The 66,359-nt window shown below is 40.7% G+C and overlaps 2 protein-coding genes across 7 annotated transcripts in view; one reads left to right on the plus strand and one right to left on the minus strand.

The window, feature by feature from the left end:
* RDX (radixin) overlaps positions 1-4,566 on the plus strand; it is a 45,110-nt gene extending 40,544 nt beyond the window's left edge. For 2 of the 4 annotated variants that reach the window (XM_027884957.1, XM_027884985.1), the window contains one exon: positions 3,864-4,566. In XM_027884957.1, coding sequence (XP_027740758.1) covers positions 3,864-3,900 — 37 coding nt within the window. In that variant the 3' untranslated portion in view covers positions 3,901-4,566. Of the gene's footprint in view, positions 1,099-3,863 lie in introns of those variants that run through there. The other 2 variants (XM_027884966.1, XM_027884974.1) reach the window with 1 other exon arrangement.
* A 9,129-nt stretch (positions 4,567-13,695) lies between these two features.
* Positions 13,696-58,407, minus strand: ZC3H12C (zinc finger CCCH-type containing 12C). Of its 3 annotated transcripts, none has more exons than XM_027885015.1 (6): positions 58,324-58,407; positions 36,636-37,402; positions 24,298-24,437; positions 21,313-21,547; positions 20,342-20,448; positions 13,696-19,571 (listed from the first exon to the last, which is right to left on the minus strand). In XM_027885015.1, exons 2-6 carry the CDS (start codon positions 37,370-37,372, stop codon positions 18,175-18,177), a joined length of 2,616 nt encoding a protein of 871 aa, XP_027740816.1. In that variant the 5' UTR covers positions 37,373-37,402; positions 58,324-58,407; the 3' UTR covers positions 13,696-18,174. The 3 variants fall into 3 exon arrangements, with proteins under 3 accessions (XP_027740816.1, XP_027740825.1, XP_027740807.1); XM_027885024.1 differs by lacking the exon at positions 58,324-58,407 and adding an exon at positions 57,953-58,045; XM_027885006.1 differs by lacking the exon at positions 58,324-58,407 and adding an exon at positions 57,453-57,546.
* Positions 58,408-66,359: the final 7,952 nt, after the last annotated feature.

Genomic DNA, 66,359 nt, shown 5'->3' on the forward strand with positions numbered 1-66,359 from the left:
CAGTATTTAACTTCTTAATCTCTAGCTTCAATAAGGTTCTACTAAGCTGCACTTCCAGTGAATCGCTGACTACTGTGTCAAATGTTTTCTTAAAATACATTATACTGAGGAGTTGAAGTTGCCACACTTTACTTTTATTCAAATAGCACTTCTGATTAATTAATAATATTTGTGAATATGGTAATTCCAATTGTGTTGTCAGAAAGAGATTAATTTGCATTGGGACGGAGGCTCAAAACTTTTCTGCCAAGTGCACTTCGATCTCCAGCAAAATAAGTTGAGAAATAACATCCAGAATACACAGACCAGCTGATCCTGCCACCACCTTTATTGCTGGGAACAAATTCATTTAGATTTAGGGATTTGGGACAGGACCACAACCTTATTCGCACATCAGAAAAGTTTCTAAAAATGGTAAGAAATTTTCGTAGTATTAATTGGCACTTCTGTTCTTTGTTTCCTATCTTTAATAGTTTTTCTTCAGTTAAATTCACTTTCTGAATTCTTGGATCTCTTCTCTTGTGAGCGGTGTTTTGGGCATCCTTCTTGCTGCTCTGTGCTAATTGCTCTATTTCATAGCATTTGGAAACACAGCTCTTCCTCTTCTTTTGCATTTGGGATCTTGGTGCTGTTTTCAACAAAGCCAGTGAACTCATCTTTAAATTTAGAGCAATTACTGCTTCTTCTTGGAATAATCTTTGGATTGATTTCGACTACATGTCTTCTTATCGGTTCACACATGGCATATGCCACCTTATAGAATAAATAACTGAATTGACTAGTTAATAATTTCTAGTAGCTTTCTGGAGAACAGAATCTCAGAAAACAAGTTTGTTAATGCAGAATCTGAATTACAGTGTTCATACCCACGAGGTTCAACTTTGAGCCCAGCCCTACTCAAACACACAAGGGAGCACATGGAAGAGAAATTCTCTGCTGTCGCTGTGTAGCTCATCTGTCTGCCTGGACTAGGCAAGAGAAAGCACTGGAACAGGATGGTAGTGCCTGTCCAAACAGCAGAGTTGTCAGGCACAACTGCGTGGTGCTGTGGCTTTGCTTTTCCACACAACAGGTGTGCTGGATGTAAAAATACTGGGGGGGAAAAAATAACCAAAAAAAACCCCCGTAAAATAGTTGGTTTGTTCTGTGGAGCCTTATATAAGAGAGTTATGGTTATATGCCTGCCTGGGTTTGCAGGTCACCCTGGTAAAAACTGAACTCCTCTACAGCATAAGTGCAGATACCTGAGAGGAGGAGTCAGGTATCCCATGGCTCTTCAGCCCGTCTTGCCTTTAAGAAGGCAGGTGTATGTGTGGGGAAAAAGTCTCATATCTGTCTCTGTTCATTTTACCACGAGGCCATGAAAATAAAATCTGGAGAACCTGCTTTCTACCAGTTACATTTGTATCCTTTTGTATGTGTTTCTCCTGCTCTCCATCTAGTTCTTCTCAACTCTCTTTTCTGCTTTACTGGGTTTGACCTTGTCTTTCGTGTTTTGTTTGGTTTTTTGCTTGTTTTTTTTTTTTTTTTTGCTTGTTTCGTTTTCTTGCTAATGTGTCATGCCATGTGTTTCATCCAAAGAACAGATTTCAGTTTAGATCACTGAGATCTTTAATGCAATTAAATAAGTTTGTTTCAGTATGAGAATGCAAATTAAGACAGGGAAGGGCCATGTTATGTAATTATTACTTTAAAAACATTGTGGGGGGAGGTTTAAACCTTAAGTCTTAGCAAAAAAATATGTTGCATTAGCTGAATACTTAGACTACAAGGTGAAAACTAGAGGCAGACAGCTACGTATGGCATGCTGGACTTCTCAAAACAGAAAAGTAATTTGGTAAAATTTACCAGGCTTTTTATTTATTTGCATTTACTGAATTATTTAGAGAGCGCTAAAGAAGAAAATATTGTGTACTTCATTCTTCAGCCATATTTCCTTAAATTGCTTCTATTGTGGCTTATTCTACCAGTTTAAAAGTAAAAATGCTTTTTTTCCTCTCCAGTGGTTCTGTAAAATTGTGTTTTGCCTATGATACTGTAACTAGCTTTGCAGTCTGAAGCTTAATGGCCGAAACTGTTTTCTTAGGGAAAGGTATTATGATTTGCTTTGTGTTTAACTGAGCTTGATAATTTGTATGTGTGTATGTGTGTGTATATATATACACAAACATACATATTAAAAAATGCATATATAGCATGGTTAAACTGGAGATTTCTAATACAGAATGTGATGTCAGTCCTTTAATGGCTGTATTAAAGTGAAATACACAAGTTGCTACTTATATAAACTTTGATCTTAAGTAGTTTTAGAAATGATACTTTTTAAAACTGTGTTTAAACTATGATTTAATAGAGTATTATAGCAGGCAGAGAGTGAGTGTGGTTCAGTTTTGTCCTTGATCTCAAAATCAGGTCTACTTACCTGCATGTTTGATTTTAGCTTCCTGTGTAAACCAGTTGTTTCTGGTGTCCTCTTAGTACCAGGAAACACTTGATTGGTTTCAGTGGTGCTTTCACAGCCTGCAGTTTCGCTCACTGACAGAAACCTATTTCTTGTCCCCACCCCTGTCCAGGAATTGCTGCCAGACTTTTAAAACACCAGAGTCTTAACCACAGATCTTATTTGCTTATACTCAAGCCCTGGAAGTTCTCACTAACTTTCTGTGCCAGAATATCATTTGTGTGGGAAACAGGCCGTGGTGTAAATTTGATGTAAAATTCCTACACGTTACATGTTGTACCTGCATTCATAAACGTAAAAAACACGCTACTGAAGGCTTCTTACTTTTGAATAGCTACTCATTCCCCCTGCTTACTAATGACAAAGCTAATCTGGTCATGAAGTATTTTTCTTGATTCCTTTTAAATAAAATTCTGATATATTAATACTTAGAGCTGAAGTTTTCATCCTCTAAAACAGAATGAGAGGTTCACGCTATAAGAAAGCTGAACAAAAACTGCTGGTTATTATTATATTTAAGGAAGTAATTCTCCAAAAGGAAAGCAATTTTTAAGCCACTTCAACAATGAATTGTAGCAAGTGAATAATGAATTGTAAGAATCAACATGGAAAATACACAGTTTTGAAATGTATCCTTCACTCAAGTAAGTTTTGACTCATTGTAAAGATTTCCACCAGAGAACTTTAAACTTTAGGAGAGAAATCAATTTGAGAGGCTCTTTATGCTGTCATCACCTGTTCTCCAAAAGGCTCATGCAAGGCAATGAACTGAATAAACTAAACCCTAGAGCTTACACAGCAAATGGCACATCTACTGTGCTAAAAGGAAAAGATCTCTGAAATCATACTGGCTGTGATTGAATGTTCTACAAATATGTCCTGTATTTGGTGTATTTGGGCATCCTTTAGCCACCTTTGGGAGCAGTTTTAACACAGTCTTCTACCTATGTTGTACTTAGCTGAGGTCTATGTTACCTGCAATAGCAAATTGGTCCTTTAGAACTATTCTCTGGGTGGATTTTCAGTTGGGTTCTTTATAATGCTAAAATTTTATATTGAAACTGGACTGGTATGTGCAAAAATTTGGCATAGAAGAGTCCTTTAAGAGAGTTGGACCTGCTCGCCAAGTTGAAAGTCAACAAAGACAGGTTCTGGGTGTCCCTGGGGCCTTGGCCACAAGAATCATGTGTTTCTTAAATCACTCTGTTTCTCATGCTCTCTCATTCTGCTGGCATATTAAGAAAAAAATGTCGGAATAGTCAGAAAAGTCAGAAATTAAATACGGAATAGTTAAAGGGAGTGAACTATGGCTCATGTGACATTGCTGCATATTTCTATCTACTGTTTTTGTTCAGTATTCTTTTGCTAAATCTGTTTGATCTCTCTGTGTCTTTCTATGCAGGTTACAAAAGTACGATCTCTTGCAGCCCTTAGGATAGGAGCAAGGTAAAGATCAGCAGAAGACCTGGGGTCTGCCAAGGCCTGCTCTTGCACTTCTGTAAATCTGGACAATGCGCTTTAAATTAGGTGCTGCCTGGTCCGTGAAGAGTTTTTGGAAGGACCAGGAAATGTTATTACAACATTTCATTAGTGTTTCGTTCTCTCTGGTCTCTAAATCCTTCCTTATTGTCTTTTCCCAGGAGAAAGTTAGCTTTTTGAAGTATTTAAGCTGTTGTTCTTCCCAGGAAAACAGGAAACAATACTAATGTGGTAATCTTTAACATGTAATGGGATGTGCTCGAGTGAACAGTGATGTGACCTTTCAAAGTGCTTGAGGGATCCTGTAGGCTTTGCTCACGAAGTGTTGCAGTATGGGAAGCCTGACTCTATATCCAGCCTGGGTAAAGTGTAATAATAGTAGATACTTTCCAAGTTTTATTGGTTTTCTACACAATTTCTAATAGCCTTGATGATACACGAACAGTGTCAGGTAATTTTCTAATGTAAGCCTCCCTGTTTACTCTGTTTGTACATAGATGTGCAGTGTAAGCACCCCTTGCTCCTTGCCCTTTTGTACGCTGTCAGGATGTGCACACTGTGTATACGTAACCGCGTCGGACCGCGCGCCCTGCACAAGAGCCTAAATAAATGGGTTTTAACATTAATCCAGAGAATCACTATTCATTTTGATGACCAGTGGTGCTACTGAGTTTTCTTTTGCTTCTCTGGGAAGTTTAATTCATTGTGTTGCACCAATCCAAAGCAGAGTTTGCAGGTAAATGACTCGTGCTGTGACCACGTAAGCCAATGGGAGGTTTTATTTGCAAAGAATGGGTTGCTCATGAAGGAAAAAATATCTGGTAATTAAGGAAGCTGGTAATTGAGTAGATGGGCATCCAAATTATTCCTAAATTCAGCTAGCACCCTCTGGGAATGTAAAAAACCTCAGTATATTCCTCACAATGTGCCTCGTATTCCTCACAATGTGCCTCGTATTCCTCACAGTGCATTCTTGCACAATGGACTCCTGCACTGGGAACTGTGTGGGTAGATCTGTCGGAGGACTTGGATCTGAAACAGCAGCTGCCAAAGCCTTACAGTATGTGCCCAAAACCATTAGCTGATAACTGCCCAAGGAGGGAGCTGCCTTGGTGCTGTGCAACCATCTGGGAAACTGGGTGTTGCTGGGAACAGCCCTCCAGCTTGGCCGATGGAGGGGAGGCTGTGTGGGTTGGGAGCCCTGTCCCCTGTTCCTCAGGACTGTGGGTGGCTGGGGTAGGCTGTGGGTCGTTGCCAGCCTCCTGCTGAAACCCCTGCAGAGTCAGGACCTGTCCAGAAGGAAGCTTCCCCTGCCTCTGATGGGTACACCAGGACACCACCAGTTGAAGCAAGACCCTGGCTCAGCCCTTGGAGAGCAAGGTATGGGTTTAGGATGCCAAGAGGAACGTAAAACCCAGAGCTGTGGAATTTCAGGGGCTGCTTTGCACATGTTGGACAACACTGCGGTCTCGGGACCAGCTTGCTCAGCACTTGAATGATTCTTCTGACATTGTTTCTGCAGCCTCCTTCTCCCTGTGTGACTCATTCTGGCAGTTAGAGAAGTTCCTGGTGTTCAGGGGACCAAGGCACAGTGTCCTCTGTGAGCTTTATGTCTAGCAAGATTTTGACCTGTTTCTGCAATAGCTGCCACGTGGACCAGCCTTCTTTAGGACTGTGTTTGCTTCAGGTACCAACAGTGAAAGGTAGTAAGACCCTTTCATGTGAACGCATCTTCTGTACAACCACGAAATGTTCCTGAGGATTTTACCTATTCTTGTGCTTCCCTTGCTGATGTCTGCCCACAATGCTTTTTGGCTTCTCTTGTCAGTGTTGAAGTTCTCTGGTGCATGTCCTGGAGAGGGGGAATTGAGCAAGATGAAGTGTAATCACGTACCTTTAGCAGCCAGATTTAAAAACAGAAACATGAAAATAATGATTTTGATGTAATGAAAGCTTTGGGCTCACTCTCACTGCCGATTGTAGCATTTGTAGCACTGCTGATTTGTTCAAGCTGCTCTGGTCTAGCTCTAACAGAATAGCAGCTTGTTAGCTGGAATGTGCAAGTTCACACCTGCTGCTGGGAGCTGGCAGGAGCTGGTTTGGGAAGGGGTGACAGCTCTCCACTGGCAGCTACTGAAGAACCCAGCCTGGGGACAGCTCCTCCTCTGCTGCAGCAGCCACTTTATATGAGCCTTAATGGCTGGAAATGGTCACAGTCTTCCCTGCGGGGTGGCAGTTGTGTCTTTGGTCAGACACTGGAGGTTTCTCAGTCACCTTTTGCCCGGGTAAGGATGTTGTTGGAATAGCGCAGTGGTATTTACCTATAGGCAAAGATCTGTCTGAAGTGTTGTAGCTGAGTTGTATGATGGAAAGTGCTGTCCTGCAGGGAGGGAAAGCGTGAATTCAGTCATGCCTGTGAATACTCAAAATCAAAGAACAGTGCCTAATCTGTAAGGCAGGAAGCAACTTGATTGTCACTTGAAAGTGGTGGTGTCCTTCCCTGTCTCTCTCTCCCCCATGCCATTTCCACACTCAGTGTCTGGCCAGCAGTTTTGTTTGTCCTTGTGGAAATTCATCGTGGGTCTTTCCTCTAATTTTACAAATGGTCTTTGCATTTGTGATGGCAGCAGGGTCTGGATTTGAAAGCAGCCAGGCTGCAGCTGGCCTGGGCCAGGCAGGCACGCAGTCCCTGGGATGCAGACACCCTGGGTCTCTGGCATCAGCCACCTTGCTGCCCTGACTGCAGAGGGCAGTGTAAATCTACAGCCATTTTGGGTTTTTTTCCAGTTTTTGTGATGGCATGACTGAAGTTTTGTTGCTGCTTTGCTTTCCATAGTTGATGTACACTGACAAGTTAGTGAATGAAAGCCTGCTCACCTTCCCAACCCAGCAGCATCCTATGGCAGCGCTTGCTGACCCTCAGCTGTGGGGTGGTATCCCATTAAATTAGTTTTGAATGTCAAAAGGGTGGGGTGAACTAGTTAACTCTCATTTAAAGTCTGATCCAGACTTGAATCGGGTAGCAGCCCCATTTCCTGGCAGCATGTGGCATTTTTATCACACTGACATTTTCCTTTTTCTGAAATAATTCTGTAGATGTATAGCACATGCCAACCACAAACAGCTTTGTTGTGTCCTGTGTGCGCAGAGTTTCAGCATTAATTAAATCACTTTGTTGCAGAAGGAGCCAAGGGAAGCTCATTTAATCTGGCCTTAAATGAACAAACAAGCAAGCATAACATCATGGCTCTCTGCAGTTTCTGGAGCATCTCCTCGACCATGCTGACCATGACAATTAAATGGTATTCGAGCCCCAGCTGATCTGTGGTTATAGTCAGTCTGCAAACATGTGGCTCATACCAGTCACCAACAACTGCTGGAGCACAAGGTGCTGCTCTGGTCTGTGAGGTGGCTGCAGCGGGAGGTCAGGTAGGAAAGCTGACTGCCTGAGGTGAGGAGTTTTGCTACTGAATTCAGTTCATTTTTTTTTCCCCCTAGAAAAATAGAATTTCTATTTATGAAAGTGGTAAAATATAAGTAAAAATCCAGGATTGTGAATGCCTGAAAGCTTTGTACAGGGGGATGAAAACCAAATTCCTTCTTCCTCCTCCCAGCCATCCTAGCCAGACCCCAATGTAATTTTCCCTTTTCCCGGCTGCTTCCCAAGGGCTGGAATGTTGGGTCACCCAAACCACCGCTGCCAGGTCTGGTTCCAGGGTGCAAACAGGGATCTGTGTAAGGTGAGCCCGGCCAGTATAAGGAACCTGCCTGGTGAACACTGCCAGCTCCTTATCCTCACACTCCCCTCGCTTACACTTCACCCAGCTCATGTAAATTAATAGCAGCGTTGGATTTCCTGTCATATCTACCTGCTGCTCATGGCAAGTTCAGCTCTGAGCTAGGAAAAAAAAAAAAAGCTTGGCTGTTGCTATGGAGATCATTAGGCAGAGTGATACCAGGAACATCTTCCACACTGGTACCACAGGGTGCTCACATGCAAGTCCCAGCACCCAGCTGCTGGCTGTGGAGGGAGAGGGGTACCCCTGCTCCTCAACCTCCCCCTGTACTGCCCTGTGGGACTCCAATGAGTACTGGTCTCCTGGGTCTCCCACGGGCTGGATTTAGGCAGGTCTTCCTCAGCCTGGAGCTTCTCTCAAGCTCTCTTTGAACAGGCTTGTGGGTTGGACATGTCCCCAGGGATGGGCAGAGAAATGCAGGGCAGCAGCTCCTTCCTGGTGCTGGCTCTAGGATTCTGGGAGCCTACTGTGTGATTGGGAACTCAGTGAAACGGGATGTGTGACAAAACCAGTTGGTGGAGAAAGATTCAATCATTTTCAACACTTCTGCTGCTGGTTCTGCCATGGGAGGCGTGTCAGGAGTGGGTCCTGAGATTACTTAACACAGGTCCTCTGTTGGAGAGCAGGATAATTTAATGCATGTGCTCATAGTGTCCCCAGTTTCTTGACAGCTTTTTCACTACAGTCAAAGCAAAGGGAGTAGTTCGTGCACTGTGGCACAAAATTTCTAAGTCTCCTTTCCATTTCTTCAGCACAGAGTGAGCTCAAAGATTCTGAGTGGCTGGAGGATGCTGCCCAGAGCAGCCAAAGTGACAGTTTGTCCTGCTTGGAAATGACCTTGCAAGGAGCATCCCTGTGTGCTTGTTCAACAGCCGCTCCTGTAGCTCCTCTAGACAAGGTCATGCAGGTTGTCAAGTTCAGGTTTCAGCTCTAGGATGACTGACAGAGCCCTTTCATCTCCAATGTCACAACACTTCAACCTGCAGCAGAGGCTGCTGTGAGGCCTGCCAGGTTGACATGAATTTTGTTAAAGCTACCCAAGAGAAATTTGTAACCTGGTGCCAGGCTCTCCAGGCCTGCCTTGTGTGATGCGGGCAGATCCTCGTGGGACGCAGACACTTGACTGAACTGGGGAAACTCGGTGTCCTTGATCAGCCCAAGGGAGAAATTAGAGCTATGGAGGAGAAGCCTCGGGCAGTGGTCTGACCACCATCCAGAGAGACCAAACCAGATTACACAAACACCAGCAGCTCAGTGTTTCGAGTAAAAAAAGGGCTGGATTTGGCATTTGTGAAGCAATCTCCTAAAGTGGAATCCAATCTATGTGAGCAAACCACCTATGAAGAAACCAGACTGTCTAGGGACATACCAAATCACACTAGTGGCTTTGCAGCTCTTCTGAATTATCCAGATTGCCAGTTTCCTCAAAAAACAAGGAATGAGTGTAACTCTGGTAGTGTTTGTGAGGTCTCCCTGGAGAGGAGAGTTACAGGTGGAAATATTGACACTTAAAGCAGTTCATCAGTCAAGATCACTTCTACTGCTCTTCCCTCTTTTAACAGTGGCACTGATGAACACCCTGAGTGGAACAGAGTGGGTGGATCTTTCCAACCACTTGCATCTGGAAGCTGGGCTCCAGGCATCCTTGGCCCTCTTCCAGGAGAGAAGAGCATGATGGTCACCCAGCATCCCACAGCTCAAGAGCTGGAGCATCCTACGGTTGACAAACAGAGAAGTGAGCAGTGCAACCAGGGAAGTGGCAAATATTTGTTAGAAAATAAGTAACTTTAGTTACTAAATAACTGAGTAACAGAGAAAGGTTATAGCCTGTTCATTAGATCTTGTACTGAACTTATGATCCAAGCTCTTGATGTGCTCCAGGCCCTGTTACCTCTTACTCTTTGCAGGGGCAATGAACTGATGGTGGGTGTTGGGCATCCACCTAATCCCACTGTCTGCTCCTCAGCTGTCAGGAGTTACAGCTCTTAGCTTTGGAACAGCGCAGTGTCAGTGTATCTTCTGCCTGCAGTTTGCTTCTGCATCCGAAATGGATGATGTGGGTTTTTATCTTCCTTTGCCCTAAGCAATGCCTCCAAGTGAACAGTGACTTACAGGCAAAGCAAAACCCATCCTCTCCTTAACTCACCTGAAGGGAGGCTACAGAGCAAGTGGAGCAGGATAGGGCCCTCAGAGAAATGCATGTGGCGTCTTGAGACAGCTCTGCTCAGCCTGATAAATGCAGCAGAAGTGATTTGGAGCTCCAAGCCCATACAGTGAGTTGTTCCTTTACTTGTGCTTTGGCAGATGGAGCCTCTGCCCTCCAAAATTGCATTTTCTTGCCAGGTGAATATGACTGCTTTAAAAAGCATAAAGGAAAGCAGCAGGAGATGCTATTTAATTTCTTTACTGCAAATAGAAGATTTCTGGATTCATCATGTGGACACATAACAAAAATACTTTAAAGAGAGACTTCAAGCACCTGGCTGAAGGAACTGACAGCACTGTGCCATGCAGATCAGCAGCCAAGGAAATCTCACCTTACCAATCCATCTCCTCCCACCGGAGACACGATCATCCACCCAGATTCCTCTGTCTCTTTGCACACACTCTCTTTGTTCAAACTCCAAGCATTGACATAGTGGAAAGTAGTTACAATTCAAATAGCATTCCAGAAAAAATTATGTATTTCTAGGTGGAGAGTGTGAGGACTGAGCTGAACTGAAGGCAATGCAAGCACCTGGGCCAGCCATGCCCCAGCCTGACTTCTGACAAGGTAACAGAGGTGCTCAGTGTCCAGCAACAGATCAGAAAAATGCTGGGGAGAGACCTTTATGTCTCACTCCAGTGCCTCTGCTTGCCCTGAGTGGAGGCACAGCCGTATAACACGCTCAGGCTGGATGCAGTGGAACGGCACATTTTCACAGCTGTGCAAAACATTTGCATTAAGCAAACTACTAGTGGTCACATCTAATGAAGGACAACACTTTGTTTTTCCTTTTTTTAGGAGGACTGCTCATTTTATCTGCATTGATACCAACCCACTTCATTCTGCACTGCAGGGCCGTCAGGATGCTCTGATGCCTGCACATAGGGCTGGAGAGGGAAGGAAAAGGGTCCCAGTAAGCTCGGCCTGCCAGGCCTAGCCAGGCACTGCAATTCAACAGCTCTGTGTACTTTGAGTAGTCATTTTATCAAGCTTCTAACACCTTCTGCTGCATCTTTGCCTTCATCAGATAGCTTCTATTCTAAATTTTATTCTTTTCTCTTTACCCCACACTATCCAGAGTTGGGCCATACTGACAGTTACCCAACTGAAGACCAGTAAGTATGTAGCAGTAGTGGAAAGGAAACCAGGTCCACTGACACAATGTTTAAATCCAAAGCTTGTTCCTATAAATGACTGATGTGTCTACTTAACCCCAGAGTTTTAGTTTTCTTGGTAAATGAAATGAAGGGAAAGATCCTATTAAATATGAATTACCACATGAAAAATGAACTGATAACCTCTAATCATTATGTTTATATATGTCCCACATAACAACATCCTTATCTCCAAATTAGAGAGACATGGATTTGATGGATGGGCTATTCAGTGGATAAGGAATTGGCTGGATGGATGCAGCCACAGGGTTGCAGTCACTACTACACCAATGTCTAGGTGGAGGCTGGTGATGAGCGGTGTCCCTCATGGCTCTGGTCTTGGAACTGATGTTCTTCCATATGTTCATCAATTACACAGATGAAGGGGTTGAGTGCACCCTCAGAAAGTCTGCAGATGCCAAAAAGGTGGGTGGTGCAGGTGACATACCTGAAGGATAGGATGCCATCCACAGGGAAGTTCAACAAGTCCAAGTGCAAGGTGCTGCACCTGGGTCAGAGCAATCCCAGACATAAGTACAGACCGGGAGAACTCATCGAGAGCAGCCCTGTGGAGAAGACTTGGGGTTTCTCGTGGATGAAAAGCTGAACATGAGTCAACAATGTGTGTTCACAGCCCAGAAAGCCAACTGTATCCTGGGCTGCATCAAAAGTGTGGCCAGAGGGTCCAGGGTGGAGATTCTGCCCCTCAGCTCTTGCAAGACCCCACTTGGAGCACTGCATCCAGCCCTGGGGTTGCCAACATAAGAAAGACATTGACCTGTAAGAGGGTCACCAAAATGATCAGCAGGCTGGAGCACCTCTCCTGTAAAGTCAGGCTGAGAAAGCCAGGGTTATTCAGCCTGGAGATGAGAAGGCTCTGGGGAGAGCTCATAGCACCTTCCAGCACCTCAAGGGGGCTTATAAAAGGGAGAGAGAGGACTTTTTATAGGGGCAGATAGTGACAGGACAAAGGGCAATGGTTTTAAACTAAAAGTATAGGTTTAGATTAGACATTAGGAAGAAATTCTTTACTCAGAGAGTGGTGAAGCGCTGGAACGGGTTACCCAGAGAAGCTGTGGATTCCCATCCCATCCCCAAAAGTGTTCAAGGCCAGGCTGGATGGGTCCCTGAACAACCTTGTCTAGTGAAAGGTGTCCCTGCCCATGGCAGAGGGGTTGGAACTCGATGATCTTCAAGGTCCCTTCCAACCCAAACCTTTCTATGATTCTATGTTTGAAACCGTTCTAATTTACTCAAAGTGAGCAGTTTTGTTGTGCAGATAGGAACACAAAGCTAGCTATAACTCACTGCTAACTGCTCTACACATTTTTTTTTTAATTAAACAAAAACAGCCCATCAGTGAGGAAAATGAATCTTTATTTTTTTTTTCTCTAAAAGTAGAATCCATGTACAGGGTTTTTTGTATGGTTTAAAGGTGGTTTTAAGATGTGAATAGTCACATCACAGAAATAATACAAAACAACCAGTGAAGGAACAAAGAGCCAGTTTGACAACTGCTTTATCAAGTAGCCCAAACATTACTTTTAACTAATGGTTTTGCCAGAGTGGACTTCAGGACAGTATTAAAATCTCACCTACTCAACACAAGTACAGAGATAATGAGTGGGAAAAGAACTATAAAACACAATTATTGCTGCTGTATCTGCATTTGTTTCCTTGCAGGATACTCTAGTATGCTGGGAAAACAGTTTTTATCTGAATGACATTCTTAATGAAACTGATATTTTAATAGAAATTACCCAACCAGCCAAACTAACATGGTAAATTACACTTCATCTGAGACCAAAAGAAAATGGACTGTTCTAGAAAAAGCAGAGAGGTTTTGTTTTATAAGGCTAGGAGTAGATTGTTATACTTTGAAACACTGAGAATAGATGTGCTTAAACAGCTCAGGAAATTGGGTTTGTAGTTGTTCCCGACAACTGCAAAGGGCAATCCTGGCCGAGTGACCTGTCAGCACCAGGGAGATCTCACCTCTGTTTGGGAGGAGGTGGCTCTCCAGCTGTGCTCCTCAAGGCCCCAGCCCTCTTGCACTTACACACACCCCAGTTTTACTCAGTTCTTCTCTAACGTCAATAGATTTGGCCCATGTAAGTATTTCTATTGAAGTCAGGTGTCTGTGTTCAGGAGACTGGGCCCTCCAAGGGCTATTTAGTGTGAGAGGGAATGAGAACTATTGCAATCATTTAGGTTAAAGCGTAGATAGAATAATAAACACTTCAAGTGCAAGTTATGACAACCCCTTAAGACCTGCAAATGGAAGCTGATAAATTATTTAAAGCACACTCTTAACTATGAACCACACACTGTATTCGGTAGTGCCTTTATAAACACTTACTTCATAGTCCATGTGTATCAGTATATTATCCTTTACTGCACAAGAAGAAAAACCCAGCATACAGTGGGATGTTTCACACCGAAGGGACATTTCCCATGGGATTAGGTGCCTAGATCATCAGTTTCTGATGAAACCTTAAGATGTATGAAACGTATTCTAGAACATCTGAAGATGAAGTCTGAACATCTCTCACGTTACTGAGCAAAAGGTTATCTGGAACAACCATTTCATACAGATGATTAAACAATGTGCCCATACATATTTAATTTGAAGAAAATTCTTAAACTACGCCTCTCTAAAATTTATGAAGTATATAAAACACATGATTTTACATTTATAAAACCTCAGCCCTTTTATAAAAAACAAAACAAGGCCTTAGGGTTTTGATTTTAAATCTATTGGTTTTTCTTTTCAGCAGTTTTAGTTCCTATGATAAAAAAACCGCAACAAACAGCACTCCACCATGGCCTTATAATGCCAGGAATAAATTATCAAGTCACACAGTAAATAAAAATAAATAATTTCTAAGTTATTTTTATAAAAAAAAAATGGTCTCTTTTAATTGCACAGTATTTTAAATTTTCAGTAGCAATGAAAAGTCATTTGGGTATTTTTCTAAATGCTCCAGAGAGTAGCAAAGCATTGTGTCTCATTTTTCAAGCTTTACACATTGAAAATACCTTGGTCAAACTCATCAACTGATAAAAATGATAAATATTTTGGTAGTGTCTTACTGTGGCAAGATGCTGTGGTATCTCTCACCCAAGGCATTTAGTCCTCTGGTGCTCCCCTTGCTGGGCCAACGCCCCCAGCTTCCCGTTCCAAGTGAGGTACTCTGGTTTACAGCAAAAGCTTTGATATTTTTGGAAAGGTGTTCTCCATGAGCCACAACTTTCCCAGCAGAAGTTCATCAACAGCTCAGCAACAGTCCAACATCCTCGAAGGCTGCAAAAGTCTCCTTTGAGGGCTTCACCAGACTGGCACACCTTCTTTTTGGGGTGTCACATGAACACATCAGGCTTTTGGCTCTCCCCAGAGCTATTCTGCACTGGAGGACCAAGCTAGAACTCAAACATACCAAATAAAATGGGACACCTGAAAAGATATGATCTTCAGACCATTAGCAGTATTTTAAACCCCCTTTCCAAATATATGTGTGTATATATACAAATATATATATATGTGAGTCCACACACATATTTTAAAAAATAAAAGACAACAAAGTGATTAATACTGCCATAGCCTAGGCATGTTTAGCTCAAAGTTAATTATCTACAGGACATATTTAAAAACTCTAAATATTGGCAACAAGTTGTTGTATAGAAAACAGTTGTAGGCAGACGTGTAATGTATGTGTATTCAAAATACCGTGTATCTATATACTATTACTGATGTAGCTACAACAGCTTGGGATTTTATCTAAAAATACAGAGTTTCTGCTAAGTATCAAAACAACTCTCAAGTACTGAAGACAAGGGAACGTGTTGCCCTCTTCTTAGCAGAGGGACCACCCTAACTTGAAGGTACTTAATCCTTCACTCCACCTCTACAACTCAGCTGGCGCAAAGACAGTATCACTGAACTACCTTTACTATTTAAGTATCATGGGACATTACAGGTCAGTTATTTGCATCAGTGCAGTGATACAGACAAAGGTAGTACTTGACCAGTATAATTGTGTCCATGTTTGTTACTGGTGTCCTCTTTAAAAGAGGACTGATCTCCTCATCATGGAGGAATTCACACGCAACTCCTCGATCTGTTATCTCAGCTAAACAAAAGGAAGTATATTTTGTCCACAGTAAATTTGCTTTATCCAACATAAGAGAGTCTAAGGGGAACTAGCACAACGTTAAACCCACCAAATCACTCCTACTCTTACATTTTTAACACATTTTCAGTGCTTGAGCACAAAGAACAGAATCTATTACAAGAATTCTCTAGCAATCAACACACTTTTGGGGATTCCATACTGCACTGAGCGTACGCAGAGGCAATCGGTACTGACAACTCAGGTCTGGGCACAGCACACACGGTCCCACGCGCCTCCTTGCACCATTATCACAATGTGGCAAAGCCTGCTGGTCCAGTGCTCTAGGCCAGACTGCCACATGTACATGGTAGGAAGCATTCTGATGCTCCCATGATAGGGAAAAAGACAAAACACTTCTATTATATGCACATGTTTCTGTTCATGCTTAAAGGAATTGAACTTTTGGCAGAAGTAAATCCCTACATAAAAAACAAAGGTGGAAACCCATTACAAACACAAATATAATAATTTCATTATTAAAACAGCTGTATCTACACTATGGTGTAGTACTTCAGTGTAATTCAATTTAAAAAAATCTTAGTGTACAACTAAGATGAGACCCATTTCCCAGTCCAAACCTCAGCATCAGCGCTGCATCGATCTCTACTTTAAAACATGCTCTACAGATGGTGACCAACCAAATCCAGGGAAAAACTGTTGCCACAGGTGAAGAGGTCTTCTCCCTAAACAGAAGACAACACAGGACAGATGGTGGAGAGCCCCTCCGGTATTGCCGCAGGGACGGGCAATGGCAGAACCTGCAGAACACCAGCAGTGGGAGCTGCAGGTGCACTACGTCCTGAATTGGTTTGCTGAACATGGTTCAGATTATTGGATATTTCTATAGCACAATGCTCTTTAGAAGCATTTACTGTATACCCAAACTCTACTTGCTGCAACACATGGTGTCGCACAAGTAGTGAAAACGTCTTCATATTCAAAGGTGCTTGGACATCATTTTCAGGCAGCATTTTACCTTTATTTTAGTGGGTTCCCACTACAAAGATTTTAGAAGGAAGATGCCAATAGTTTTCTTTTTCTTTTTTATATGTGGAATTGAGACAGACACCTAAACGAACATCTACTGTTACTTGCCTAAGTCTATCCTATGTCTGAAATCTCTAATTTTTAAATAAGGGATAAAATGTTGCCCAAAAGACTAGTTATAATTATACATTTGTGTTTCTACTAAATCTAAAAATCAAAATAGTTCTCAGTTAAAAAGATACAATTTGTATCAACAGTAGAAGGTACTTTCTGGTTCTTCAGGGCCTTACTTAAAATTCCAGCAAGTGTATCAAAACTATCAGCTGTAATAGTGTAAACTAGTGACTTTTTTTTAATACTGAACATTGTTATAGTGGATGGAATCCTAAAACTGTCAGCAACTGATCATATCATGTGAGTACATCTGACATCAATTGCAATATCTACTTATTTTATTTATATATATATATATGTGTGTAAGGTTATGATGAGGTGCTAGTAAAACCCATTACTTAAAACCAGAAATATCCCTTACTAATGCTAAAACAGACTTGGTTTGTCCATTTCTAAAACTACACTATTTGTGGCAAGAATCAGGCCTACATGATGCAAAAGGCAAAAAACTAACTTCAGGAACGGGTATGGTATTTTCTCTCCCCACAACCTTCCCCAAGTGAAACAAAAAGGAAAAAAAAAAGTTTAAGTTATTATTTTGAGCTACAATATCATTACCATAGTGCAGTTAATAAATGTTGCATATCCTGAACACACAAAACCTTTTCAGGCCAGCCTTGATAAATAGCAAGAAAAATCAAAGTATCTTAAATACAAAACTTGCATTGAGATAATTAAATTCATTTAAAAACAGGTAAATATTTTATGAAAAACCATATTTTATCCAGTACAGTTATGCAGCAATACAAAGAAAAAACATCTAAAACAACTAATCACGACCCTATGATTTCAGGTCCCCTTTCACTGACCAGAAATACACAGAGCTGAGTAACAACACAGGGGAACTGATACAGGGTGCCCTGATTTGGGGTGGTTCTGAGCATTTGCAGTGTCTCTTACCTTCAAGGGGGGATGCAAATTCTCATTAACTTTGAAAATCAGGCAATAAGGCTTTTACCATACCCATAAATTAGTAAAAAAAAAAAAATATTTTTTCTCCTCTGTTTGCATCTGATCTTACTAATCAAAAAAATATGTAACTATTTAAACAAAACAAAGAAAATAATGAAAAGTGCCATACTATAAATTACCAATATATTGTTACCCATTTCACTGTTAACTGGTAACTTAATTATTTGTTAAAAAAAATGAAGTCAGTGCTGTAGTAAATCTTTGTTTTCTATAAAGAGATGATTACAGCACAAAAAAAGCTCACAAACCCAAACAAACATACATCAGACATACTTATGGTGTTGTAAAAAGTTCACAAACTTTGCTTGAAAATTGCTTGCCAGAAGTAGGAAAAATCCTCTTTCTGTAGGTTGTTTTAATACCTCACAGCCCAAGGACAAGCATCCAGCAAGTTAAAAAACTAAACCAAAAATCCCAACAACACGTAACAAGGATAGAAAGTGCTGCATATAAACCCCTGATGCACCAAAGATTATAACCAGAGACCACAGATTTTTTTTATATATATATATATATATATTAATTTAAACTGGAACATCCTCCAGCTGTGAAAATAGCCATTTAAAAATTTTCAAACTAGAACACAAAACATATCTGGTACTTCCAATGCATGGGGCTATACACACAGACTCCATGATACAGTATTTCACATAAACGGATTACTATATAACCTCCTTGCTGAGAAGGAGATCACAAATGCTATTGTAGCAAACCTCCCTCAGCGTTAGAGCTGAGCTGAAAACTACTAGACACCACAAAGATGCATCATCTCTCAATAACCTAGCTGAGACTTTTCCACTAAGATGGCTGCAGCGAGCTGCTGAGCGTCCGTCACGTGAGGGTTCTTCTTCATGACGATCCTGACCAGATCAGGGGGGAAGATGTTGCAGAGGTTAATGTAAACCTTCTCGCGGGTGTCTTGGTGCCTCGCAGGGTCTTGAGGGATTCCACAGTAAGGTACACGCCAAGTCTGGTCCTGCTGTTCAGGGAGGCTTTGGAAGGCAAACTGCTCGTAACACGGCTGCGTGGGGTTACTCGGCAAGGAGTAGGTTTGGCGGTAGCCATATGCATCCATCCCGTAACTCTGCCTATCCCAGCCCCCGAGCCCATCCTGGCCAGAATAAGGCTTTCTGTGTCTTAAAGGAGAATTATCGTACAAGCGTGAGTCTGAAATGCTGTCTATTCTCGTGGACACAAGGGCTCTCCCCAGGTGCATGGTCTTTGAATGCGGCGAACTCTGAGATGTGGAGTAGTCGTTCGGACAACTGGACCGAGCACCGACTGTCGGATGCTGCAGATGCACAGCCATGTACGGCATTGGAGATTTGTGGTGATGCTTTGGTTCTTCGTGACTATAGCTTTGCACTCGTGTGAGAGGCTCGTGGTAGCTCTGTAGGAAGGGCTGAGTGTTAAGGCGGCCGTGCGGGTGCATATGTTGGCACTTCAAGTTCTCCTCCAGCTGTGGGTCAGGCGAACTCATGTAAGAGCGATCGCTGTAACCCACATAGGAGTCACTACTGCCACAGCTAACGCTCCCTTCGCTGCTGCAGTCGGAAGCTACAGAGCTGATCCTATAATCTGTGTCCAAGGAGAAGCGCCTTTCGGGACTACGTGGACCAGATATACTTAGATTTGAATATGCACTCAGCATAGAGTAATACCCTACATCCACCGGAGACTCACATTTTGGATACTGGTCATAAGGCATTGGCGTTCCATGATTTTTGGTTGCCATCATCACTGTAGGATACTGGCCCTGTGATCTTTGATCCTGAGGTGGGAAGTGAACTCCGGATGGAAGGCCGTTAGTTAAAGGTGCAGTACTTTGGGGTTTTCCAGCAGAGGAACTTGGTATACTAACTAAAGAAGGTACAGACCTGGTTTCCAATTTGTTTTTGGTGGGAAGCTTTTCCTCCAAGTCTTGATAGACTTGAGTCCTTATACTAGGATCCGATTGCCTCTTTGGAGCAGCACGTTTCAGCTCAGAAGTGCTATCATTTTTTGTGCTACAGGGAACACTATTGCTTTTTACCAGTCCTCCTTCACTTGTAGTTTTGGCAGCTGTGCTTCTAGACATGGCACGAAGTTCATCAGCTACAGATCGCTGAGGCTGATTTCCTCTTTCTGGATGATAGTATTTGCATTTGTGTCCATAGGTACATTTCTTCCCTATTAGTACAAACATAATCAGATTAAAAAAAAAACCCTTCAAATAAAATCTGTTTGAATTGAATATAATAGAAATAATAAAAAATATCAACATCATATAAACATCAAACAATAGAAATGCCTCTCATTTCAAGTTTTACTGTGTATTTGAAAGGTCTTGCAAATGGTTTTGTGTGACATGGGGCATGATAAAAGATCTCTCTTGTACTGCAGAGAAAGAAGAGGCAGTAGTAGCATGGTGCAGCTAGTGCTCTAGGAATGCAGACCAACACTACCAGCCACATTTTGAGCTGAATGTGACACTGTCACTGTGTCTGTACACACCTGCTGTATTGGGCCAGGGTGATACATGGGCAGAAAACTTAATAGGGAAGTCCCACAGAGTCATAAGACCAGCAGGTTTCAGCTCAGTCAAGATGCCCGTAGGGTTGCTCAGTAGCTAAACTTCAGAGAGTTCACTAAATCTTCTAGAAGAAAACCTCATTGCCTTACCACATTAGAAAAGGGCTTCTGGAGTCTATAGGATTTAGGTGTTGTTTTGGATCTATTCCTATGAATGACTAACAAAGTTGCTCTGTAGATAGACATGTTCTCTAACTAGCACATGAAAAAAAATCACTTCAGTTTCCACTATCAGCTCAACCTCTTAGGCTAAGACAACAGTGTTAAAATCAATGTTAGAGTTTTTATTTTTGGCAGTGTTAAAATAAAGCAGGAACTTGGTCCCCATTCCCAGCAGTACAACAGATTGATGGGTTAAATCAAATTACCATAGGGACACGGTTGCTTCTTATGTTCTGGCACAATAGGCTTCTTCCTAAGAAAATTGTCCAGACTTGGACCATGGCGGCCAAGAGGATCATCAGGAGGCATAAATCTATAAAAAAAGAAAGAAGTATTACTGAAGCAAACAAGCCTTTCCATATTCTTTATGCAATGACCAAGAATCTCATGACTCTGTCCAACATCACAATCTGCTATCTTGTAGTTTTTAAGCCTGGGTACCTTGAGAGCAGTTTTGGCAGGCCATCTTTCTGCTACAGGCACTACCTGAGAGGTAAGTCATAGAAACAGTCTGCTTCAGACACCTTTAGTCTAGCTCAGTGGCAAAGCAGGGCTGCACACAACCCATCCCTAAATCGAAAGTAAGCGCAGCAATACAAGGCAGCGTTTTCTAAGAATGCCACAACTAACTTCACAAAACTGTGCTGACTGCCTAGGACTCTTGCATCAGTGTTTGGGCACTCACATACAACCGCCTGCTCGGTGGAGTACGCAGTCCCCCATCACAAGAAGCCACCTGCTGTAACTGCAGTTGATCTGTACGCCAGGGTACAAAGGTACTATAGATAGATCTAATCAGACGGTCGAACTACAAACCTCCTGAGGTTCATTCCAACATGAGGTTTCCTATGACTCTAGAACTTAGGAGTGTAACCAAAGGCACTCAGAAATGCTGGCTCCATATATCAAGAGATTTGAAATATTATACCACAGCATACATCAAATATACAAAGGCATATATCAATAGAGAAAAAAGCATAAGAAGACATAAAGATATCACTATAAAAATAGAATTCTGAGTACTTCTAATTAGAAGAACAAATCTATGATTGACTATTCCTCCTGTTTTTCTACAGGTACCTAATGATTTGGGTGTAAGATAAAAAAATCACACAAATCTTAAAACAGTCCTTTCCTCAATTATTTTAGTGGCATATATAAAGACAGAATGACTTACTTGTCATTAACAAATGAATACATCAACAAGCGCTCATCTATGAACTTCTTCCATTCTGGCTTTTCATTAGCTAGATCCCTGTAATTATCATTAGAAACAATGATGCCGTCTGACTCAAAGGCCAACTTCACTATAAATCGGTCATCGTAGCACACCACCCTTCTCCCTTGCACTCGCCGGGATGGTGTGAACACAAGAATCTTCTCCTTTTCTAATTTACGCAAAATTTCTTGATCTACAAGGAATAACAATCAAAAGTTAAACAAGGAAGAAAAGAAAAATATGTTTGTTTAATCTCTAAAGACTTGAGGAAGAAAATCCAGACACTAAGGACTAAAAATGTCTTTAAACGGTTATAGTCCAGCAGAAGGTGTCTGATATATGATATCTGAAGTTAGGGTCAGCAGTCAGCTGGCAACACTTTCAAAAAAACCCCCAAACAAATCAAAACCTTCTGCTTCACACTAGTTCTCTACGACTAACAGAAGGAGACTTCGTTCACGTTCCTCTGGTTCAAAAGAAATACTACTTATCAAAAAAACCATGAAAAACTCCTCTGGTTGAATGGGTGGTTTTAAACATCACTGAATGTTTCAGTGAATAGGAGGACTATACCCAAGCTATGGGTTTTCCATAACTAAGCTCCTTGGTAAAGACAGACCTTTTTCATCTATTTGTGGTACCCAGCAAGAAACAGGTTTTGAAAGAATTCTAGTAGCTCACATTAATAGGACTGTCTCATAAAAGTCTCTGCCCATTAAAAGAAGGGGTTGCTACCCATAAGGACTAGAAAACCCACATTCAGTAAAAGCATTCAGGCTCTTCCTAAATATTAACAGCATTCCCCAAAAAGACCTCTGATGTCATTTTGTAACCAACAGCAAAAGTGGTGGTGGTTTGGCTTTGGGATTTTTTTTGTTAACATCAGTAATAGTTCAGATTGTATCTTTCCTTGAATGGTTTACATTTTATTTATACCTAAGTTCTTATCAAAGCCAAACAGATTTCTCTTTAATCCTGTTAAATAAGAATATTTAGTATTTTATGTAATTCCTTCTTGTCCTGCACAATCTGTCAGTCACATACCCAAAAGCATTTTCTCTTTGTCTGCGTGGAACCTGGAGGTCCCAAGGAGCTTTGAAAGACTTCAGGCTACCAAGAAGGTTGTACCTAGCACTGGGGCACCTACCCCTTTTGTTGATTCTCCTACCCATCACTCAGATCAGACAAGCTATGAAAGAAAAATACACAAAAAACTAGGCAACATCTAAACCAGCAGAAGAATATGACTCATGGCTCTTAATAATGGTTAAGATCTCAAATAACTCAACTGTTTTGTAGCATAAGAAACTTGACAGGGAACATGTTCCATCTGGGAAAAAAAAAGACTCCAACAGAAAGAAATACAGCATTAATATTACATATATACAATATATTTAATACAAGCATTTATTTGCTTAGTAGAAAAAGCACAAGATTTTAAATTAAATATAACCTTTTTGTATTCATCACTCCACAGTGTGGTAAATGATGAATAAGAGTGTGATGGAAGGTGATTTTTTTCCCCACTAAGAAAGAATAAAAAAATCTGCCACGTGATGAAGGGCAGGTACTAATAACAAAGATGTGGTTGTTGTTTAGTCCAAGAGGCTTCTCGTGAATACTGACAGTCTAGAGCCATCCTCACATCTAGGGTTTTTTCAAAATTCCAGGTGACTGCATGTTTCAGTTGCGTATCTCTGGAAACGGAGTGCCAGCACAATGTATTTCACAAGACTGGTAGCACACAGGCTCCCTGCATTCTGACAAGACAACTGAAGAACTTCTGTTTTACAGAAAATACAATAACCTGCTTTGATCTTCCTCCCATTTTCAGGGTCTGTGATGACACATGGAAAACCGATTTCTCATCGTTAGACAACGGGTCAATTCTATGCATTACTACTTTCTTGAAACTCCTTTTGGGGCTTCCAGCCCCATGTACATTTCTAGCTGATGTCACAGTTTATTTCCAAGTACCCAAATTTTTATATACTTAGCCAATGTTCTTCCCATACCTCAAACACTAGTACAGTGAAAGAGAATGGCTTCAAAAGAAAGGCTCCACACTGCTTGTGAGGATGGGAGAACAGCAACTTTCCAAATATTTTCTTGCATTAACATGATATATTCTAGTAGCAATCAAGCAAAGAGAATGAAAATCTTTCCAGATATCTGAAAATGCACATGGCAATCAAAACATGCTTCCATATTCTTTTAGAATCTAGATCTACTACTCTCAAAAGCTTTCACCTCTTTAAAGGTAGCCATGTTGGGCCTTCCTTCAAAAAAAAAAAAAACCACCTTTCTTTCCCTCCTTAAACTCTAGGGGTTTTTTAACCCCCAAATTCCCCTCAGTTTCACCTCATGGGCAGATAGAGAATGCCTCTCCAAGCCTTCACACAGAACCTGTTGCATCAAGAAATAAATACCTCTACACCAATTTTTTTTCCTACACAAACACATTCAAAATTAAAATATTTAAAATTTGTCTCACTTGTTAATAGTAACAATGAAGAAAAAAACATTCCCTTTCTGTCAGGATAATTCCCATAAGCCGAAGCACAGGCAGTGACTCACTGCAGGTGACTAGCAGACAGGCCAGCCTGGCAGAATCTGCTCACCACAATAAAGATCACCCAGCAAATGACTCACTTCAAACCTTTTCACTACTAATGATGCACGGGTATAGCAGACTTAAAAAATGGCAATTACACTCTTCAAGGAGTAAGTAGCAACGTTAATGGAAACTTGATCAGATAAGCAGAAAAGGAGGACTTGGAAAGGGCATTGCTTTGTCTTTTCCCTTCCTAAAGATTACAATGCAGTTACTACCCCAAAGATATTCTATGAGAACCTTTTATGTCTAAACATCTGTTCATTTGAGCAGTAGCATTCAAGCTGTGCAAAGCATCAAACAACCAGTGAAGATGGAACAGAGCTTACCTGTTATAAGAGCATCAGGTCTTGACTGTTCTTTCCTCCATGCTGGCACAAACACAGTAACATCCTTGTGGCCTCTTTCCAAAAACCAGTCCACTGCCAATTTGATTCCTCGACAAGAAAATACTTCTTTGTTCCCGTGGCTGAAACACACATTCAAATTCTTTATTAGCTGACTTTATTTTTCTATGACCATAAATGGAGCTCAACAAAATGCAGATCTCAAAGCCATGCTCTTCACTTGCCCCATGGTTCCTAAAGGCAGCTGGGTGTCAGTCTGAGCCTTACTCAAACACAGCCATCACTCGCTCCATGGTGTGGGAGAGGGCTACTAAATCTGCCAAACATTTTCATCATCTCTCCACAGATTTGACAAGTAAGGAAAAATATAAGTAGGGCGTGTTAAAAATCCTCATAGCCCAATGAAAAGTATGGGGTATAACAGGCAGCTCCAAGACTTGATGAGGGAAACCAAAAGGCCTGAAATCCCAACAGGGGAGCGCAGTGTGTTCAGGAAATGCTAGCAGTTGAGCACTGAGCACATGGCAGCAGGGGAAGAGACAGCAGATCCCTGCTGGAAGAGCTCTGTGAGCTCCCATGGGAAGAGGGAAAGAGAGAGGAGAAGGTCTCCATGCCCAAGGGGATGGCAGGCACTTTGCAGGACAAATTAGGCAGTCTGGAGAGACTGTCCAAAATCAACATAACAAAACTAAGAATTTGCTTAGTATTGCACTTCAGAAGGAGAAATTAATATGTATTTAAAAAGCTGTGGAGAGACAGTTAAACAGAAACCGATCAGACACAAGCAAAACAAAATATGAGTGCCTGTTGTGCAATAACTGCCCGAAGTAAGGCAAGAGACGCAATTACGTCATTTTCTAAAGGCAGACAAGTCCTTGCCCAACTTTTACATCTAGTTTTGGGCAGGACATATTATAAAAGACACAGACGAAATGGAAAGAATCCAAAACAAAGTGGAATGAGACCTATGGGGAAAGGCTGAAGGAAGTACATTTAGTTAATCTGGTGGAAAAAAAGCAGCTTGTGGAGGAACAAAACAATCTTCAATATATAGAAATTAATTAAAATAGAGGACAGCAATCAACGATTGGGTCTCCACAGAAAAGTTCTGGGAGCATGGGGGCTGCAAGGCGGTTGCTACGAGAAGAGGTTCGGTCTGTCCCACGCTAGGCATGCCCAGCTCTAGCCAGCTCCACAATGAAGGAGAAGAGAATGAGGGAACACTTAGGCTCGAGGAGGAGGAGGTGCTTCAAGAGGAGCAGGTACATCCCCAGAGGGACTTGCAGACTGTGGAGAACAGTAAAAGTGCAAGAAGGAAGGAGCAGCAGAGAAAAAGTGACAGCCTGACCCCAATCCCCTGCACTGGTCACAGTAGTTTTGAAGGGACTGACTGTCTGCAGCCACAACAAGCTGTGAGAGGTGTCTGAGTGAGGCTGTGATGAGGTAGCACAGGGGACACATATTTGGAGTGAAGAGAGTCTGGGAGAAGGAGAGATGTTCTTCCCCCCTAAATATTTTAATGTTTGCCTCTTTTGTTTCATAATACCTGATTCAGAATTAAATATTTACGTTAACTGGCTATAAATGAAATTCCACAAGATGAGTCTGTTTGACATAAAAAATTACTCGGTGAGCGATCTCCCTGTCATTATTTTGACCCATGGGTTTTCTTGCTTCTGTTTCTCTCCTTTTCTCTCCCCCATTCTGCTAGGAAGTGGGGAGCCACAGTCAACCCCCCATAGTCCTGCTGGATAAGGACAGAGAAGTCCTTAACCAGCATAAGGAACCATTAAGCACTATGTTAGTAAAACCTTTCAACCTGATCTGTGAGACAGTCTGGCCATAGATTTTGGGATATTCTCACTGGGCACTTTGCAAAACAAGTTAGACAGCTCCTCTGGGGCCATTCTGGGCTCTCCATGCACAAGAGGAGACAAGCAACTTTTGTGAGGTCTCTCCCAACCCCACAGCTCTGTGTAGCAGAAGAAATGGAGAGGCATGGAAATAAACTATCACCTTTCACTTGGCTGGCTTGTCATGTATAGCAGGTATGCCACAACCTGCTTTCCAAAAGGGTAGAAGACAATTCTTTCCCCATGGATATTGTGAAGGGGACAATATCATGATGGATAGCCACAGGAATTTTAAAAGCTCCTTCTACTTGCATGTTTTGAGGTAAATAAAACCATCAGAAAGTTACTTAAAAACACTTTCCCCTCTCTCAGTAGGGAAGTTTAAGTACCTATTATTTCCAGCTTTCTAAAACACAGCACTGCTGCATGTTTCTTGGTACTGAGGGAGCTTGGGTAATTGTGCAATGGACAAAGTGCCAAAGTAAAAGTGAGAAAAATTTTGAAACAATGTTCAGATTTCAGAAGCCTGTGAAGGAGGTGTCGAGAGAGAATGAGTCATGGCTAACACCTCTCACAAAGCAGCATCCTCAGCAGAGGCTGTGTTGAAGGTCACGGATCCCAAACAAAAGAAAAAAAATAAGTTTAAAAAAAAAAAAGAAAAAAAAAAAAGAAAGGAAAAAGTGAAAAAAATAGAGCCCACTACCATTAACTGGATTTAAGTGAGGACCTGTACTGTTTCCTCCTCTAATGATACTAGAGAGACTACCTGGAAAACTAATTATATACTAAGATATTGCAATTGTTGCCAGCCATAATAATCAAAGTTTGTTGATTTTAGAGGGCATGGGGTACTCCAAGGATAGTTTTAAATCCATCTTCTGTGCCTACACTAGGAAGGCTGTCAGGAACAATACAACTATGTCACTCAATATCCTGTTTAGCTATGGTTACAGGCCTCATGTAGAGTATGGTTATAGACATTCCCTGTTTTGTATGATAATATCATGCAATACAGTATTACATGGTAATGTAATTACCATTAAATGGTAATGACACTGTAATAATAAAACACAGACCAATACTTTTTCTAGGCATTGTTTTATACCATATCACTATTCCTGTGCTTGTTTGTCTGAAAGAGTGGTATATTTGTGTATTTCAGGACTTACTGGGAGTCACACACAGATGTGTCATGCTTAAAAAGCACGTGCACATACACACAGCAAAAATGGCCAACAGTATTTCAGCCACAGAAGGTCTAATTACATCTCCCCTCAACAACACAAAATCAGAACACCTGTTGTGCATTCAGTGCCCACTTGGCAGCCAAAAGGCCTCCTTTGCAAAGCCTGATACAGGACATTACTGCTCGTGCTATCAGCAGGTGGTGTGCAACCACAAACGTATTGAGAATCACTTTAAAACAGCCAGGAAGGGCTTGTTCCAGCTACTAAATTCCACTGGAATCACTGTGCTGTTATTACTCTAAACAATCTCCATGGTTTCAAATGGATCAAACCACTTTTCCCTCCTGACACTGAGCAAAAGGTGAGTTAGACTACATTTTAGTAACACTATGCTTCTTTCCATAAGTCTGAAAAATCATTTCTGTAATGAAGTCCCGGAATCTGAAAGAAATGGATGCTCTTGCCCATTGGTTTTCATCTTGCTGTAATTCAGGCCTCACTTTTGAAAGCAGAGGGAGGGCCAGGCAGTTCAGCTCCTTAGTTTTTTCTAGCCTAATACAGACTATTAAAATTCTTTCATCCAGAATATAAATTTTAAATATACTTAAACTCCATGAAACAGAAATGCGGAATGCATTACCATGCATACCAGCTATTTTGCACTGCTGAGCAAGTGAATTTATAACTTGTATAAATCTTCACTTTTTTTCTGCTCCTTTCAGCCGATAGCTGAATGGATACAAATTCCAAGAAATTTAAATGATTAGTGGAAAAGTCTGTGAAAGAGATGTGCAATTAAAATTTGCTCTTTTGGTTTGTTGTCATGCTCTTCAGATTTGATGCTCTTCATTTTGTGATTTTTTTTTGCTTCATCAGCTTTATGATACATCATGTGGTGAAAAGACTGGAATCATGCTGCTGCTTCTGACTTCCTTCTGTTCAGTTGTGAAAAAAAAAGGAGAAATGTTCGTACTTCTTTGCTAAGAAAAATTCTTTTAAAAATCTCCTCCCAATTATTAGGAGTATGTGAAAACTCAGACCAGTCAGGTTGACAGCTGTAGCCCTGGGTGAGACATTGGTGTATACTACTTTGGTTCTGCTTGCTGCTGATGTTTAATCTACAACTCTTAGAAGTTGAGAACTACTTACCTCTTGGAAGGTAAAGTATGTTCCTTCAGAAGCACCTATTTCTCTTTCATAGTACACACGAATGATTCTTTTAAACATCACTTTTATATTTGGCCTGTTGATAGTTGTAATTTTATTTTTAAATGAAAAAAACCACCTCCTGGGCAAAAATCAATCAATCAATTTTTAGGCTAGGAGAGTTATTAGAAAGTGGTGAAACATCTGATGAGAACATTTTCATTTTCTCTGTTACCTTCCCAGACCCTAGATCTTCTACTAGATTTTCTAGTGACTGTCTTGAAAAGACTTCTGGTACACACTCCTAAAAGACTGACTGCTTAGAATACTTGCAAGACTTCTGGCGTGCTCTAATGCAATATTCAAACCAACACAGAGCTCACATTTTGGAAGCTACAGCAAACATACACATTGATGACAAGAGCTGAGGTCTACAATAATGCCTTGTTGCAATATGCATACAGGTTTTTATACAATTGAAATCTGCACATATCAAGGCACTTCCCATGTGAAAGCATATTGACTAAAACCAAGAACAAAATTCAAATACATACTTGCCCAGTATGAGATATTACAGAGCTACCAAACAGTTATCTTCCATCATACCATAGGAGGAAAACAGTGTTCAGTCCATAGCACAAACAGAGAAGAATTTCCACCCTGTATTATATCAGTGACTCATAACCCTGGCAGCCTGGCTTTGTAACTAGCCTCATCCCTTTTTAAACTTTTTTAAGCTCTATTAACTTCCTAATCACAGAAATCATTTGTCCCAGAGCATTTCTCAGTAACCCGGGCCCTTCTATCAGTGCTGCATTTGTTCCTTATGTATATATTTTGGTGCTGACACAAACAGTTCCCAAATGTTTTGGGTTTTGTTTTTTTTTTTTTTTTAGCCCGTGGCAAATTACTTCAATGCTTTGAGGTCTTAGAAGGAAAAAAAGCCTTGGCAGCTGTAGGGTTTCTAATGCCAGGGCACTCTACGGGGCACAGTAAGCACTGTCCCTGGCCAGACCTGCATGCCGAGCCAGAGTCACACACTCAGTAGTCAGAGGTCAAAACAGGCAAAGAGGAGCTATACTCAAAGCTGCCAGTGACAAACTACTATCCACATGATTGTTACTTGTTGGAAAAATGTTTTTAACTATTCCTTACAGTGACTTCTCAAAATAACCTGAAAAGATAGACAGACAGTGCTACTGGAAGATGTCTGAATCAACATATCAAGATACAACCATGTCTACCAAACTCAGCAACGCAGAGTCTGGGGAGGAACTAATGCAGCTAAACTGCTAGTTTGTTAAAATACATAAGCAATTAAATTTACACATGAAAACTCCATGTGGCATAGACAAGACAATGAATCGAGCCATCCTTTGGTTGACACAATTTGCAGTTGTGGAAAAACTTCTCTGTAGGCAGGGTACCACTGAAGCTTTTACTACAGCCAAATGACCTGCCTCATGGTTAATACATGGGGACATGACTCAGTTGCCTGAACAGAGACATCTAATGCTGCTTAGGCACCTTAGTAACACCTCCTCCAGCTGACTGCCACTCCTGAATGGCACTGGGGATTGAGACATGACTGTCAGGCCTGGGTGTATGTTTCTGATGCCACCAAGCACCTAGAACATCCACAGCTGGATGGAGGGTTGGGTATGAAAGCTGTAAGAAAATTGTAAGATACCTGTCCTACAGTGGGAATGCATTTAACCAAAACAACCCTCCCCAAATCAGCATCTTCCTCTCTCAAATAAAGATTACGTACAGTAGTTATCTTGTGCTGCATTTCCCTTGTGCGATGATGTACAATCAAGGACTATTTATATACACAGGCCAGGGTTTTCCAAAAAGGGAAACTGAAGTGCATCACCTTCCTGGCCCGGGAATCCAAAGGGCGCAGTTTTCAGAAGATGTAATTGCTCAAAACAAGGTTAATTGATTTTGATCTGCAAATCAAGACAGTACATGATCAAAATACTTTGATTCTTTTGCCTACAAAATTCTGAAAGTGGCTGGCTAAAAATAATAATGCAGCAAGTAAAATATCCAATTATTTGCTTATCAGTGTTATCTTCATGTTCCACTCTCTGTAAGCACAACAGACTTCTTTTTTGTCTATATGTTTTCAACATAAAGTTTTATACAAATTGGAAACACTCTTTTCACTTTTAGCAAAGAAAGTATGAAGGTACTCAGGGTAGCCATATGGGACAGAAGTCAATTATTTAAATAGTTATAATTTTCCCACAGTATTTGTAAATAACAACTCTGTTTCTTATTCCTTACTTCTTGGTGGTAAGAGCCTGACTTTGATTCCAGGAAAGAGAAGTATCATAGAAATAACCAATTTTAGGCCATTTTCAGCATCCCAATCTTATCCTTGAAAAGGACAAGCAAAGGACTGTGCAAATATGTTGCAGTATATTTCTCTCTTCAGAAGCAACTCCTTCACTCTCAACCTAGCAGTAAAAGGAAGTCCTAAAACAAAGGGACAAAAGAGAAACCTCAAAACCTTGTCTCTGCTGCTTCATGGAGAAACAGGACCTACCTCCGTTTCAAACTGAGGAAGCTGGTGATGCACAAAGAGCAGGTCCAAAAATGTACTGGAGAACAGAGGCAGAGGTGACAATGACGATGAAGAGCTGACAATGAACTGTTAGACTGCTTACCTCAGTTATGTAAAGGGTAAATTTAGGTTATCTAAAATCTCATCACACAAGGATACAAACTACTATTGACTGAAATGTGTCCCCATCTACTATCTATGCTGTGCAGCCTACACTAAAAAAGGTCCTGAGTGCATTTTTATGGAGGACAAATGCCTTTCTGACTCACGTGGATTAAGGCTCTAAATGAAGATTTTGCATTACAACATCATCATCTACATGCAAAAAAACAACTCACCTTATGAAGCAGGGTTAGTGCTACACAGTTCCCTGGAAAGCTGACATAGGTCAGTGCTCAGGTATGGCACGACTGAATCCTGGGTCCTGTTCCTTTAGTACAGCCTCACTCCTTGCTGTGGGAAGAGTCTATCAGAAGTTCCACAGCAGCTCTAGGGGATTATTTAATTTGCTGTTCAGGTCTGATTTTAAGTTTATGCACCCACACATGGAAAATCAGTCTCATCTGTAAGGGCATTCTAACAAAAGACTTTGTGTGTGTGAGACTCAAATGTACAGGCATCTTTCCTCTTCTGGAAAAGGATTAAGTCAACACTAAGAAAGCCAGAATAATGAAAGAACCAGACCAGAGTTTAGTATCCTATAGAAACTCAACAGCAATTCTTCAAGTCATAGCCTGCAAAAGCCCCCTTTCTGCTATTCTGCTGAAAGAGGGGGTTTGCTTTGTTTTTAACACTTTAACATACTCGTATTTTTAGACCACATTGGAGCTTTAAACTTGAAATACACAGACACATTTGATCACTCAATTTCAGTTCAAGGCACAAATGACAAGCAATGCCATCTCAAAGTATAAGAAAAGCTTTCCAAGCATTACTAAAAGGTAGAAAATTTGGAAGTGCTAGCTTTTTCTTAACATACAGTTTGCTAAAGCAGCTTGTCTGGAATGGCAGAAGTCACCAGACAGACCAGCACGCATGCTGGCTCTGGCTGGCCAGAGGAAGTTATTCTGCCCCAAGCCTCATTCTGTGCTGCTCTCAAGGAATTCACAAATCCACCCATCATCAATTGACTAGATGCAACCAGTTACACAAATATGAATATCCAATCACATTATCAGATATATCCTTCGTCCTTTGAGTCATACCTAGTTGATCTCCCACTGACAAAAACATCAGGTTATGTTTACACGTCTAATGGAAAATAATCCTTTCTGGTTCGCCCCTCTGAACTGGGAAGCTGAATCAACTCATTTTGCAGCCATGTAGTCACTAGATGAGATGCAGGTAGGAAAGCATCCCTGGTAGTGGGATAGAGGAAAGGCTGAAAATAAGTCACCGTGTCACTCATTGGATGTTTTGTGAAACCACATCCTTAATTAGTTATGCAATGCAGATACAGGGCAGCACAATGTTTAATCCTTCCAGAAGAGGACAGCTGTCTCATTTTACCTGTATTACTGGAATCAATCACCTCAACCTTCTCCACAAAAATTCCCCTCCCCATCAAATACATCTTTTAAATGAAAATTAGTAGTTCTTACTTAGAATAATCAAGTATGTGTACTACAACAGTATGGGAGTAAGAATATAGATCACAGTCTAACCATTCCTGTGAGAACATATAAGAAAGCTTTCAAGAACATCTCTCCAACTATCTACAGTCTTTCTTAGGGCCCATTTCCCTTTAGCAATTCCAAAGTGAACTCATCAGCTACAGTCTGGAAGAGCAAAGAGGAAAGAAAAGACTCTGACAATTTTTAGTTACTCATAACAGGACCCTGGACACTCAGAGACAGAAATCTCAACAAGACTGAACTGCAAGTGAATCTCCCTCACTTCTTTGAACATTGCTCTTTTACATGGAAAAGCTGAAATCTTCCCAGTATTTAAAATGCCTATTATTACTATTAGCTATTTTCTTGAAGGGAAAAGGACAGATCCTGTGGGTAAACAACTGGTTGCACAGCTGGTGTCAGCAGCTGGGACTCATCTTTTACACAATGGGACTGGCTTCCATAATCAAGGACTGATTTCTAAGAAAAGGTGGGATGCACTTGACCAAGCAGCTAGTTGGCAAAGATGCTTTTGTCCCGATCAACAAAGCAAGGAATGAGCAATCCAGGAAGTTTCTGAAGTGCATTGAGAGTAACTTCTTAACATGGGTGACTGAGGACCCAACAAAGCAACCTCCTCGACCCTCACGCTTAGAAATAAGGAAGAACGAGTCCAAGATGTGAAACTCAGGGGCAGCCTTGGCTGCAGTGACCTTGAATGGCAGAATCCTGCGAAGAAAGAGCAAGGCAAAAAGCAGGATCACAATGCCAGACTTCAGGAGAGCAGATTTTGGCCTGTTCAGGAGAATCGCATGGAGAGAAGAGTGCACAAGAGAGCTGGTTGATTTTCAAGGATCACCCAGGCCAAGCTCAAGACTGGCCCACTGCACTGTGCAGGAAGTTGGGCAAAGGTCACAGGGCAAGACTTTCCCTCAGCAGACTTTTGGGAACACTGAAATGTGATATTACCAAGCTGCTGGGCCCTGATGTGATACACTCAAGGGTGCTGGGGGAGCTGGCCAATGACATTGCAAATATCAAAACCTGGCAATTTTTGATAGGTTCTAAGGTCTAGAAGAGGGAAAATATCCCTTCCATTTTCAAGGAACGCAAAAAGGAATAATTCAGGGAACTACAAAGCTGGTCAGGCTCACCTTGATCCCTGCAAAAGTGATGAAGCAAATCTTCCTGTAAGCCCTTTCTGTACATAGATTGGACGAAGGTGACTGGAAACAATCAGCATGGATTTATGAAAAAAAAACATGCTTGACCAGCCTCATAGCCTTTTATGGTGAGATGACTGGCTCAGTGGATGAGGAGAGCAGTGGATGCTGTTTATTGTGGCTTTAAAAAAGCTTCTGAAAGTCTCTTCTAACAGCCTCACTGACTAATGAAGTAGGGGCAAAACAAGGAGACAGAGAGGTGGACAGAAATCTGACTGTACTGCTGCACTCAAAGGGTTATGATTAGTGGCATAAAGTCCACCTGAAGGTCAGTCAGTATTGGTGTACTCTAGGGACTGACACTGGGGAAAGCATTGCTTAACATCTTCCTTAACGACCTAGATAACAGGACAGAGTTCACTATCAACAAGAGTGTAAGTGGGGGAGTACACCAGATGGATGTAGTCCCATTCAGAGGGACCCTGGCCAGGACACAGAAATGGGCCAACAGGTAGCTCTGCAAGTTCAACAGAAGGACATGCCAATCCTGCACCTGGTGACGACTGACAATAGCCATCAATACAGGCTGGGGGCCAATTAACTGGAAAGCAATGCTGAAGTGAAGAGCATTGTGGTTCTGGTGAATACCAAGCTGATCGTGAGCCAGCAAGGTGCACTTGCAGCACAAAGATCAATAGTCTCCTGGGCTGCATTAGGAAAAGTGTTGCCAGCAGGTCAAGGGAGGTGATCCTTCTCCCTCCTCTCAGCCTTGGTAAGAAACATCAGGCGTGCTGGGTTCCGTTCTGGGCTCCCCAGTATAAGAGACATGGACAGTACTGGAGAAAGGCCAATGAAGGACAACAAAGTTAATCAAGGGTGTGTAGCACTTTGTCTTGTCAGGAGAGGCTGGGAGATCTGGGACTGTGCAGCTTAGAGAAGAGAAGGCTTGGGGAGATTTTACCCATGTCTATAAATACCTGATAGAAAGGAATAAAGACAATAGAAACTGACTTCTCACTGGTGTCCAGCGTTTAAACATAAATAAAGAGAACTTGCTTACATGACGACATTCAAACACTGACCCAGAGAATATGTTGAATCTCCATCCTTGGAGACATTTGAAACTGAACTGACATGACCTTGAACTGATACTGCTCTGCGTAGGTCCAAAGGTCCCTTCCAAACTGAATGATTCTGTGATTGCACTTGGTAGAAAACAAGTAAAGACCCGTTAAATTTGATTCTTGGATAGAGAACTGTTCTATTAATAGATTCAACCTGGTTTAGGGCTCTGCCGCATGCATAGTTTGCATTCGTATTTGGCTTATTTGATGTAGGTGGTCAAGAAAGTAAATTGAGCATAGGAAGGCAGGTCCTAAATATTTACACTAATAGCTGAATGAACATTAAGGAAAACTGACAGATATGGAGCTAATTCTGGAATGCTTTCAATGCAGTTTGTAAGAGAATTTGAACCTAAGTCCACCCACCAAGACTAAGCTGCACTAACTAGCTATCACTTACACAGCTGTTTTGGATTTATGTGAAATACAATACAAACCCACTTTAGATGCCTCTGAGTATCTTCTTGGTTGAATATCAGAACACTGTTTGTTCAACTGGACTACCTTAACTTGAACAAAAAGATAAGGAATGACACATCCAGTAGAAAGAACTCACAGAAACACCCCCTATTAAAAAAGTAATATCCTTACCTTATGGGCTAACTCATCTGCTTAAATAAACAAATCCCACTATAGTGGTGTAAATAAGAGGTATATTTAAATTCAATTTTTAAAAGCTTCATTTAAAGGGAATTGACTTGATTAGAAGCTTAAAAAAAAAAAAACACAAACCAACAAAAACCACCAAAACAACAAACAACTGGAATGGCCAGGGGTTTTTTTAGCCCAGAAGTGTCTTGCATTAAGAAATGTCTATTATTCCTAAGCTAATGAAAACCACATCAAGTCATCAGAAGATTAATACTGACCTTTTAAACGATGGTGCTAGTAATCAGATAATCCTTATGAGTTACTCAGATAGTTACTAATCAATTTATCATTTAATAATTTATATTGCCATAAACACCTAATCTCTCAGCATTTGTCTCTGCTGTTTCCTTCTCTCTTTAATCATGGATGAAGTACGAACCACTCACCTTCACAGGCAAGGTTCTTGATATGCAACCTAAATGACTGGGATCAAGATTAGTAATGCTGTAGGCAAATGTGTCATCTGGGGGCACGTAAGTGAAAGTCTAAAGCACGCTAATCTCAACAATTAATGGCAATAAAACCTAACTCCAAAACTGATAATCGAGACCAATTTTATGGACAGATCAGTTCTCACACATTAGCCTACCAAGGAGAAGTATCCCTTATCCTGCTTAATTCTACATCACTATTTTATTATCTCAAGGAACCTTACATTTGCTTTAGCTTTCTATATGTAACTGGATACAGCAATTGCCCACAGCAATTGTGCCTGTAGCAATGGTCCCTACCAAAAATTAATTAAGGACTAGAATGGTGGGAAGGAGAGATTTGATAGCTACCTACAAAGGGAGACTGATACTAACATAAGATTGCTGTGAGTATAAACAAAGATAGCCCTACAGATCTCCAGCCTGATTATGAGATTGGCATACCATGTGGTTGATAAAGATGCTTGCAAGAGAACCTGCATACAGTTTTAGGCAGTTATACCAAACACCAGTGCTTGAATGGTGCAAGGCCATTCCGTTTCCATTTAAATAGAAAAGAAAAACCTTCATGGTCACATACCTCATTGCAACATTGCTGCCATCAATAACTATTGGCCTCAGGTTGTCACCATCCTCTGTCACATCCTCCTGCAGTGGAGACTCTGACCTCTGAGACTCTAGGGAAGACGCTTCACGTATTACACTAGTGTTAGCATTAGTTACAGTCTGATCAGTCTCAGTTTTATTCCCAAGTTTGACAAGTTCTCCCAAAATATCATTTATTAAAGCATCAGTACCAAGTTTATTGAGTACAAGTTGAACCTGCTCTTCAGAGTAACCCAACTTAAGTGCAAACTCCAGTTTGGTTTGATATTCTTTCACCACATCAGGGGGTTTTTTGACTTCCTTAGGTACTATCTGAGCCTCTTCTATCCTAAAGTCTTGCAAGATTTCATTTCTTTTTAGTATATGAGGCTCTAAGCAAGGAGATCGGCACAGCTCTCGGTGAGTTTTAGGCAATAAATGTGACTCCGATGCAGAATTATTCAGTCTCTCTGAATCATTATCAGAATTTGTGCTTTCTTCAGAGTCACAGCTGGAGCTTCCGGAAGTCTCTTCAGATGCCTCTTTTTCTACATCTTCTTTCCTAGAATTAACCTTATCCATTGTTGGCTTCTCCACCATTGACCAAGGTACAATTGCATTTATTTGTGTGCCAGTGCTCCCCACATAAAGGTGGCCTAAGTCATGCCCCAGATGATCCTTCAAGCCCATGAAGCTGCTGCATGTACTTGACTCCACCTTGTTGTTTTTCATGTATTCCTGAATATAAAGTGTTCCGTATTCCTAAAGAGAAAACAAAAATGTTGCAACTGGTTACATGCTTTACTTGTTTTGTACTTCCTTGCTGCTTCCTCAGAACTGCATTTATTCTCTCCCAGCAGAGAAACAGGACCTTTTTCTTTCTTTAAACATGGAAAACTTTTTGTGGGAAAAACTTTTCCGAAGGCACATCCATATCTAAGAGGATAAATAACTACGCATTCTGAGTTTATCAAACATTTTCATTTACACAATTCTAGAAATGGATTTATGAAAGAATACGAAACCAAGCACTGCAAGTTTACCTACTGTAGCACAAAGACAGGAGTCTGTCATGATTTAAAAACAATGAGATATTTCTTCTAGCTTAAGTCTATATTGTAACAATGAAAAAAATGCAACTATAAAATAAAAGTTCTAGAAAAGCTTTTTCAACTAAATATCTTAAACTATGTTGGATAGAAAGAAATTAGCATAACACTAGATTATCTGGCTTATTAGTAACAGAAAACATGATTAAATAAAAACTTACTGGCCCTGAAAGACACTATCTGTTCAAGTGAATACACTCAAACTACTTCTGAATTCCCTTATAAAGTTATACTTAAGTCAAGAAAGACTAATTGCTCTCAACAGAGTGCTAGTCCATACACTATTTAGGGACATGGTTAGATCTAATGGCCAATAAAGCCAATGGAAGTCTTTGCACTGACTGGAACAGATCATTTATCAAGCCAACAAAATTAAAAGCTGATTTCAACTCTTGGACATGGACAAGCCTTTTGCTGAATCAAAACTATACATATATAGATAGGAATCACTTACGAAGAATGGAAGAACACAAGCTGCAGTTTTGTGGACTTCATACACTTGCCATATCAGTTTTTCTGGAGGAATTTTGCATATCAGTAATTGTTCAGAAGTTAGCCACCCAGTTCATCACAAAGATTACTTCCACAACTTACACTTAAAGGCAGATTGCTCTGTCTTTCCCTTACTTTGGTCTTTTAAGTAGGAATATTTGCTAACTGCTCCAATAAAGTAAAAGATAAATTTTTTCTCATAAATAAAAATGGACCATATGGACCAATTGTACGGCAGGGTTACCATGAAAAAGAAGAATTTAAATTAAGGAAAGACTATGAAACAAAGAGTTTTTTCACACTTCCATCTTGCAAGGCAGAATATAAAACAAGATATAGAGGCAAAGGACTTCATTTGAACTTGATAGATACACTACAGACAGTAATTTCATCAAGGAGGACATACTGAGAAAGAACATGTCCAACAGAATCTCTTGACCTATACTCATACAAATTACAGGTACGTCTCATGAAAAACCAAAATACATTAATTCTCCCATCCCCTTAGAGGTGAGCATTTAAGAATGACCCAATATTTTTAAAATACACTGTACTCCGCTCTTCTTAGGATAATGATTTTAGAGTGTGCACCAGAGAAATTTATCCAGGCTTAAGATTAGAGAGAATCAAACAATCAAATCCGTGGTTCAGTAAAAGTAGACTCTATAGGCACTGACTGCCAAGACATCACTGCTCTGGTGGAGCTTTTTGGTTATGAGGCACAAAACTTACTTTACCTAGTTAAAATAAATAAATCTATCTATCATCAATATTTTGATCTCCAATGCCTTAATCCAGGCAAGACTGACAGAAAAAAACGCAAAGTTTTATTTAGATCTTATCTTGTTAAAAAGCAGTAGGACCGTAATTCTCAGGCAGTGTATTAATGAATATTGCCTTCTCTTATCTCAAAGCCTTAGGATTTCAAGCAACACCACATATTAAATACAACAAGAATTCAGGAAATTAACCTTTTCTCATGGTGATTTATTAACTAAGATAATACACTCGATAGTACAGAGTTAGTAACAAATCACAATATCCCAATAAAAGGATACAGTTAAAAAAACCAACACTGTGGCCTTCACAGAACTGACACCACAAAAAAAAAAAAATTAAAACAAATCGCAAACAAGCAGCCCCTATTGGAAGCCAGGCTGCTTAGCAACTGGCCTCCAGTTGCTAGGATGCGCTCCTTTAACATACCATCATGAATACTAGCACAGCGAAAGAATAATTTGGTATGAACAAAAGCCCATGAAAGAGAGCGGGACTTAAGTGCGTCTGGTTTCCCCTCCGAGAACAATGCAGCTGCCAAACCAATCTGGAAGCCCCGACATCATTGTTCCACCAACCCCACAATCTGCTCTGACTCGAGGAAGTCTAGTTAATGGGCAACACTTTTAAGCTGGACTGAAAAGTTGAGCTGGCTCATGTACCGCTGCTGCAGAATACAGGGAGATAATGGGTCACTGCCTAAATCCGTGTACTGTGAAATGTCATTTTAGTATTGAACTAAAAGTGGAGGGAGGGGGTTTTTTGGAAGGGGGGGAAGAGGAGGTTGCATATTAACAGCATCAAATAATGAAAGTCTGAAGTGCATAGATTAGAAAGAGGATTTTTTTTTTTTTACTGTTAGTTAAAATAATACTTAAGTCATTCTCCAATCGCTTCTTTCTTGAAGTTTAAGTTCTTTACAGCAACTACAAGCATAACACCCTCCAGTGGGATTCAAAGAAGTCACTAGCATATGAATGTGTCTGAAGATCAGGCATTATATGAAACGTACTTTAGATGATTTGCACATCAACTGCGTATGAAAAATGACCGTAGACTGAGCTTGGTCCATTGTTAGAAAATATACATAATCAGCCTCACATCTATCTGCTTTTAGTCTCCTGTCAATCTCCATCGTGCTTCAATATACAATTGTTTATCTTGCACAGAACTCTACTGTTTTTCAGTAACTATTTAAAGAATAGAATAATAAAAGCAGCAGCTTTAACATCTCCCACATACAGAATATAGTCACTATACTATTGCTTTAAAAGGTTAGTTAAAATTATGTTTTTACTCTAAACCCAAAGCTAAAGATTTTTAAAATAGTTTTGCATAAGCAGCACACTATTCCTGGCATTTGGCCTAAACCCTGCACGCAAACTGCAATTATTTTCAGGAAAATTTTTACAATGCCTGTGAACTTTGTACATCATATCCATGGTCAGTAGCATCTCTTAGAAACACTACACTTTGGAGCTCACATCATGATGTCCTTTATGAGATTCATTGATTAGAACCATGAAAATCAGATGTCACTGTTGAATGCTGCCAATTATTTTATCTTGATCTGGTTAGTGAACAGCAACGTGCCAGCCAGTCATTTTGAATGAATTTGTATTCTAAATAAACACTAGTGTACCTCTATACAGGACACTGAAGCTTGTGAAAACTAGAAAAGGTCACACTTATCCAAGGAGTAACATCAGCTAAGAGCTCCTTACTTAGAATGAACTCTCATTACACACATATGGTTTTAAAGTATGCTTTCATATCAACGCAATATAGCTAAGAAAAGCATCTACTATGAATTCTGACTCAAACAAGAGCCAAACAAACAAAGTAATAAAAAAAATTCCTGTCAAGGAAGTCTTCCACTTTTGGTTATGCTCACAGTTTAGTAAAAGAATTCTATGAAATTTTATTTATGAAAAAGTCAGTAAAATGGCTAACTCCCAGTTTAGACATAGCTATGACAACATAAACTTTAAACTGTAGCCTGTTTAAAAGTACAGTATCTAACATTATTTTCACTGTTAAAGGCCTAAAATACTGTGTCAAAGACATTTATCGAGTATAAATGTAATAATCCAGGCAAGCACTGTACAGTTACATTGCAGAAGTGTAATCTTTTCTCATTTCTTAGATGTCACCACTATTTTCCACTAACCATCAACAAGCAGCCCATTGATTCACCTTCACACAAACCAGAAATATTTCTCAAAGAAATGTGATTTCTCAAAGGCAAGTAGATCATCTAATCTTTTACTGCATATTCAGAATTTTTTCCACTTACAATTGAGCATAAGAGAAGCAATTTAATGCAAATTTAGTTCACAAAGGAAAATAACGAGTAAAACAGTGTGTCATGTGGCATAGTATAAGAGAAATTGGGTATTCTCAAAAGACCATCAAAAAGTTTCTGAAGATAAATTCTATAAGGAAATACTTCAACATATTTTCACATAGGCAGACTTTTTCTAAGTCTTCTATATATGAAATGGAAAATATTGAAATCAGTTTGTTGCAACACTCATTACTTGCACAAACAGAAGTGCAGAGTTGCTCAGAAAAGGAAATAAAAAAAGAATGGATCCAAAAGATACTGCAACAATGCAAATAAAATAATGAATATGTAATAAATACCTACTGCTGTAGTTTCTATGTATTTAATTACCATTGTATTTCAGCGAGTGCTGTTGTCTGCATCATTCTATCCAACAAAGGAGGGATGTCCCATTGAACAGATTGGTTAATGCTCTGGGGCAACAGATGTCTACTGGAACTGCAGGAGACCAGCAACTGGTGGCCTGCCCATCTTCTGAAAACTTTCAATAGACTCATGCATATGTTCACACAATAGGGCATGTGGTAGAAATGCAAACCTCTTTTTAACCCTTTTATATGCTCTCTTTCCCTCCCAACTGATATATGAAGGTCTTTGTTTTGATTTTGGTTTTTTTTGGTTTGTTGTTTTGTTGGGTTTTTTTCTTTTCTTTACAGGATCCTTGGAACACAGGCTCATGAAGTACACTGTGTTTGTTCTTCAGCCTAACATCTGAAGTCAAAACATAAACCAAAACAGATTAGAAACTTTATAAAAAAAGCCAGGCTAGATCTGACACACTGATATCTAGTTTTCAAAGCACAAAACGTTTGACTGGAACGTCTGAGAGCATCCTAATGCTCTATCTTACACTACAGTATCTTCAGATAGCCCGCAATGGAGCTCTTCCTATTTTCACAAACACAGGACATTTCATCCATTGTATGGTATAATGGAAAAGGGTTTTGATTTTTTCTCTTACAAGTTTTTTCAACTACTTACAATGTAAATAATAGCCTATTTGCAAAAAAAGGGTTAATATCTATAAAGTTGAAACCTCTCCATCTCCCCACTGGGCTAGAGAGAATTTGTTCTGTTGATGGCTACTGCCTACCATTTTCAAATTCTGGGAAATGCACCAATAACGATGCTTTTCAAAGTTCCTTAATAGAACACACTGGGAGATATCATTGCTCTTTAATATACTTAGTCTCAAGTCATAACTGGTTTTCTTTCCCTTTTTTTCCAAGAGACACCCAAAGTGTGCAAATCTCAGCTGGCACACACGCTAGCTCATTGTCCAAATGCAAACTGGTAACACTGAAACACCTGAAAGGTGAAACATCCCATTTGTGCAGAGAGAAGCCCATATACTTACATTCGCTGGAAAACACACAGACATTGGTTTCTCGTAGCTGTTCCAGAAGCAACTCCTTAACGCGATTTCAGCTGCAGACTTCAGGCAAGCAAGCAGAACAATGAATGGACGAACAGATGGACCCGCGATGTCTTTGCTTAACCTATTACTGAGCAGCCGCGGAGCCAATCACGACCCGGAGAGCTCACAATTAGTTGGCCAGGCAGATGCAAGGCAACCTCCCCACCCTGCATCAGGTTCGGAGGTTTCTAAGATAAGCAAGTTGATGTCATTCTCAGGGTCTGCCCCGGGCAGCATGTGTATTAACGAGGGGTGTGCAGCAACAATAGGCCATACAAAAGAGACTAGCAGGCAGCTGCTGTATGAGAGCCAGAGTCATTAGGGAGCAGGCTGCCAACAAGAAACACCTGGCTTGGGCAGACTTCGGCTTCTCCTCATTGTTTCTAATTCACGAAACAAAGAAAAGAATTATTTTTTAAGTAGTAAAAATTGTGAGTTTCTATTAAAATATATCAGTCTTAAGGAATATAATCCCCTCTATTGTGGAAACAAAAAGTTCTTTGTCAGGAAAAATATTAAAGAGAAATAAATCTATCAGTAACTATTGCAGTCCCTTTTTCTTGTTAGCAAAATTAATCATAGGGGTATAAAAAAGCACAAGGAGGTATGAAAGGAGCCCACACTAAGTACTGAAATGTATTCAGAAACAGCTTTCTGAATTTTCTGACACTTTTGTACATTAGTCAGTAATTGAAACAAACTTGCATTTACACATAGCTCTTAGAGGACCTGTGCATAATTTCAATGGAAGGTGAAAGTGACTAAATTAAAACCACATAATATTAATGTGTGGAATAATGGATATTTTTAAGCAGAAGAAACATTAGAGCACTTGATAGAAAGGAACTATGAACCACTCTTTTGTTCTCTAGTCACTCATATTTGTTTGCAACAGAACTTCTTTCCTTTTTTTCCCCCACAGATCTGTTCTAGATGCCAAGATCTTTCCATCTCTTCACAATGACAGAATATTTGAACAAAAGTCTGGAGCTAGACTATAGCCAACTTTTTATTGTCTTTATTTTTAATTGAAGTAAGCCACAAAAAACACAAACTCCAGTCCACATCTTCCCTCACTGCCCAACATTGTCATTGCCTGACACAGATATTTAGCAATATAAAACTAGCAAGGTTTGATCCTAGAAAAAAAAAAGTTGAGGACTGTGGACTTTCAAGTAAGAAGTGGCCACTGCTGATAACTTCAGTGAAGACAGGTCAACACACAGAAGGAAGGAATTCCACATTTGCAAGCGTTCATCTGAATGACTACTAGAAAAGCATATTTAGTAAACTTCAGCATCATTACATGACTAAAAGCAATACTGAGAACGACAGAGGCAGCTGTTGTCCTCTGCTTGCGAGGACAGGCTAACTGCTGGGAAATATCTACTGTGATATAAAACAAAAAAACAAACAATGCGAATAGGTTTGTTAGAACTGTTTAGAGTAACTTCTCAAGCTTTATGTGAACATTAAAGCAATTCAACATAGTAAAAGAAATGACATACCATCAGGCTATTACATTGATGCATTTATCATGTGCCGAGATATTAAGCTTCAAAGAAGAAACCCCGACTATCATTTCTCTGCACTATTCATTAAACACTCCTAAAAACAACTACTAACACCCCAATTTTTGGGGCTTTTAAGTCGGAGGCAGGAGGAGACTCCTCACTAATTTCTGCCGCTGTGAACACAAAGAGTGAGAGAAAGCTACCCACGAGCACAGTGGGATGCCTGATCTCCAGCACTGGATTAAGCCTCTTTGCAAACAGTGAATAAAAGCAGTGATCTGAAAAAGCTAATCAGTCCCTGCTGTGGTATTTAGACTACCTCAGTTGCCAGTATTGGATAACGTTAAGCATATTAAAACTTCTGTAAGCAAAATAGGAAACCAGTCCAGTTCATCTGTCCAAGAACTGTCCATAAATGCAATCAGGATCACTTGGCTAGTCGTTCATTGAGTATCTCCCTGATCAGAGCCAGGTATTTCTTTTGCAATACCAGAGATGCTCGCTTAGCAGAGGACACGATACCCTTTACAGACATCTATAACAAACAGAACTCTGTAGCAGAGAATTGGTGTACTTAGGGCTCTACAAGCACATCTAGAGCAAGTCTATGATCTGGCTTAGAAATCTGCCTTAAAAAATCTGCCTTAAGAAGACATTCACTCACAAAGATCTGCCCCCTCTATGACTTCTATAGTGACAATGAGAATACTGTCCTGTCCCATGTCCCTCCTCAATCCCCCATACCCCAAGTCCCCATCTTCAAGGAACGAGGGCTAAACTTCAGTTGTAGATTAATGTTCATGAAAACACTATGCTGCAGCATTTTGACCAAAGTAAGAACAGATACAATCTGAAGACCTAATGTTATACTGTTTAATTTACTGCAAATTCTAGCAAGCTGTAGTTGCACTAATTAAGGAGATATTTTCTAATTCTACCTTGTGTACTACATCAGATGCTTAAACCAGCTTCCTGTTCTGGAAGCATCTTCTCAGTTCTCCCCTAAAATATGTTGGGCTGTCCAAGGTATACAAAGTGTCAGACAGTCCTATTATATCACACTTGTGATGATAAAAAAGCATTCATATTAAGGTTTAACTAGTACATGAGGCTTCCTTCTGGTAATGATGAGCTCACCAAAGACACTTTAGTATAAAACAGTGTAGCTCTCCCATCAAATCTGTGAAAAGCTATAAGAGTATCATTAGAAGGTATTACAGCACAGAAGGACATGGCAAGTTGTACTTCTTGTGCTAAAACCTCCAAATCCAATAACTAGTTCAACAATTTTCTATTACCATACCAGAAATACAAAGGGTCAGTAAGTTAAATCTGGTCACCAAAATACAGAGCAAACACAACAGCTCCTTCAAATTTCTGGTCTTGCAAGATGAACAAGCTATAAAATCCTATTTTTGTGGCTGCGAGGTATTGGATATTTTGTACAGTGCTCGTCAGGTCCCTAATGCCACTTGATTAAACAGCAGGACAGCACAAAATCCTGAATTGCCTGGAGGTGATGATCTTGGAACTCTGTGGTAGAAGATTTCCGAATGGCACACACCAAGGTGATGGGATGCTGTAGAGAGACACAGACAGGAGTGAACGCCTCAGTTTGCGGGAGGGGTGGAAAAGAGAGCATCCCCCACACACACTGCCCAGTTTGGTATGAAAAGCATGTGTGTAAGGATCAGAAAGACCTGAGGAAGAGCTGGAGCATCTGTGAAATTCAGCCAGCATGGTCTGAAGATATAAAGGAAGCGCTATTAAAAAGGGGAAAAAAGTCTCCCATCCCTTCCTCCCTCCCCCCCCCGCCAAAAAAACCTAGTTCCAGCCAACTTCTGTTGTTTCAAACACATTGAAAACAAAGGCTTATTTAAAAATAAACTATTTTATGCCAGCATACAAAATGGTCATTCTGTAACTCAAGTGGTATTATTGCAGCAATTAGAAAGACAACTTGTCCCATAAAGTATTTAATTATCTTTTATTGTAGAACTTTATGCTAAGCCTGCAATAATAGATGATGCATTTGCAAGAATACACTGCACAAGTTAAAACAACCACATACCATTGCATTTATAAAATAGAAATGAAGGCTGTATGCTACAGCATACAACTCACCACTGTGTCATTGCAAAATACGCTACAGTTACCGCTGAACTTGAGAGCTGCAAGGGAGATCCTTATCTTTAAAATTACAAGGTGGAAACACAACAGAAATTCTTTTCCAGTTAGTATGTGAAGAGATGCAAACTATCCTAAGTAGAACACTTGAAAGAAGTTTACCTAGTTTGGAGGAATGGTAAGTGGTGCTCCAGACTTTATCTACACACATTCACAAAAACAAACAAACAACCACCACCACTCTACAACCATATAGAAGAGCTAATTAAATGACCAATAAAAAGTGGTCATTAATTCAGAAAAAGGACTGATATTATGATAAAGATGACTACTGTTTTGCCTAGAGAATAACCATCCTTTAAAAAGGACGTATTTTACAATAAGGGTCAACTGTATTTTCAAATTCAATGTAAATGTTTGTAGAAAAATATGCACTTCCAAATGCATTAAGGCAAAGTGGTGAAGAGTTTTTTCACTCTTTGAAACAAGACTGATCTCTAGACATCCTTAAAATTTAAAAAGGCAGAGATGCATTTTCCAGAAGGGTATCATCTTAAAAGAAGATCAGAATGCCCACAATTTCTAGTGTTATCCCACTAGATCAGCAGTGTTGACTGCTTGCAAAACTTGTGCAAAACCTGCAACATTTATCGTGATGTCCTCTAATGTTTCCAACAGAAGATTAAACCCCCAAGTTTTATCATAAGTAGTGACTACTTTTTTGCTAACCGTGGTTCAAAACAGATCCAGTGTTTCCTTGTCTGTGGGTAGACAAAGGCAGCGACCATGAGCTGTTCATCATGAGATGACAAGGTGCCTGCCCGCAGCTGCACAATTTGCCTGCATTAGGAGCCCAACAGGCTTGAGCCACACCAACCAACTACACAAAAAGAATAAAGCAGCAATCTGCAACAGCAAGAACACTGGCATCACTGCTCAGTACCACCCTGAAAAGTAGCTCCTGAAATGAAATATTTTTTCTGAAACAGACCTTCATTTTGAAAGTAAATAGTTTTGATCGGGTTTTTTTGGCGCTTTTTTTAATTTTTTTTTTTACCTAGGAGGATGGTGAAAAAGTCATTGTCTCAGCATTGTAACTTCAGATACTCATCGTAGGCACGGATCCCCGTACTATGCTCCTTCCACATTATCACTGAACCACTGAGGTTGGGACAAGACCTCTGAAGGTCATCTTGTCCAAATCCTCTGCTCCAGCAGGAGCACCAAGAGCCAGTTGCCCAGATCCTGTTCAGACAGCATCTGAACATCTCCAAGGATAGAGATTCCACAACCTCTCTGGGCAGCCTGTGCCAGTGCTTGGTCATCCTCACAGTAAAAATGCATTTCCTGATGTTCAGAGGGAACAGTCTATGCCCATTGCCTCTGGTCCTGTCCATGGGCACCACTGAAAAGACCTTGGCTCTGTTCGCTTTGCACACACCCTTTGGGTATTTGTACCCACTGATAAGAAACCCATGAGCCTTCTCATCTCCAGGTGGAACAGTCCCAGTTCTCTCAGCCTTTCCTCCTAGGAGAGATGCTCCAGTCCCTTTATCATCTTCCTGGTCCTTTACTAAACTCATTCCAGTTTGTCCATGTTTTCTTGTACTGAGGAGCCTGGCACTGGAACACACTCCAGGTTTGTCTCACCAGTGCTGAGCACAGGGGGAGGATCCCTCCCTTGACGTGCTGCATTGATCTTTATAACACAGCCCAGGACACTGCTGGCTGCCTCGGCCACAATGACATATCACAGCCTCAAGGATTTACCCATTTTTAAGTGTATGCTCCAACTCAAGTGCGGTTAAAACCCAGCACAAACATACAAGCCACTATAACCACGCCTGCACATGTATACCAGGGCACACATCCAGACTTGATCACGGAAGTCTTGCTTCCAAGGGCAGTAAGTCATGTGGCCAGGAATTTTGGGGTTTTGGGGGAACAGACACACAAGAACACGGCATCAAATGTGCCAGGGAAATATTTTCCTTTTCTAGGCACATAAGCAATACGATCATTTCTGCAGTTTGCCTGGTTACGGTTCAATTTTGCAACTCTGCCTGTATTCATAGCAGCAAATGCCTGTTCTGATACAGCTACTGTTAAGACCCACCCCATTTAGTAAAGTCTTTCTTTAGGACAGAGCTCTCAGCTACCACTTTCTGTGCAAATCCCCCCACCTTTTTATCATATTTAAAAATGCAAATATAAGGGAAAAATACAACAGCTGCCACTAGCACTATGAGGGAGATCTAATACTGTTGTTTTTTTTGCTTTCTTTAAAACTCTACTTAATATCTTGTGTTTATTTCTGTCCTTTTTAGGGATGCAAGAGTAAAAAACATCTTCGGTAATCAAGAAAATTACCCAAACTAAAAATCCTTAAAAAAACCAACAAAAACCACCCTCAAGTTTTTCAAATTCCAGTCTATAGACACCAAAGAGCCCATTCTGTTTCACACACCCTGCCAAAGAAACCCAGGGAAATTCAACCTGCAGCTTTGCTACTTTGATGCTGGGCCTTCCAGCTCTACCAGAAAGTATTCAGGGGTTTGCAAGCCAGGAAGCACTGAAACCCCCTTCCATGCACTAAGATGGAACAACAGGGGAGTGAGAATGTGCTGGTCATTTCTGTATCAAATAGGGGAGCAGTGCTTATTTTAAGATTATAACTAGAGCCTACTCTGTTTAACTTATTTTTTAATTTTATTATTTATTAATTGAAGCAGGCACTGAGATGCAAAGCATACCGGGGGGAAAAAAAAAAAAAAGAAAAAAAAGATTTTCCATCAACACATGCATGTTAAATTTGATCTTTTCCCACTTCCAGAAAGAGTCACGCTGTCTGGATGCTTTCTGAGCATGAAAATTTGAACTGCCTAATTAACTTTCCCTGTGACAATACTGGGCAGCCAAACAATGCCTACAACTGTACATAACGTACACCATCATGCTTAGCAAAGTACTTTTATTCAAATTTGTCCTGTAGAAGAAAATCCTCTAACAAAACTAACACGGTTATGTGAAAAAAAAAAAAAAAGTATTCTCTTCATTTAAATACAAGTTTAAGAGACTTAGCTAGTCAACTTAACATCTTTTATCTGTGCCACAGACTATTATTAAGAGTCTGAAAGGCTCGTCAGAGGAAAATAGGCCTCTCAAACTGTCTAGAGACATGGCCAGGTTGTGTTTCAGGCCATGCTGCTGGCAATAGAGCTCCATAATCTCCAGGGTTCCTGGACAGAGTTCAAGGTGTTAGTTGGACTCTGTGTTGCCCTAAATGGTTTCACAGTGTTATGCTTATTTGAGAGACAATTCCTGTGCCTGTACCACACGGCTGCAGTTGTTCTTTTGGACTGGAGCCTTCTGCGAGATAGCTGCCAGCAGTGGATTTTCTGCAAGACTTTCAACCTTGCCATTTACTCTCTACAGGGATGATAGAGTCAGAGAACACATTAAGATTCAATTTTTTATCCGGATTTAGTTAGTTAAGAATCTGGGAAGACAGAGATGATCATGCAGTTGGTCGAGACATATTTAGTACATAACTGTTCCTTACTTTCCGGGGAAGCCTTTAACAGACCTGACAAGTAGCAACAATAGCCAGACCTTATACAAAGTGGGTTACTGTAGCTGCAAATCCAAGTTCAAAAAGAAATAGAAAGCAAATAGCTACACAGAAGTCTATGTTACTTCCTGTCATTTAAGGATAGCTTTTCTTCAGATTTACGGTATTCCTGAACTCAGGAGAGACTGCCGTAAGTCCCCTGAGCTACATACTCCAGGCTTTGAAATCCCAATATTTTACACATTAATAAAACAGCGTCCTCCCTTCTGTTTAATAACCTAATACATTAAAAAGAGATGAACCATATTAGTGATTTCACATGAGTTTTCCAGGTCTTCACAGTCTCAGAGTCATTTCATTCTGGGCTCAGAAGTCTGCGACTTTTAAAGTAGAAATTAATATTGCAGACCAAATTTTCTTACATTTAGTTGGAAAGCCAGCTAGATTTTAGACCTGTGAACTCATGTACAGATTTCTTCATTAAGGCTAATACTGTGAGACCTTTTGGGCCCCCAGAGCTCACACTTTGCTTTTCAGAGTCCCATCTTGTCATAAAGTTAGATCTGATACAAATGGGAATACTTCATTCAGAACTAGTGATGCTATTAATATTTGGTATTAAATAATTTAGTTTGGAAAGGATCTCTGGAAGTCAGCTAATCCAACAAACCCCCACTTAACACAGGGTCAACTACAGTAGGTTGCTCCACGTCTTTTCCAAGTCAACTTCTGAGTACCTTCAAGGCTGGAGACTCTACAGTCTCCCCAAACACCTGCCCCAGTATTTATTATTTATTTAATATTTATTTCATATTTATTTCATATTTATTTAATATTTATGCTCGCAGTGACTTTTTTTTTTAATCTCCAGCCAGAATTTCTTTGCTGTAACTTGCAACTGCTCTCTCCCTTTTGCTACATGCCTCCAAACAGAGTACTTTGTCTTCTCCATACCCTCAAATTAACCAGCTGAAGACAGCAGTAAGATCTCCCTTAGCCTTCTCTTAAATAATGCTGAACAAATTCAGCTCTCACAGTGTCTCTCTTTGTACACAATGTACTTTAGCACCCTAATCATCCTGGTAGCCATGCACTAGACTTGCTTAGTAAGTCAGTGTCTTCTCCCATCCTTCAGAGATGGACACAGTGCTCCAAATGCAATCTCTTTAGGGCCAAAAAGAGGTAAATGATCACTCTGCTTGACACAATGGCTACACTCTTGCTAATACTGCCTATTTGGCCTTATTACCTATTTCTGCAACATCATCTTGCACTTATCAAGGGATGAGGCTTTACTTTCCACAAAAGGATTCCATGTCAGCAGATGAACTAAACCCTATTTACAATGCCCACTGGAGGCATCTGTTTTCAGTCTGCCTGCTACAAACATTTTCTCATCAGAGCTCCCACAGGCATACCGATGAGTGTATGCAAGCCGAAGATGAACAAATCAAAGTGCTCACAGAAGTATGCAGCAAGAAAGACCAGCCTTAAGACATCTCTTGCAACAGCTATATCTAACAAAAGGGAGCTGATTTGTAACATAAAAGCATCCAAAATTTAGCAAGGTGTCTTGCATGAACTACAGATTGCTACCACAGCCTCACAAAACTGTGGAGCTGCCAGTTTTATGAGACAAATCAGAGGGAAGACCATCACCAAATGTTGAACAAATCCTTACGGAGAGACCATGCATGGTACCAACACTGTTATACTTATCAAAGCCGAAGGACAATTATTCTCAGTCCTGAAAAAGATTGGCTGCATAATTCCACAATGCAAACGCACACTAAGTATCTGTGAGATCTGTAGTTTAGTTTCTCCTAATTTATCAGTCAAGGGTGGTTTACCAAGGGTGGTTTTCACTTATAAGCAACAGCCAACTCAGTGAACAGGGCAAAGAGCTAACAAGAAAGTCACGATTTTGAATGAGTCCTGGCAGTAAAGTCAAACTCCAGCAAGTGGGCACTACCTAAATAAACGCATTTATGAGCCATGCTGTCTTTTGCTGGAACCAGATGAAAGTCACATCAATGTATACATGATACCAGGTGTTATTTCCTTCCACACAACAGCTACAGTAAAAAGCTACTAAAAGACAAGTGAACAAGTGGCTGGGGAAACAGTGGTTGAAGCAGAAAACTCTGATTTTAATCTTTCATCAGTAAGCATGGGCTGTAGCTCAACAGCAACTTCAAGAAACCCAGACTGTAAACCCAACAGTGACAGTTCCAGAAACTCTAATGAGTCCAATTCACAGGTTGGCAAGAGCGGCAAAGTCCAGTTGGCAGCCCAGCAAGACTGGCAGCACAAATCCCAGAAGCAGCTGCTACACAGACTTGCGAACCCAGGTGCACAGCCCTGGGCACTTGTACATCACAGCCCTTCCCTAGCCAGAACAAACCATTTCCAGAGGTGTATCTGACATAACAAATAGCTTGTATTGGAATTACTGCTGAAGAAAAATCATCTGAGGTTTTCAAATTAGTTGAAAGTTTTAAGGTGGAAAGGCCTTAGGGGATGTTGCTGCAAACTATGATGCTCTAGGACTCTCCACTAAGATAAAGTGGATATCTCCATGAAAGTGTTTACGACACTTTTTATAAGAGAACTGTCTCTCATCGAGAATGAGGCCATGCACTGAATCTGGAAAGATTAGATAACTCAGGGATTCAAAGATTAGCTATACAGATGACAAAGGATTGAAGAGGCCTGTTGAGAGTCAGGGCACCAACTATAATGGCAACTGGTAAAGCACAGAGATGAAGAATTAGATACCAGCTACTTACGTTTACAGTTTAAAGAACAAAAGGAGACTAGGGAAGTAGCTTCTGTTAAAGGGAAGTAGCTTCTGCTTAAGGAAATGCAATCTGTCCCTTTTACAGACAATCTCTGCCAAACCACCAAATTTCATTAATCCTAAAATGAAAGATCTAAGTCACAGCAAAAGAGAAATTTTCAGTTCATCAAAAAACTTCAAAGTTTGATGGGACTGATTCACTGATTTCACAACTTAACACATTAGTTTTTACAGCTCATAAGGGAGCATGGCTCACACAAATGGTCATTTAGGAATTACCATGTAAGTTTTTGCCAATTAGCAAAAGGCTCGAGGATTTTACTCTTTAAGATGCTTCCCGGCCTCTGAGCTTTACCTACCCGTAGCAAGCAGAGTGCCTTTCAGGTATTTGCAATAACCTGTGTCATATTTACTGAACACCTCCAGCTTCACTGATTCTCCAGTCGCTGGCACTCCTCTGCAACTTTCAACCACCTCCCAAGACATTCCTTTCATACCAAAAGAAATTACTGTATTTCTTTCATTGGGAGGATTAATAACGTCCATTAAACTTTCCTGCACTCTGAACCACTGAATGTCTTGCTTTGCCTCTCTCTCTTCTCTCTCCACTTTTTTCTCAAAATACTAGTTTCCTATGAAGAAAAATCCTCCCTCCTGAATAAAGCTCCTCACTATTCACCCTCAAGGAAACTATAATTTTAAGATGCAATACATTTTAAATAGTCTGTATAATCCTGCAGAAATTTTATGCAAAGGACTTCTTTATCCTGAAAGAATTTAGAACCAAATCATTTTGGTCTAAAACAGAGGTATTGGGAGCTACATTTGTTAGTGCATATGAAGTTTCTAGATTCAAAGGACGGCAGGTCCTGGGATGGTCTAGCATTCTATTCTGTATTTATCCACCCATACAGACAAGTACATATAAATTTATAAACAGACATCTACCCTCCCAGGGAGGAGGATGACGTATGTCCAATTTTGAAGTGTTACACTGGTATCATAAATCAAGCAAATAAAACCTTAAAAAGGCCAAGCCGACAGGAGAGGTAGTCTGGCACATGCTGTGAGGTAAGTCTGGAAGAATGATGAATCTCACAGTTGCAGAGGATGAGCTTCGTTACTCCCCAGGGCAAACTTTGAAAACGCCTTGTCTGGACCTTTCCAGTCAGGACAGCCAAAGTACAAGTCTTAAAATTAAGGTACACTTTCAAAACATTCTCATTCTGCAGCTATGATTCAAGAATGAATGGAGCTTGAGTTTACCAAAAACCTAAAATAATTCCTTAACTGGGTATTATTTTTGCATGAATGCAAAAGTCAGTATCAAGTATCAACCTCAGCACTTTGTACTAAGCAAAACACAATTTGGATTTTTGGTAGCACAAGCTCAGCCTTTTACACAAGAAACGTGATCTAACCTGAAGTAATCAATCCTGATAGGTAAAAGAGAAATGCCTAGTTCATCTAAGCAGAAAGCCCCAAGGTTATGAAATCCTCCGTCAGTTTGTGCTCATCACTAAACAACTTGGTAATGAACATGCTTTTTGACAGAGCCTCAAGCTGTTACACAAACACATTTAAAGACGCAGAGCTTTACAGTGAAAAATCTCCTCTAAGTCTGGAGATCTGCCTATTCTACAAAGCATATAGAGGAAAAAATACAGACAGTGAGAAAAAAATAATGAAGGGAAAAAAGGAAGAAAAAAGGGAGACAAGGGAAGAGATGGAGAAGACATGGGGAAGAGATAAGAGCAGGTAAAATGCCTCATAACTCTACCAAGAAGGCAATTATGAGCAGATTACAATTGATTTTCTATCTATTTGCTAACTGAAATAACTGCAGTTTGAGACCAGGAGGTAAAAGAAATGACTGCTGCTTATTACACCATCTCACCTCTGTCTTGTTATATTCTACTTTTAACAAATAATTTAGTAATTAAGATGAAGAGTCAATTTCTTCAAGCATAAAAATATGGGCTTGTTCAATTAATGGGTTTCTTGCTTCAAACATACGGCAGAAGTGGTACATTTATTGTAAATATTTAGCAAGCTTGGAGACATGAGGCATTTTAAACATTACTATACAAATAAGAGATATAAAGAATTGCTATACAACAACTTCAGTTTGAGGACAAAAACATTTCAGTCTCTTCAAAGAAACAACTCACTGCAGTCTTGGTACAACATCTGTTTCTCACAGTATCTCAGATACAGTTTTCAGTACCACAAGTCAAAAAAACAAAGTGTAATCACCTTGATCACTAATAAGGTTCCCAGTTAGATGCCATGGCAACAAACACTATGTAAATGAGTGAATGATGAAATATCTCTTGAATAAATTAAAAAAACTCTTATTCACGGCTACCTAGCTACATGTGGGACACTGCTTCACAGAACAGCAAAAGTAGCAGAATAATATTTACAGAAGAGGAAAAGGAGAAGTTTTACATCACACATTTGCTACCCTTCCTCTTAGTTACAATAACCCTCACTCCCACTTGCTTACTACTGTTAACTCTCTATGAAGCACTTCAGTTTTTAAGAATTATTTAAAATACAGACTATGAAGAGATTGATGATTGCAAGCTGAGGCTAGAAAATCCAGACTATGATCTGTTTTAATTAAAAAGTAAAGTGCAACCAAGGAAAAAACTATGTAGACACTAAGTTTTCAAGGGCAGCTATTTTTGGTGTTGTTTCTTGTTTGTTTGTTTTGTTTTTTAATTACTGGTTCTAAACAGAAGTTGTGGATCTGATGCAGAAAACACCAAACAAGATTTCATGGCTTCTGTAATAAAAGAAGTCAAACTAAGTCACAAATCTCCTTTCTACTGAATAGAGTTGCTTAGCCTTAGCCATTTCTGAGTACAACAAAAACTGACCTGAACCAAAACAAGTTCCTCATTTCACTTCACACTGAATTGGGTTTTTTTCCAGATTTTTTGAAGAGTATTTTCAACTGCATGTTGGATGTATAACATCTCACAAAATAAAATCTCATAAGGTTTTCAATTTACCTATGTAAAATTGAACAGTAAATAGGTTTCACCAAATATCAAACTGAATCTCCAATCTTTCCAAGTCTTACAGACTGTAAGACTGGTTTTCTTTAAAAATATGAACAGTTCTGGAACACCAATAGTGTTTTTAAAGGTTTGTACTACCCAGAGAAGCAGGCAGTGAAATCACTCCAGAGGGGTGTTGCTCAACTCAGCAGTCAGCCTGAAATGCACAATCTACACAGATGAGTCAAGTCTGGATAATCCCTTCATGCTCTGTCAGGTTGGGAGTATGGGGTTGTTTTTAAACTGCATACCTTCAATAAATTCCACCTTTCTGCATTTACATTATTAGACAACATTTTTAAAAATGTGTTGTGATTTGCAGATGTGTAAATATATTGCTGGTGGAGTTCTGCCTATCAGGACCTCGTAAATAATAACTGCCTTTTTAAAAAGATTGCAAATGGTAATGTTAATTATAACACCACCGAGTGATTGCTGCCCTGTTGAAGTCCAGGATAGTAATAAAGGTGTAATAACCATGGTAAGGTTTGTAGAGAATCTAAATACCTGGATATGTTTCAACTACCTATATTTGGAAAAGACATAAAGAAAGGAAGTTTTTAAATTCTCAAGACTAAACAGTCTAATTAATAAAAAGGAAGGGGGGACAGAGAGAAAAAAAATTTCCCCCTACTTCCTTAAAATAGTTGCAAATGTTTTAAACTGACGTAACAAATTCTCTTTAAAATAAAAACATGCTTGAATTCATACCCATTCATGACAGATTACACTCTGGAGCATCACCAGATAGAAAATTTATTTCACTAAAATATATCTAATACAATCTTGGAAGAAGTCTTATTTTCAACTTGCAGGCATGCTATATGGGCAAATGGTTCGTGGTAAGGAGACAGTGAAAGAGGAAATACCCTGCCAGTTTGAAAACCCAGACATACTTGAATGGTTTATTTTCCTTCCAGATCAAAGGACTATGCTACTGCTATCTTAAGTATGTCATTAATTGCATAACCCTAAGAGCCGCAATTATGAATTATGTCTCTGCTTTGCAAACACAGATCAAGAGGAGAAGACACAGTAAACACAAAATTTCAATACATCTGCTGTTCAAGAAGTGTGGTCTACTGTTCAGCAGCATGGGCTTACTTAACCCAACTTTCGGCAACACCATCGCTTAAGGGCTATTTGGCCCTCTCAGAGCTACCAAACCAGAATCTGGCACGGGAGTGTCAGACAGGGCCAGGTCCGGCTGTAGAAGGTGATGCAAAGCACAGCCCAGCGGAGTTTCCTCCCCCGGGGGCATTATAAAATAACGTCACCGCTCCACAAATACAACCCTACATGCCCGGCGTTACTCAGACGTGCCTGCAGGATTAGATCCAAAACACACAGGTGACTGAAAATTAATTTTTAAGAGAGATTAAAACTTAAAAGCCACAGCCAGATCTGAGAATGGTGAAGCCAACACTTATTACGGTTCTGTTAAATAGAGCAAGCCAACTTATGCAGACGGTTCTCTCACTCAAAGCGCAGGGAATAAACCTACACTTTCTCATAGAGTTATTAAAAGAAAACCCACAAAACTAACCCCAAAAGTTAGAAGCAGGGAGACGGTAAGGGAGGTAAGAGTACCTGAAATAACTTTTAATTCCTTCTCAGGCTCCCGGTGCCCGCGGGTCCCCGGGACGGCGCAGCCCGGCGGGCGGGCCAGCCCGGCGCTGGGGAAGGGGCACGGCCGCCCCGCCGGCTCGGCCCGCGGCTCCGCCGGGGTCGACAGCGACCAGCTCGGGGAGAACTTCCCGGAGGGACGGGGCCTGCCGAGGCGCGGGGCGATCCCGCCGGCCCCCCGGGGCACAGGGCCGGGGCTGTCTCCTCCCTGCCCGGGAAGCGCCGCCGCGCCGCGGCCTCCGCCGCCCGGGCGACCTCCGCCGGGCGACCTCGGGGAGGCGCCGGGGGCAGGGCCGGAGCCGCGGCCCCGTGCGGACACACGCGCCGGCCCGGCCCCAGCGGTGGGCGGCGCCGGGGCGGGGGCGCGGAGCGGGGCGGCCGCGGCCCGGCGCTCCCCCCGCCGCCATCGCCAGGGCCCGCCCGCGGCCGCTGAGCACCCAACGCCCCCGCGGGCGGCCACCCACCTGCAGCTCGCCGGCAGCCGCCGCCGCGGGCGGGAGCAGCGGCTGCAAGGTCGCCTTCACCTCGCCCGCCGTCGCGCCGCCGCCGCCCGCATCCCCGCCGTGCTGCGGGAGGCGCTGCGCGGGGCCCCGCTGGCCGCCGCTGGGCCGCCCCTCCCTGCTGCCCGCCGGGCAGAGCCGGGGCGGGCGGGGGCACCTGCTGCCGGGGCACCGCGAAACCCGGCTGGGGAACAGCCACGCCCGGGCCGGCCTCCGCAGCGGCCGCAGGGGGGTGGGCAGGCGAGGAACACGACTCCCTCCCCGCGCCGTGGATTCCTGCCGAGGGTTCCCGAAGGCCGCCGTGGTGACCCCCTCCCAGAACACCGCAACGTTACCGGCTGGGGACAGCGGGGAGGGCCAGGGTGGCGCGGCCTGGGCAGCTGGTCCTCCGGCCCGGCAAAGGTCCCGCCGCCATCGGAGAACACCTCCCGGTGCTCAGGGGCGCTCACTGTGCGGATGCCCCTGTGCCCCACTGCCCCTGTTTGCAGCTTGAGGAAGGGCTGTCGGAGAGCTTCTTTGGCAGGGATACTCAACTCCGTCTATGGCAGAGTTGGTAGAGACCTTAATTTCCGTCCCGTGTTCTAATTGCGAGATGTTTCCTCCCACCCCGCAGTTACTTTTATGCAGATGAAGCAATCTACCTCTCGCCATCCCACCCTGCCTTCTGTGCTCCTGCCGAGGCGGCTTAGCGCCAAGAGCTCCTTAGAAGATATGAATGAAAGTCTGGTGTTGTGATTACGGCTTGTAGCTGACGGAGCGTATCGTATACAAGATAAGACATACAGCTATTGCTACTCACAGGCTACAAGTGTGGATATATATAACTGCTATCCGCTCCTGTTCTACTATTGGAGTTTAGAAAAAACTTCTTCCGGTATCTAGCAGAAAATGGGCTAGATATTTTAAATTTTGCATCCAGTTTACACAAATCCTTCACAGAAGGGCCACTTTGCAGTGGTTATTTTTCCAATAAAATGTGATAGATTTGCCTGGGCAAAATACTGTGGAGGCACGGGGTTTATGCTGCTATATATACTTCAATAAACCCTCCCTCTGAGAGCTGGTACAGTCTGTAGAGTGATGACATGATTTTGTTCATTTGACTCATTTATTATAAGGTGTGTTGAATTTTTCAGTGTATCTCTTCCCATCCTAGGTATGAGTTTGGAGGGTTCAGTTCTCAGTGCAAGAGGCCACTTCTCTCCCCTGTTTAGTTACTTACGCGTGCAGAAGGAATTTGAGGCCTCTACTTAACAATAAAAAAAGCTAAAATGCTTGTTCCCTCAGTCCCACATGCTGATTCTGTTTCAAGCCAGAATGGTGTCCAAATGTGACTGTGAATATTAATTTAATAGAGGAAATTGCTGAAAGCAAGACTGAAGAATTAGACACTTGCAGTGCTACTTTGCTGCTTATTATGGAAGCCTTTGCCGGTGATTGAGGAACATATGAGTCAGTTAAAAGCACTGCAGTGCTGGAGAAAATTATTCTCAATTATCAGAATAAGAAAGAACAGAATAATATGGAATTGATTTTGAAACTACTTAAAGTCATAAGAGTTTCACATTATGTTTTTTCTTGTTAAACTATAGTTCTTGATAAGTTTGTGTAAAACATCTTTTTGACCTTATCTGTTCTGAAAAGATTGTGATCCTACAGTATCTTAAAATATGCTACCCATAAACATGAGTTACGTCTGCTCAAATGTGAGGTTTACTCAAAAATGAAGTGAGATGCTTGATGTCATTGTACTGCTCATTGATAAGACCTTATTTCTTCCCCATTGCCTTAGAAAGCAATGTACTTCCCAATTAAAGTAGGTACTTGGGAGTCAGAATCCAGGATTTTTCTGTTCCATGACCACAAAATGGAAATACAGCAGTGGTACCTTGGAAGAAGGGGTTGTAAGTGTTAAAAGACTTTCTCAGGGTAGGACAGTAGAGGCTGGGGATTCATATTCCTCCAGAACTTCCCTCATCTCTCTCTTCCTTCCCCATAGTATGTCCCCAGTCACTCCCACATCACTGTTCTTCGGGTTTTGATGAAGCTCAGAATTTCCGTAGCTTCTTTGGGACTTTCACAAGTTTCATAACACTTTCCTGGTGAGCTAACGGGAAAAAAAGTTGTTGTTAGTGAATGAGAACACACTGGAGGATAATCAGTACTTAAAAGCTAGAAAAGGAAAAATGGGACCTGCTGCCCTTTTTGGAAACCAGAACCTCCTTTGTTTCCAGAATCTGTATTGGTGTAACTACAACATAACAATGCAGAATAGCAAAAGTATATAAACAATACTTTTTCTGTAAAACTGGTCCTATACATATTAACTTTGTTTCCCTTCTGTCTTCTTTATGAATCTCTGTCAAGTCAAACTTTCTTTTGCAGCTTTGCATCAGTTACCGTTTTTTAGTATTAAAAAAATGCACATCTTTTCAGAATGTCTTTACCTTCTCAATTATGCTGTGCATTTAATCTGCCATTTCCTCTCTCCCTTTAAGAGCAACAGCTGTTTTTCAGGACTTGAATATTTTCTGCTTCTGACATAGAGAATACCCCTTGTATTCCTGCAGTTGTCCAGAGAGCTGCCCAGCCCCTATAATTGAACCTACTCCTCAACCTCTTAGTCTGGGAAACCTGCATTTTGTGCCTCTATCCACAACAACCTGCTTCTTAAGTAAATCCCGCCCAAACTCTCTTGATCCAGCTTGTGCTTGAGATTATCAAATATGCCAGAGCAGATAACAGATTTCAGCAGAATGTCAGAGTATTAGTGCCTGCTTCTTTTGTCTTCTTGAATAACTGCTGCTTTACTTGAAGGTCTTGAACATTAAGTCTGTTTCTTGCTGGTTTTCTGCTTCAGTCATTTGAGTATCTTTTACAGGTAGACACTTATCCTTTTCTTCCATTTAACCACAGTAATGGTCCTTGGTTCTAAACTGACATTCTTGAAATGTCTAGATGATTTCTCAGCTCTTTGTTTATCCTCTACCTGGCATTATTTTACCTTTTCAGCCATCACATTTTGTGCAGATACTTTCTCATTTGAGAATCTTGTGCAGCTTCTGCCATTATTTGCATAGGAAAGCCTACATGCTTATATGACAAAACTGCTACAACAATGTACATTTTGTTAATTTGTGTTACCACAGCAACTGAGTCATACAGAAATGTAGTGTTCCATTGTCTTGTATTGCAACCTTGGTATTCTGATAAAAAACTACGGAAATTTAGTCTGTGTGGAGCTGGAGCAGAGCTGGAGCTTAACTAATTGATAACTGTGCTTATTGAGTAGATATCAACAGCTGGTGTCAAAATGGGTTTACCAGCTAGGATCCTCTAGGAATCTAAGTCCTGTTCTGTTAAGTTCTGTGAGGAATTGCAAGCATGCGGGAGGAGGGGGTTAGGATCTTGACATTTAGAAAACTGGTCTAGAAAACACAAGGCATAGGTTGGGAGCATGAACACAAGCTGATGAGCCTGGGTGGGTGTAACAAATTCCACAAATTCAGGAAAGGAAATACTGGTGAAAAATTAATCTATCAGAAATGAATATGAAGTCTACCACAAGTCACTAGCGGAACATGAGTCAGCAATGTGTTTTCATGGCAAAAATAGTAAACATTCCAGGAAGATGTACGTGTGGGAAGCAATCTGTGAGCTCTATGCAGTATTGATAGCACATTAGTGGAATGACTGTTTTTGTGCATCATAGCTCAAGAAGAATGTGAACCATCAGGAGTCAGGCAGGTGGCAACAAGGATGAACACAGAACTGGGAAGATCGAAGGAGCTGGAGTTGTTCAGGCTAGAGGAAAGAAGGCAGAAGGCAGACACACTAAGAGTCTTTGTATACTTAAAAGACCATTGCAAAGAAAAAGGGAATAATCTATTCTTGGTAGGTAGGGTAAAATGTAATGGACTTAAATTGCATCAAGGAGGAAAAGCTTTTCTAATGGTAACGTTAGTGAGGCACAGCTTTAAATCACAGAGGGTGTAATAGTGTCTCCATTACTGGATGTCTTTTAGTATGTACTGGGCAAATAGTAAGCACTATTGATCTGGCATTGAAACTGGAGGATGGACTAGGTGACTAATCAAGGTCTGTTACAGACCTGTTTTTCTGTGATTACATGTAATCTGAAGCTGCTCATTAATCATCATTTCTTTATCCAGTCCCACTGTACATTCTGTTTTCTTTTTAAATTGGATCCCTTGTCATTCCTAGGTTCTTTGGAGGACAAAAAACCATTTTGTCCCATTTTTCTCTATGTATACTCAAAGACCAAAGCCTTTCTCATTTTTTTTGGCAGCCCACGACAGACACAGACTGAGTTGTACTGCATTTTACTCCTAACTATTATAACTACACAAGTCAAACATGCAATTGAAGTTATTTGGATGACAGTTGTCAGTTTATTCAGACGTTCTACATAAACTATACGCAATGTTAACATAAATCTCAGACTCTTTAGTCATATACCAGAAAAAATTACTCAATTCATAAAACATTACTGTATTCCAGACCTACCTAATGCACATAATCCCAAATTCTCTGATCATCACTGCCAGGAACTCGTTAAAGTTTTTAATGTGAATTGTATTATGTTACTTACTCTTTAGGCATGATTTGGTTTTGCAAAGTCTTGTATATTCAAAAAAGCCATTCACTTTTACATTTCAATTTAAAATAAATAGCTTATACCAAGAACAATTGGCAGTTATTTACTTGGCAGATCTGATCAACAGGCAGCATTTCTCTCTTTTTTTTTTTAACCAATTAAGTATTACTTCTTTCTACAGACATTTACTGTTATAGCCTTGAATCGGCAGATTTGTGAGAGCAGACCCATACACATTTTAGTATCCTTGAATAAAAGGAGCTATTGCAATAATTGCCAATGCTGAATACATTATTTGCTGAGCTTTTAAGGAGAATGTCCATCAGGAGTTTAGACCTACTCTTTTTCCTCTTGAGGACAATTTTGGCAAACTGTACAGTCATTTTATCCTTTCTGAAAATGAGGATTTTCTTCCTGTAATAATTTCTTGTTGCGGATTAATAATGTATTTTTCAACACAGAATATGTATTGCCCATGTGTCTGTGCTGATCAACATATTTGTATGTGATGGGGAAAAAGAGGTGGGGAACAAAGTGGAAAAATTTCACTATAATGTTGGATTTCTTAGGGTCATAAAAACTAAATTCCAACAATGAAGAACCATTGACTTTGTGTGGGGTGAAGGATATTGGAATTGTAATGAAAATGTCAGTGTTCAGCTGAGGCTGAAAGAAATACATACTAAGAAAAAAAAAGGAAACATAAAGCATCATTATGCCACTGTTTATGATGCTCCAGTTTTTAAATGCCCCAAGCAGCTCTTGTCTTCATATTTCAAAAGAGATACAGTAGAACTAGACAAGAGTATTATGGATGATCAGGGATAGGGGACAGCTTTTCCATGAGGTATGGCTAAATAGACAGATTCTTTAGCCTGAATAGGACACAGCCAAGAAAGTGTATGAGAGGGATCTGTAAATCATGAGTGGCAGAAACCCCATTATTAGAGTACCCATTCTTTCTTAACAGAGGAGTTGGGCAGCATCAGATAAAATTGTCAGATGTCAGTTTTCAGAGAGACAAAAACGAGAAATTCCCTAAAACTATCCATGTTTTCAGAAACAAAGTGGATATGTTCATGGAATAAAAATCCATCTAGTGCTGTTAAAAGCTAATATGTAGAGATCTCTATTTCAGCAAGTCTCTAAGACAGCCCCAAGTTCCAGCCCTGCTGGAGCCTTTATACATTTGTTTAATTCTTATGTTTGGCAGAAAGCGTCTTCAGCTGATCACTGTCAGGAAGAGGTCTTGGGCTAGACTGAGACACATGTCTCAGTGTGAGCATTCTTACTTTGTTGTTTATTCACCTGCTGACTGAGAAGGCTCTGACACCCTTTGACTTGTACAGGTCTGTGCTTCTGCAACCGTATATCACTGTGGGAGACACAGCCTGGGAAGTGATCAAAAGAATAAGCAGGAGGCAGAAATCTGCCTTTGATAAGTCTCTTTTTTTTTTTTTTTTTTTTTTTTTTTTTTTTTTTTTTTTTTTTTTTTTTTTTTTTTTTTTTTTTTTTTTTTTTTGACTTAAGGGAAAAAAAAAAAGAAAAAGATTACCTCCCACATCCTTGGACACAGTCAAGCATGGACAGATGCCTGACTCCATTATCACCTTCTTCTGCATCATGATAAAGCCAAGCAAACTCCTAAGGCACTTTAAGGCCACAAAAAGAGTCAATAATGCTGGGGGTGGGGGGAAGCAGTGAAGAAATTCCCTTGCTGTGCCTGCCAGAGAGTGAATCAAGCGGATGCAAACCTACTTTCTGCAGCTGGGAGACGTCACTTGGGGCATTCCTGAAGTGGGTCAGTGCAGGGGTCGCACTTGCTGTTCTCAAAATTTCCAGAGTGTCAGCAAGAAGGAGAATTATCCATTGTCAACATATCCAGGGGTATGATTGAAAACTAGCATGGGAATCTTGTTCACTGCAGAACACAAGAAAGCATGAATTTGATGTTTGAAAAAGTCTGACTGACAGGAATATTAAATAGGCTTTCAGTTAGCAGATGCTTACATGTTGGCCTCTGGGGACCAGGAGGGGTAGAAGTCACCTCAAGCAGCAGCCTGTTGGAAAGCAGACATTGTACAGCCAGAGGAAGAAGGCCGGTACTGAGGGATTCTTCACACATATGATCCCCTTTAGGCTACAGAGAACACTGGCAGAGGGCAAAACCCAGTAGTAGCTTAAGAAAAACAATTTTGTCCCCATTTTAGGAATGCCTTTATTTACCCCATATATTCATCTATTGTGACTGTTGCTGTGGCTTAGGGAATAAAGAGAGTAGGATATGGGAGTGTAAAATGCCTTCATTCCCTGTATTTACTATTGTGTATTTGTATTTTGAAGCAATGAAAATTCAAACAAAAGTAGTTGCTACAGCGTTTCATATTCTGAATCAAAAACCCTAAAACATTGAGAATTTTTGGACTTATACATTTTACAGAATCTTTATTAAGTAAAATAATTTGTGTTTCCATCTATAGTTTTCTTTTTGATTCCTTGTTTAGTAAGAAATTTTCACTCTGAAATTTTCTTTATCTGAAAATATTGTAAATGCTAAAAATTCAAATGAAAGAGAACTTGGGTGATAAGTTTCAGATACTTAAATGTTTTATTTTCTTCACAGCTGGCAAAAATTGGCAGAGCATTACAGAGGAACAAAGTCTTTTCTATTCTTCTGCAGCCAATATGATGGTTAGTCATATTCTGCTGTTTCATTTGTTGGTATTTTTTATTGTAAGTTTTAATAGCTCTGTACTGTGGGTAGTCAGTGCTTTTGTAAGGTGAGGTGATACCATTTTGATTTCCTTCATTTTGGAGAAGTTTGATCCTACTGATGAAAAAAAAAAAAAGAAAAAATCAATGCTGGTGCTTTTTTTTTTTTTTTTTTCCTGGAAGGGGAGTGGTGTAATTACGTTATAGTTCTGTTTCATGATGGCTCAGAAGTGAATGCAACAGTTACCACAAATGAAGAAAATGGTTATTGGTTGCAGTAAGAATTCACTGTGCAATTTGCCCAAAAGCTGTTAACAGTGTTAACAACACGCTACCATTTTCTTAGTGGGCTTGCATATCATTAATAAGATAATAGTAATATCTTTTCTCCTAATGATAGCTGTTCTTTATACCTCATCTCCTTGGAGATGAGAATCTCTACTTTCTTTATTCCTTCCATTTATACAATTTTTTCTGCCCTCTTTTTTTGAACAAAGTCCTGAAAGCAAGCAAGCAAGCAAGCATTGAATCATCTCAGTATTTATTTATTCATTGTATTTGAAATAGAAATGCTGTGATAGTTGTGACTGGGCATCCATGTTCTTAGACTTTGTTTCACTTTGATTTCTGTACTGATTTTTTAACCAACAGAATAGTTTCCAGTTTCCAGTCTGTAGTTTAGTTGCAAGGCAATAATGACTTTAGATACTCACCTTCACTCTGCTCCAGTCTTTGAGTTCCTTGGAGCCTATTTCCCCCATTCCTGGCCACATTTCTATGTCCTCTGCTGAGATGCTGGGGAGACAGTGGAACAAGTTGCCTAGAGAAGCTGTGGATGCCCCAGCCCTGAAAGTGTTTGAGGCCAAGTTTGATGCAGCTCTGAGCAAACTTGTCTAGTGAAACATGTCCCTGCCCATTGCAGGGGGGTTGAAACTAGATGATCTTTAAGGTCCCTTCCAATCCAAATCATTCTATGATTTTATGATAGAAATCATAGAAAATACAATGAGAAGAAACATTATTTGACCCATCATTATGCTC

This window comes from Empidonax traillii, unplaced genomic scaffold, assembly GCF_003031625.1.
Source record: "Empidonax traillii isolate 1590-97213 ecotype Southwest subspecies unplaced genomic scaffold, ASM303162v1 scaffold9:size3134949, whole genome shotgun sequence".
NCBI lineage: Eukaryota > Metazoa > Chordata > Aves > Passeriformes > Tyrannidae > Empidonax > Empidonax traillii.

Bases quoted from the DNA above. Each gene is read 5' to 3' on its own strand.
- ZC3H12C (XM_027885015.1), bottom strand. From the start codon at position 37,372: ATGAAAAACAACAAGGTGGAGTCAAGTACATGCAGCAGCTTCATGGGC. The intron at 21,548-24,297 runs GTAAGCTCTGTT...TATTCCTTGTAG, and splicing joins ACCTGATGCTCTTATAACAG to ATCAAGAAATTTTGCGTAAA. The intron at 19,572-20,341 runs GTAATTTGATTT...TTGTACTAATAG, and splicing joins GAAGCAACCGTGTCCCTATG to GGAAGAAATGTACCTATGGA.